Here is a 72,089-nt window from a genome sequence, read left to right on the forward strand (position 1 = left end):
ATCTGATGCTATACCCTATTCTTCCATTTACAATTTCACTTCCCTCCTCTCAAACATTTACTGTTGAATACAATATAACTTTCCCTTGGATATACCAGCTGACACCTAGAGACTGAGAGAAATCTATCAAAAGTAAAAGGTACAAATTTCTGAAATTATTAGAAGCAGGAATAACAAAGAAGCAATGTGCTCCCACAACACCACAATAACAGAACCTGACAACAGAGAATTGTAGATATCTCCAAAAGGTCAAATAAGAAATGTAACTGTAAAAATAATACAGGACCTCCAAAACAAATTTAGAGTCTGAAAGTAATAAAGGATCCTTGAAGTGAAGACATCAATTCAAACAATAAACAATTAGACCATATGGAGAATCTCACTCCTAGAAGATGATCATTCCAAAAGTTAATATATAATATATAACTTAGAAAAATCATTTTGAGAGCATGATTTGGACATTGGAGAAATATGCACCCATTTTAAAAGAGCTAACCTAACAATAATTGGCATAGAGGAGGGAAAAGAGGGTGAAACCAAAGAGATCAGCAATCTTTTCAAAGAAGTAATATCAGAAAATTTTCCAAACATATAGCAAGAGGTTGATACACAGGTACAGAAAACTTGTAGAACCTCCTTTAGACAAGATCAAAGAAAAGGTTTGACTACCAAATAAAATAGTAGTCATAATCACAAATGTAGAAGCCAAGGAGAGAATATTAAAGGAAACAAAAACAAAAGACAAAGAGACATTCAGAAGCACACCAATTAGAATCACTCCAGATTTCCCATAACAAGTCATGAAAGCCAGAAGCACCTGAAGTAGCATATTCCAAACCCTGAAAGAAAACAATGTTAAGACAAAAATTTTCTACCCAGCAAAACTATTACTCAAATTAAATGGGAAAATAAAAATCTTCCATGACAAACAGAAGCTGAAGGAATTTGTGTCTTCAAAACCAGCACTAGAGAAAAATACTCAAAGAGATTAACTGCAAATAATAAATAAGTAATACATGTGAGAACCAGAAAAACAAGAATTTCCATCCAGGAAACAACTAATCAAAGAATAACAAACACTATTTCAAACAGAAGTTAAATCTCAACATGTTAGGAATTAAAATAATCTCTCAATAATCACACTGAATGTAAATGGCCTCAACTACCCAGTAAAAAGACATTCATCTGCTGCCTTCAAGAAACATAACTTAAACCTTTATAGAAGAGCTAACCCCAATACTACTCAAATTATTTCAGGAAATAGAAAAAAAACGGGACTCTCCCAAATACATTCTATGAAGCCAACATCACACTAATACCCAAACCGAATAAAGACAGTTCAAGGAAGGAAAAGTACAGGCCTATATCTCTGATGAACTTGGATGCAAAACTATTAAACGAAATACTAGCAACACGCATTCAAAACCACATAAAGAAAATTATACACCACGACCAGGTAGGGTTCATCCCAGGGATGCAAGGCTGGTTCAATATATGAAAATCAATCCATGTAATTAATCATATAAGCAGAATCAAGGACAAAAAAATCACATGATCATCTCAATAGACACTGAAAAAGCATTTGATAAAATTTAACATCCATTTATGTTAAAAAATACTGCAGAGAATTGGAATAGAAGGAACATATCTCAACATTATTAAGGCAATCTAAAATAAGCCCACTGCCAACATCATATTAAATGGGGAAAAACTTCAAGAATTCCCCCTAAAACCTGGAACGAGACAAGGATGTCCATTATCACCACTTCTCTTCAATATAGTACTAGAGACTCTAGCCAGAGAAATAAGGCAAGAAAAGGAAATCAAAGGAGTAAAAATAGGAAAAGAAGAACTCAAGCTTTCACTATTTGCAGATGACATGATACTGTATTTAGAAAACCCAACCAAACAGCTTATAGAACTGATCAACAAATTCAGCAAAGTATCTGGATACAAAATCAATCTTAAAAAATCAGAAGCTTTCCTGTACACCAACCATAAATCCACTGAAAAAGAAATTCAAAAAACTTCCACTCAGGATCTCCCACAAAAAAATAAAATACCTAGGAATAAATTTGACCGAGGAGGTAAAAGATCTCTACAAAGAAAATTATAAAACACTGAAAAAAGAAATCGAAGAAGATCTTAGAAGATGGAAAGATCTTCCATGTTCATGGATTGGCAGAATAAATATCATTAAAATGGCCATCCTCCCAAAAGTGATCTACAGATTTAATGCAATGCCCATTAAACTACCAAGATCATTCCTCACAGACATAGAAAAATCAGTCCTTAAATTTATCTGGAATAACAAAAAGCCCAGAATAGCCAAGGTAGTTCTCAGTAACAAAAACTACGCAGGAGGAATCACAATACCTGACTTTAAACTATACTACAAAGCCATTGTAATAAAAACAGCATGGTACTGGCAAAAGAACAGATATATAGACCAATGGAGCAGAATAGAAGACCCAGAAACAAGCCCACACACTTTCAGCCAATTGATTTTTTACAAAGGGGCCAAAAACATACACTGGAAAAAAGATAGCCTCTTCAACAAATGGTGTTGGTAAAACTGGTTAACCATATGCAGAAAATTGGATGTTAATCCCACTTTTTCACCCTGTACAAAAGTCAACTCACGATGGATCAAAGACTTGGAAATTAAACCAGAGACTTTGAAGCTCCTTGAAGAGGGCATAGGTCCAACACTACAACACATAGGCACAGACAAACATTTCCTCAATAAGACCCCAAAGGCACAACAAATTAAAAGGAGAATCAATACATGGAATTGCATGAAACTGAAGAGCTTCTGTTCAGCAAAGGAAACTATCAAGAACCTCAATCGAGAGCCAACAGAATGGGAGAAGATTTTTGCCACCTACCCCTCCGATAGAGGACTAATATCTAGAATATACAGAGAACTCAAGAAACTCAACACTAAGAAAACAAAGCATCCAATAACAAAATGGGCAAATGAACTAAATAGACACTTCACCAAAGAAGAAATTCAAATGGCCAATAAATGCATGAAAAAATGCTCAGCATCACTGGCAATCAGAGAGATGCAAATCAAAACTACCCTGAGATTTCACCTAACTCCAACTAGAATGGCAATCATTCAAAACACAAACAACAACAGATGCTGGCGAGGATGTGGAGAAGTGGGAACTCTAAGGCATTGTTGGTGGGATTGCAAATTAGTGCAACCACTTTGGAAAACAGTATGGAGAATCCTCAGAAGAATGGGAACACACCTAACATTTGATCCAGCAATACCACTGTTGGGTATCTACCCAAAACAAAAGAAACCAAACTACCAAACTAATGCATGTGTATCTATGTTCATAGCTGCACAATTCACCATAGCCAAACTATGGAACCAGCCAAGAAGTCCATCAACAGATGAATGGATTACAAAACTGTGGGATATGTACACAATGGAATTTTACTCAGCCATCAAAAAAAACTCAATTACATCATTTTCAGGGAAATGGATGGAACTGGAGGACATTATGCTAAGTGAGATTAGTCAGTCACAAAAAATAAGAAATCAGATGCTTTCCCTAATATGTGAGAGTTAAGAAGAAAAGAGGAGCAAACAAGATAACCTAAAGGAAGAGAAAGGAGGGGGAAGAGAAAAATCTCTAAAGCACACAATGTACTTAAACATATCGAAGTCAATCACTAAGCCAAGCAAGGAAGGGAGGGACGGGGAGGGAATGGGGTGGTATTTGGGTAGGGGTTAAATCAGCGATGAGTACATGTTTATACACACAAGTTTTTTACCCCAATAAGTTGTATGAATATAATGCACCAATAAAAAAAAATTAAAAAAAAAGAGGTCAAATAACCTCAAATAACTGGTTCAATCTCCAGTACCGCACACACAAATAAATACTATATAAAGTTAAAATGGTACTAATGTTGATAAAACTTAAATGTCAAACAGAATTAGACAAAATAACCTCAGATAGATTTTTTTCTAGTTTCCTTATCAGCTTACTGCTTTCAAGCTTCTATGTTTTCATGCCTCAGAGAAAATCTCCCTAAAAGGATACTGAAGCAATTCTCACATAAGAAAGTAAATTAAGCAAAATATCAACTCTCCTATGAGCAATGAAGGGCATTTTGCTACAGAGGTGAAAAATGTCTTGAAAGAACAATTTATATGGTTACAATAAATTGCATAGAATATGTTAAAAATTAGAACAAAAGTTTGAGAAGGCAGGATCCATGTGCTATCCCCCACACCATAAATCACTGTCTATAGCATTAGACAAATGTATGCCCAGCATTTACTAAAAGCATGAATTTCCACTTGTTTTGATGGATCACTGATTCCAACTATCAGCCAATTCCTCCCACAAAACTCTACTTCTATTTTGCATTGCCCATCCACTCTGACAAGAAGCTGAGTCACACATATCATCTCTTGCTTCTATCTTCTCCCAAACTATAGAAAATTTTACTTTCTAAAAACTGTTTCCTTTTTTTGTGTTAGAGAGAGAGCTAGAGGGTCATATTCTATAGGAATCTTTAAAAATAAAAAATGTTTTTAACTTATCTTTTGATTTCCTATATGTTGTCTATTCATGTGGAATGTATCATATTTAAGTACAACTAGATCTTTGATATCATGGATCTCAAATCTACTGATTAAACCAGCCACAAATGGAAAATACACACAAAAAGATTCAATTCTTCGAATTGATTCTATATCCGTGAACCATGCTTGGGTATAGATGAAGAGGTCAGGGTTAATATCTCTACCAGACTCCAGGATAAAATTTTCTGCATTCAGATGAAGAAAATCTCCATCAGATTGGTAACAGTGTTTTTGGATAAAGATTCAAGGGTGGCTGTCAACAGTGCAAGCGTTATGTGCAATGGCATGGAGTTGACTGAGCCTCCAAATTCTGGGATAAAGCAGGAGAGACTGCTGAACCTCAGACACAGAATCTCAGGAACCTTCTCTCGTAGGATGTACTATCTCCAAGGCAGAGGAGCCCATGGACTCCTGTCACAAGATCAAATCCTAACATGACCTGATGCACATCTAAGAAGCACCATTAACTTAGCACTGGGGTAGAAAATGAAACAGAAATGTATAACAATGTCTTAACAGTGCATTGGCTTTCTCCACTGGATGAAAGTACCCAACTCCAGATTAACTAAACTAAAATAGCCATCCTCCCAAAAGTGATCTACAGATTTAATGCAATGCCCATTAAAGTACCAAGATCATTCCTCACAGACATAGAAAAATCAGTCCTTAAATTTATTTGGAATAACAAAAAGCCCAGAATAGCCATGGCAGTTCTCAGCAACAAAAACCACGCAGGAGGAATCACAATAGCTGACTTTAAACTATACTACAAAGCCATTGTAATAAAAACAGCATGGTACTGGCAAAAGAACAGATATATAGACCAATGAAGCAGAATAGAAGACCCAGAAACAAGTCCACACACTTTCAGCCAATTGATTTTTGACAAAGGGGCCAAAAACACATTGGAAAAAAGATAGCCTCTTTAACAAATGGTGTTGGCAAAACTGGTTAACCATATGCAGAAAAATGGAAATTAATCCCACTTTTTCACCCTGTACAAAAGTCAACTCACAATGGATCAAAGACTTGGAAATTAAACCAGAGACCTTGAAGCTCCTTGAAGAGGGCATTGGTCCAACACTGCAACACATAGGCACAGATAAACATTTCCTCAACAAGACCCCAAAGGCACAATAAATTAAAAGGAGAATCAATACGTGGGATTGCATGAAACTGAAGAGCTTCTGTTCAGCAAAGGAAACTATCAAGAACCTCAATCAAGAGACAACAGAATGGGAGAAAATTTTTGCCACCTACACCACCGATAGAGGACTAACATCTAGAATATACACAGAACTCAAGAAACTCAACACTAAGAAAACAAAGCATCCAATAACAAAATGGGCAAATGAACTAGACACTTCACAATAAAAGAAATTCAAATGGCCAATACATGAAAAAATGCTCAAAATCACTGGCAATCAGAGAGATGCAAATCAAAACTACCCTGAGTTTTCACCTAACTCCAACTAGACTGTCAATCATTCAAAACACAAACAACAACAGATGCTGGCGAGGATGTGGAGAAGTGGGAACTCTAAGACATTGTTGGTGGGAATTGCAAATTTGTGCAACCACTTTGCAAAACAGTATGGAGAATCCTCAGAAGAATGGGAACAGATCTACCATTTGATCCAGCAATACCACTTCAGGGTATCTACCCAAAAGATAGGAAGCCAAACTACCAAACTAATGCATGTGTATCTATGTTCATAGCTGCACAATTCACCATAGCCAAACTGTGGAACCAGCCAAGATGTCCATCAACAGATGAATGGATTACAAAACTGTGGGATATGTACACAATGGAATTTTACTCAGCCATAAAAAAAACTCAATTACATCATTTTCAGAGAAATGGATGGAACTGGAGGACATTATGCTAAGTGAGATTAGTCAGTCACAAAAAATAAGAAATCAGATGCTTTCCCTAATATGTGAGAGTTAGGGAGAAATGGGTCATAGGGGGAACTCTAGATGAAAAAGGAAATCCTATAGAGGAGCAAACAAGGCAACCTAAAGGAAGAGAAAGGAGGGGGGAGGAGGAAAATCTCTAAAACACACAAGGTACTTAAACATATCGAAGTCAATCACTAAGCCAAGCAAGGGAAGGAGAAATGGGGAGGGAATGGGGTGGGAATTGGGTAGAGGTTAAATCAGCGATGTGTACATGTTTGTACACACAAGTTTTTTACCCCAATATGATGTACGAATATAATGCACCAATAAAAATTTTAAAGGAAAAAAATAAATCATAATATAAAACTAAAAAAAAGTATATAAATAATTTAAGAATTGATATTGGACCAATGTGTTCTTCTGCTGTGAATTGATATTGGACCAATGTGTTCTTCTGCTGTCCTTCAGAAGAATCAAATAGAGGCATATTCTGATGGCAACTGTGACTCTTTACTGGGACTTTGCTACAGCAGAAAAGAGGCGCTGCACTAACTCCAAAGACTTATGCTAGCTCCCAGGACAAAAGAGGAATGGGTTTTCATTCACTTGGGCTGAGCTATTAGAAAGGGTGAAAAAGGATTTAGTAATGTTAATTGATTTTAAGTACTTTTCAAGAAGGTGGTATTTTTCTACTTTTCCTGTGAGGGCACTAAATTTTAAGGAAGGAAAGGCCAACCTGACAGATTGGTGCCAAATTTGTTTTTCATATCCATGCAATATCCTATATAAACATCTCCAATTTGAAACAAGGGTGAGCTCTGTAGCAATTAGAACACATCCTTGGAGAATAGAAGAAAGCAGAATTTGTAGAAATTTAGCAAGTCATGAGTTTTGGGGATTTGCTGTTTCTGGTGACTCTTCAACAATTTTAACTTTTATGTATGATATGCCTGATCATTGAAATTGATAAGAGCACACCAAGCTTTGAATAGCTAACCAGTTTGGAGCTAAGGGCCAGGAGTGCATTTGCCCTTTGTCCCTATGGTAGTCATTGTCTCAAAAAAATATGTGAGAGAATGAAAGAGATGTATTAAAATCAAGCATATTTAAAATGAGAACAAATTACCTAAAAACTATCTAAAATTGCTTACCATTCTAAAATTTGTAATCACTAATATATATTTAACATTATGCTAAGTGAGATTAATCAGTCACAAAAAGTAAAAAAATTGAATGTTCTCCCTAATATTTGGAAGCTACGGAGAAAGAGAGCCATAGCAGAAACTCTAGACAAAGAAGGAGAAACCATAGATGAACAAGTAAGGCACTCTAACAAGGTGACCTACCTGAGGGGTGTGGAAGGGAGGAAGAAATAAATTCCCTAATGTGCATGATGTAAATTCACAAACATATCAAAATCAATCACTAAGCCAAACATATACAGGAGGGAGGGGGGAAAAATGGAATGGGGATTGAGGAAGGGCTAAATGAGTGATGTATGTGCATGTTTGTCTCTACCATCTTGTACTTCATTATGATGAATGACTACAATGCACCAATAACAAATAAAATAAATAAAAATAAAATATTTACTCTAAAAAAAAGAAACATAACTTATAAGATAGTAACAAACTTAAGGTAAATAGCTGAGCAAGGCAATCTATGCCAAAGGGACTCAAAGACAAGCAAGTAGCAACTATGATATCTGAAAAATTAGACTTCAAGACAAAGCAGAAGCCAGGTATAGTGGTGCATGCTTGTAATACCAGCATTCAGGAGGCTGAGGCCAAAGGATCCTGGTTCACAGATAGCCTCAGCTACTTAGTGAGGCCCTCTTCAACTTAAACTCTGTTTCAAAAAAAGAATAAAAATAGAGCAAGGGTTATATCTTGGTTGAAAGCCCCTGGGTTCCATCCCCAGACCTGAAAAAAAAAGAGAGAGAGAAAAAGTACATCATTTTTTATTGGTAAAAGGAACAATCCAAAAAGATGAAATAGTAATAGTCAACATTTATGCTCCAAACGTAGGTGCACTGACTTTAATAAAACAAACTCCGTGACATTAAGTCACACATAAATCCCAATACAATAATACTGCAATACTTCAAAACCCCTCTCACACCATTAAATTGATCTTCTAGAGAAAAGGTCTGTAAGATGCCTCAGACTTAAAGAACACCATTAATCAATTTAACCTGTTAGATACATATAGAATATTTTGCCCAACTACAGCAGAGTGCACATTTTTCTCAGCTGCTCATGAAACCTCCAAAATATATCACATTCTGGGCCAGAAAGTGAGCACAAAAAAGTGACATTTTTCCAGTGTCATTTCAGACCATAGTGGATTAAAACTAGCAATCAACTATAAGAAGATCCAGAAAAACCGCATAAACATGTGGGGACTTAACACCATGGTGCTGAATGAAGAATGGGTCATAGAAGAAGTAAGGGGTGAAATCAAGAAAATTCTAGAAAGAAATTTAAATACAGACACAACGTACCAAAACCTCTGAGACACTTTGAAGGTATTATTAAGAGGAAAATTTGTAGCACTGAGTGCTCACATGAGAAAAACAGACAATCAAAAATAAATAACTTAATAACAAACCTCAAAGCCTTTTAAAAATAGGAACACTCTAACCCCCAAACCAGTAGAAGATAGAATATAGGAAATTATTAAAATCAGAGCAGAAATCAATGAAATAAGAATAAAATACAATACAGAAAATCAACAAAACCAAACGCTGAATTCTCAAAACAATTAATAGTATAGATAAACCACTAGCCTAACTAACCAAAAAAAAAATCAACCCAAATTATGAAGATAAGAGATAAAAAAGGAAGTATCACATACTGAAGGTTTAGAAATCAGAGGATTATCAGAAACTACTTTGAAAAGCTATACTCCAATGAAATGGAAAATCTAGAGCAATATGACAACTTTCTAGATAAATACAACCTGCCTAAACTGAATCAAGAAGATATAGAAAATTTAAACCAACCATTAGCAATTAAAGAGACTGAAGCAGCAATAAAGAGCTACCATCAAAGAAAAGCCCAGAACAAGAAGGTTTTCTAAGTAAATTTTATAAAACCTTTCTAGAAGAGCTAATCCCAATACTCCTCAATCTATTTAGTAAAATAGAAAAAGAAAAAAAAGCGGACTCTCACAAATATATTCTGCAAAGCCAAAATCACACTAATACCAAAACCAAAAAAAGAGAGCACAAGGAAGGAAAACTATAGCCCTATAACTTTGATGAACTTGGATGCAAAACCGCTAAACAAACTACTAGCAACATGCATTCAAAACTACATCAAGAAAACCATACACCATGACCAGATAGAGTTTATCCGAGGGACCCAAGGCTGGTTCAACATACACAAATCAATCCACATAATTTGTCATACAAATAGAAACAAAGAAAAAACCTACATGATCATTTCAATAGACACTGAAAAAGCATTTGATAAAATCCAACATCTGTTTATGCTAAAAGAATTGTAAAGAATCAGAATAGAAGGAACATACATCAACATCATAAAGGCAATCTACAGTACACCCGTACATAGCCAAAATCATATTAAATAGGAAAAAACTCCAAGAATTTCCCCTAAAGGCCGGGCATGGTGGTGCATGCTTCTAATCCCTGTGCTTGGGAGGCGGAGACAGGAGGATCATGCAGGTTCAAAACCAACCTCGCTGGCTTAAGAGACACTGTTTCCAAATAAAAAAATAGGTCTGGGAGTGTAGCACAGAGGTAGATAGGTTTCCAGGAACCCCAGTACCACCAGAAAAAAAAATTCCCTGAAAAATAGGGACAGTACAAAGATTTCCATTATCACCACTTCTCTTCAATATATGATTTGAGACTCTAGCCAGAGCAATAAGGTAAGAAAAGAAAATCAAAGGAGTACAAATAAAAAAGAACTCAAACTTTCACTATTTGCAGATGACATGATACTATACTTACAAGACCCAACAAATTCAACCAAAAGGCTTATAGAACTGATCAAAAAATTCAGCAACGTGTCTGGAAACAAAATCAATCATAAAAAATCAGAAGCTTTTCTGCTGAGTGTGGTGGTGCACACTTGTAATCCCAGCATTTGGGAGGTGGAGACCAGAGAAATGTAATTCACAAACAGCCTCAGCTACTTAGCGAGACTGATCACAATTCAGTGAGACCCTGTTTTAGAAAATAAAAAGAGACTAAGAAATAGTGCTGGGAGTATAGTTCAGAAGGAAAATGCCCCTGGGTTCCAGAAAGCACTTCCACTCAGAATTTTCCACAACAAAATAAAATACTTTGGAATAAACTTAACCAAGGAGGTAAAATACCTCTACAAAGAAAATTATAAAACATTGAAAACAGAAATCAAAGAATACCTTAGAAAAATCTTTCATGTTTATGAATTGGCAGAATAAATATTTACTTTGTGAGGCCCTTAGTAACCTAATGAGCCCAGGTTTCAAAATAAAGAATAAAAAATAGCGTTGGGAATGTACCTCAGAGGTAGAATGCCCCTGGATTCCATCTTCATAATAAATAAATAAATCCCACTTTCTCATCCTGCATAAGAGTTAATTCAAGATGGATCAAAGACTTGGAAATTAAATCAGAGAACTTGAAGTTCCTTGAAGAGGGTATCGGTCCAACACTGCAACACATTGGCACAGATACAAACTTTCTCAACAAGACTCCAAAGGCACAACAAACTAAAAGAAAAATCAATGTGTGGAATTGCATGAAACTGAAGAGCTTCTGGGGAATCTCAGCCAAAAGCCAAGAGAATGGGAGAAGATTTTTGCCACTACTACTCCAATAGAGGACTAATATCTAGTATATACAGAGAACTCAAGAAACTCAGCACTAAGAAAACAACCCAATCAAAAAATGGGCAAGTGAAATAAGTAGACACTTCATGAAAGAAGAAATTCAAATGGCCAATAAATGCATGAAAAATGTTCAACATCATTAACAATCAAAGAGAAGCAAATCAAAACTACCCTGAGATTTTACCTAACTCCAACTAGAATGGCAATCATTCAAAACACAAACAACAACAAATGCTTGAGAGGATGTGAAGTGGAAATTCTAATACATTTTTGGTGGGATTGCAAATTAGTGCAATCACTTTGAAAAACTGTATGAGGATCCTCAGAAGAATGGGAATGCACTTACCATATGATCCAGCAATACTACTTATTGGTACTACCCAAAGAAAGGAAACCAAACTACCAAACTAATGAATGTGTATCTATGTTCATAGCCACACAATTCACCATTGCCAAACAATGGAATCAGCCAAAATGTCCATCAACAGATGATTGGATTACAAAACTGTGGGATATGTACACAATGTAATCTTATGCAGCCATAAAAAATACATAATTACATCATGTACAGGAAAATGGACTGAACTAGAGGACATTATGCTAAGTGATATTAGTCAGTCGCAAAACATAATGCTCTCCCTAATATGTGAAAGCTAGGGAGAAATTGGGCATAGGAGGAACTCTAGATGAAGAAGGAGATTCTATAAGTGAGTAAATAAGGTGACTTGAGGGGATGGGAGGGGGGAAAGGGGAAATTATCTAATTCACATGATGTACTTTAACAAACATATCAAAGTCAATCACTAAGTCAAGCATGACTTAGGGTGAGGGAATGGAGTGGAAATTGGGTAAGGAGTAATTGGGTGTTGTGTGCATGTATGTGTTCACCATCTTGTATACCATTAAGATACATACAATGCACCAATTAAAAACTTTTAAAAAAGAAAAGAAAAACTGGCCTCAGTTATAGTATATGATAAAAACACTCAGGCTTATCAAAACAAAAAATGTTGCCTTATCTGTTCTGCTCACACATGATGAAAGAAATATGTGTGTATCTATATACTGGAAAGCCACATAATTTCTTCCTAAAAAAAATTAGCAGGGCATGGTGGTGCATGCCTCTACTTGGAAAACTGAGAGATGGATTGGAGGTTTAAAGACAGCCCCAGCAAATAGTGAGACTCTCATTAACCTAGCAAATCCTTCTTTCAAAACACAAATAAGATAGAGATGAGGGCATAGCTTTGAGGTAGATCACCACTGAATTTTATTGTAAACAAAGAAAAATTGATTACCAAATTAATAACTCTATAGAAATAAGTGTGAGCCTAACAGAAAATATATTGTTAAAAATAAATAAATGAATATAATATTTGAAGAAAACAACAAAAAAAAGATATAGGGTAATAGATAAAGAAGACAAGGGCTAACCAATATAAGAAAAATATTTGTTTACAACAAGAGAATGCAATAAACAGAAGAAATGTATTCAAAGATAAAATGCAGAAATTTTTCTAAAATAAAGGGTTTATTATAAAGATTCAAAAAGAGCAGATAAGAGAAAATTTTTATTGTAAAATGCCCAAGATTTAGACTTATTCTGATTGCATTAATAAACTTCAAAGACAAAAAAAATTCTTCAGATATACAAACAGTTAAAGCAAATTATCCCCCCCCCAAAATGACAAAGGTGCTGGGCATGGTGGTGCACACTTGTAATCTCAGCATTCAGGAGGCTGAGACTGGAGGATTGCAGTTCACAGAGTCTCAGCTACTTAGCGAGGCCCTTCACAACTCAGTGAGATCCTGTTTTAAAAATAAAAAGACTAAAAACTAGGGCTGAGGTTGTAGCTCAGATGTACAATGCCCCTGAGTTCCATGTCTCATACTGTAAAAAAAAAAAAAAAAGGCAAAGGTCACATCTTATTTCTACAAACCAACAACAAATCCTCTAAGGTGATTAACAACATTCATTAAAAAGTTCAAATGAGTCAAAGTGAAATCCAAAAATCAAAAATCAACTTGGATTCATCCAAGATGTTATTCAAATATAAAAGCAACCAAAATTAATTTTGGAGCATAATAACTAATTTAATATCTACCATGTGCCAAGAATGTTCTACTTTTCAGATGTTAATTTATTTTCACAACAAAGTGAAGATCATGCCAGTTTTTATTCAACTTTACCTATGAGTAAATTGGGGTATAACAAGATTATATTCTTTGCCCAAAGTCCTACATGAATCTAGGCTGTTTACCTTCATAGACTGTGTAGTAACCAAATATACTACCATTGTGAAAAATAAAAAATAAGAATTTAAAGAACAATTGATAAACACAGCACCTGTGAGCTTTATGTCTAGAAAACAAAATTAAATGGAAAATTGGTAAAATTTAGTCTAAGGTCAAGAAAATAATTAGGTACCACATTGCAAAACAAATATATAAATTAGGTAGGTATCATGTACCAAGGAAGTATGTTCCTGGTAATGCCCTGCAAGCAAAGGTCCGTATATACAAATAATGTTCTGATGAGCATCACTAAATGTCTTTAGCTTTCTTCCCACCACTGGAAAGAGAAGGGTCTATTTACTTGTATCTCAAGCCAAGAGAAAAAAAAATTGTAAAAGACCAACTGCAGAGTTTCATATGTATCCTAGGAAGTTTGAGGAAACAAGGGATTAGTTTCTGAAACATGCTTAAGAAATCTTAAGGCAAGAGACAGAGCTCCCAGCCTGGGGACAGGGAAAATAAAGAGCAGCTGCCTCAGAGTTAGCTGCCCTCTGCAATAAAAGACACCTGTTGTTTGTGTTTGTGTGTTTGTTTGAGTTTTTTTCATAGAGTAAATAAGCCCTAAAGAAGAAAATCTTCCAATAGTGAAGAAGTGGAATGGAGGGATAAGTAAGAAGTCAAACTGAAGTTTGGAAGCAATGACAGATAGCTAGCAGAAACACTGCTCACATCAGTATAACTACACTGTTTCGAAATAGCAAAAGTTCTGCCTTCTTTACAGTTCTCATGCCATAAATGTTCTTTTCACACTTTATTTAGTGCCATCTTTTCTACAAATTAGTGCTTTTTGTTGGTGATTTCACCATGTAAAATGCCTTCCAAGCAAAGTACTAAAGTGCTATCTGGTGTTCCTGAGCACAAGAAGCCTGTGATGTGCATAACAGAAAATATGTGTGTTATATAATGTACACTTCATTCCAGCATGAGTTGTATAGTGCTGCTGGCTGTGAGTTCAGTATTAATAAATCCAACAATACCTATTAACAAAGTTTTCTAAACAGAAACCTGCATAAAGTAAGCTTGTGTATTGATCGGGTGATAAAAATGCTGATGAGAGGCTCAAAAATAACCTATTCCTGTCTGTTTCCTAGAAGCAATGGTCAGTATTTGCAGTGACATCATAGCCCATAACACCCACTAATAATAAGAATTGACTGCATCTACTTGTTATGGTATTTTATAGATACTTTTGTATTTCTTTTGTAATGTGAGTGTGTAGAAAAGAAATCCTGAATACCCTCTGGACTCATCCTCAGCACTTGAAGAAAAGAGATGTGTTTATTAAAGAACATTAAATTATATTATTCCAGTTTGCTCCTGAACTAAATGCAGGAGTTGCCGGTCATTGGAAAGCCCTATTATAAAGAGAGTATAACCTTCCAAGTATGATGATGCAAACCTGTAATTCAAATACTTTGGAGCTATTCGACTTCTTTATGCTTGCCACTCTGATTGGGGTTAAATAGAATCTCAGCAGAGATTTGATTTGCATCTCTCTGAGGCTAATTATGTTGAACATCTTTTCATGTACCTACTGGCCAAGCAGAGTGACAAGCATAAAGAAGTCAAATAACAACAAATGCTGCCAAGGATATGGGAAAAGAGGAACTCTTTTACGCTGTTGGTGGGAGTGCAAATTAGTTCAGCCACTATTAAGATCAGTGGAAAGATTCCTTAGAAAACTGGGAATGGATCCACCATATGATACAGCTATACTCCTGGGTATCTTTTCAAAGGGGTTGAAATCAGAGAACCACAGTTAACATATGCATACCTATGTTCATAGCAGCAAAATTCCTAATAGCCAAAATATGGAACTAACCTAGGTCTCCATGAACAGATGAATGGATTGCAAAATTATGAGAAATACACATAATGGAATTCTACTCAGCTATAAAATGAAGAAAATCATGTCATTCACAAGAGGATGGAAAGACCTAGAGAACATTATATTAAGTGACATCAGCCAAGCACAGAAAGAGAAGGGACATATATTTTCTCTAATATGCCCAAACTAGAAAGCATTGGGAAATTATTAGAAACACCAGAGGGACTTCAGATAATGGAGGGGAAACCTCAGCATAGCTATAATGGAAGGGTTGGAGAGGAAAAAGGCTGAGGTTGATTAATGGAGGAGCTATAACTGAATATGTGTAAAAGTATGAATGTAGCATGGTCAACCTGGACACTCATTGTTGGGAGGGAGGGAAGGAGAAGTAGAGAGAGTGATAGGGTACCAAGCGCAGTCTAAATGTATGCCATTTTTAATATGATACACATATAAATAGAAAAATAAAAAATAAAAATTATACTTGGGAGCTGAGACTGAAGGATCTCAGGTTAGAGGCCAGTCTCAGAAACTTAAGAAGATTGTTTCAAAAAAATTTAAAATAAAAGTCATTGAGGGTGTAGCTCAGAGGTAGAATTGCCCTTAGTTCAACCTCCAATACCATGAAAATAAAACAAATATGACCTTACCACCAAAAAAGATGAGGACCCCTGCGTCTGAAGAGAAACTTACTCAAAAAGTCCAGTAAACCAGGCCAAAGCCATTAACCCTCCTAGTTGTGACTCTTTAGGGACCTAAAGGCTATGGCAATAAAGGCCATATTTGAAGACATCTTCTCTCTCCAATAATGTACACAAACTCCATCCACTGGGCCTAGGGAGCAGTACTAGAACTTGGTGACAATATCAGAGAGAAAAAATAGCCTCAGAAGTGACAGAGGTGACTAGTTTCTTTGATCCATTTCCCAGATAAGTGAGGCCTCATTGGTGACTAATGACCTAATCTTCTTAAAAAGAATAAAAAAAAAGTTTAAAGTAACTAATGAAAAAATTGTGTGCACTAAAAAATTGATCATGACGCACTCACATTTCTCAGGCAATGATAGAAGATAACATCTTCTCAGTCTATGGCCTGGAAGACTAAATAGAGAGATAAACTCAGCATCAACACCCAAGGTGTTTGGACTATTTCACTGGTATTATTTGAACTTTCTGTTTTCTGAAAAGAATTTTTATAATTTTCTGTTTAAAACAAGGAACTTTTTCTAAATATCATATTTTAACTCCTTAAAAGGAAAAAAATGGGCCTGGGTCTTAATATATATATATATATATATAATGTCAGCTCTAATTTTACAATGATTTGAATAACTGAATTCCCTCAAAATTCTTATATTGAAACCTAACTCTAAAGTGATAATATTAGAAATTTGAACCTTCAGAAGGTGTCGAGGTCCTTTTAAAAGAGGTCCCAGCAAGCTGCCCTGGCCTTGCAACATGTGAAACATAGAAAGAAGGTGCCCTTGGCCGGGCGTGGTGGCGCACGCTTGTAATCCCCGCGCTTGGGAGGCGGAGACAGGAGGATCGCGCAGGTTCAAAGCCAGCCACGCTGGTGTAAGAGACCCTGTTTCAAAAATATAAAATAGGTCTGGTAGTGTAGCCCGGAGGTAGAAGGGCTTCCAGGAACCCCAGTACCACAAAAAAAAAAAAAAAAAAGAAAGAAAGAAAGAAAAGAAAAAGAAAGAAGGTGCACTTTATGAACCAGAAATCAGGTGCTTATTAGAGTTGGATTTGTCAGTTCTTTGAACTTAGACTTTACAGCCTCCAGAACCATAAAAATAAATGTTATTTGTAAGCTACTCACTCTATGGCATTTTGTTATAGCAGCCCAAACAAAGAGAATATATAACTGTTCAAGCTGTAAACTCATTGCTCTTTCATTGCATAATTTTATGACACTCACTATTCTGCTTAATATACTTTCCAGTAGTTTCACAACTCATTACTTAAGACAGAACACTTCTTTCTAGCCAAAAGGTAGAAAATATGTTCATTTTAAAAACTGAAAACAAAAACTATAAAACTTTACATTCAGTTGACTATTATAATGTTTTAAGGCACAAATAATTCACATATAAATATTAAACAACAACGTGAAGAATGTGTTAGAAATCCTAACAAAAACATTCATCAGTTTTATAAACTAGTTTTTGCATTAGCTTGTGCTCAGGTAGAATTTTCAATGATATTGATATTCATATCAATTAATCAATGTCTTTATTGTGCTTTAGAGCATTCTCAGCATTAAGTCAAGTGCTCAGTAGGAAGTCATGACTTCTCCACTCAAAAAGTTTATAATCCTGGTGAGATAAAAGAAAAAAAAAACACAAATAAGACCTTGTGTTAACTAGTTGCCCAAAATATGAGTTACAGTCAATTTAAAAAAAGATGGAATGGGAGAAAGTAGCCTTAGGAAACACCTAGAAATTTTTTTTTAAATAAATAAAAGCAGGAACAGTTAATCCTTTAGATAACAGAAGCCAAATTACCAGATGGAAATCAGTCTCCAGAAATGAGTTTCCTCCTAGGAGAAATAAGGTTAAACAAAATTATACTGGGATTATAGGTAGAGATTATGAAGGACCTTAGTAGAAGTGGACGTTTAGACTTTCTTGGCAACAAATCGGAACTCACTGAGTGTTCTTAACAACAAAAATCTACTTTTGTTTACTTCTAATTTGTCTTTCACACAAATGCCATTTAACATCAAAACACAGCATGGACGCGGGGCATGGCGCACGCTTTTAATCCCGGTGCTTGGGAGGCGGAGACAGGAGGATCGCGCAGGTTCCAAGCCAACCACACTGGCTTAAGAGACCCTGTTTCCAAATAAAAATATATTAAAATATAGGTCTGGGAGTGTAGCCCGGAGGTAGAAGGGCTTCCAGGAACTCCAGTACCACCAAAGAGAGAGAGAGAGAGAGAGAGAGAGAGAGAGAGAGAGAGAGAGAGAGAGAGAGAGAGAGAGAGAGAACGGTAGTGAAACAATTTAAGAACCTGTTTTCAATTAATCCAAACATTTCAGAACATATTTCCCAGGTCCTACCTCACCTGTCTATTTTTGGACTTTCCACTGAATTTCTTCATTACACACACACACATCTCACACCATACACACACTACAGTCCAGTATCCCCCACTTTGAGCTGTTCTAACAATAGCATATCCCCATATACCTCCTTGTGATTTTTTTATACCTGGTATTGTAATTCCCTTCATTTTTTTTAAGCTAATTAGTTATACTTTAAAACTGCATCTAAGCTTTCAACTCTGAATTTTTTTTACTCCTGAGTCAGAATTAGAGGTAAAACCTCTTGCCTTATGTCAGAGATCAGAAAACTAAAGCTTGAGTCAAATCCAGCCCCATTGCCCACATTTGCAGCTGGTTTTAGTGGAACCCAGCTTCATTCATTTGTTTTTTTTTTTACTATGGCTGTCTTCACAGTGTAATTCAGAGTTGGGAAACTTCAACAAACATATTTAATATCTTAATGTGTAAAGTAAAAGCATGCTGACCCCTGATTTATGATGTAAACCTCTATCAAGAACTTACCATGTGCTTTTATAAATATTTATGTTTGCTTATCTCTGCAACCATTAATTTAGGAACTGTTTCTTACCATGGCTCACAAATAACCATTAGAACTGAACTCTGCCTAGTTCTTCAATTTGTTTTGTTTTACCTGTATCCCAGTTGTGCTCTACCAGCCTCCTCTCTGTTTCTTGAACCCTCTAAACACATTTTCATCTAAAGATGTTATACAAGGAGTCCTTCTGTTCAGACAACCTTTGTTTTACTGTTTTCAAGGACAATTCTTTGTTACCCTTCAAATTTCAACTTATTACAATCTCTAAAATGCCTTTCATCTGACTTCCATATCTAATCTATAATACTTACCCCTCCACTACTATTATTCTTCTCTATCAAACCATCTTGCTTATTTCATGCATAGCCTTTTTTAAAAAGTGTCACTCATATATTGAAGTTTTATTTGCTTTTTGACTACTTCATTCATGACATTGTGATTTTGTTGAAATTGACAATACAACTCCTCTTTTCACCACTAGAGCTTCAAATTGCCTAATAATTACATCTCAAATACTATAAGCTTCTGTTTCTAAAACTGATAACTCCAGCTAGACTCAAGAAAAAAGAACATACAAATTATCAATTCAGAAATGAGAGAATATCACTTCAGATTTCTTGAACAAAGAAGTGACTATATTAATATTATCCCTATAAATTTTACAACTTGTATTTCAAAGACAAACCTTGTAAATCACAAATTTATAAACCTAATAAAAATAAAAATTTTGAATTACTCTTATCAATAAAAAATTGTATCTAAAGATAACCATATTCATAAGTCTTCATCAATTACATCAATTTTTAACAAATAACATCAATACGTTATTATTTTCAGAAAACAGTGCTATTTTTCTATTTTTGTAGAAGTTTTAGAGTTTTAGCTCTTCCTATAAATCTGTGACCACAAATGATGAAAATTTTATGAACTCTTAACATTAGTTAGAATTAATACCAAATTAAATTTATAATGTGTAAAAAATGTATTTTAACTTTCTGGGGCTTACCTGAATTTCAGGATGTGTTTAATAGCCAAATATCAGTTACTATCTTAATAGGATACAAATCACAGACATAAGATGATTTCAATAGATGCATAAAAGCTTCTGGTGAACCTCAATATCCATTTGTGATTTTTAAAAATTTTCAGTAAAGTAGCTATACAAAAAAGCTTTCTCAATTAAGAATGCACAGAAAATTTTCTGAAGCTTAGGTATTCAGTGGTAAATGATTCATTGTTTTCTGAGAACAAGAAAAAATTAAGAATTTTCTATTTCTCCACTTTTATTGAAAATTGTATCAGAGAGAATCTAGATTGAAAAGTAATAAGTAAAACCACTTCATATCATGTGAATATATATATATATATATATATATATATATATATATATATATATACATTCCAAAGAAATCTCTAAGATAGTAAATACAACTGAAAAGTAAGGATATCACAAATATCACAATCATAGTATGGGAAGTCAATTAAAAGAAGACAAAAATCACTATTTTAATAATGTAATGCTAAGAAAATTAACAAAATCAAATTTTAAACTTTAATATTTATTTATAAGAACATTAAGATAGAATTCTCCAAAATAACTTTAATATTCACAAAACTTATACAATGAAAACCATGAAATATTGCAAAAGATAATTAAATAAAATAAATGGAGGAAGATAAAAGGTTAATAGATTAGAACGGTCAACTTTGTTAAAAAGGCAATTCTACACAAATTGATTTACCAGTTCTACATAAGCTGAGTCAAAACTTCATCAGGCTTTATGTGTACTAATCATAAAGCTGATCTAAAACAAATATGAAAAGCAAAAACCTAGGAAAGCCAAATCAATTTTTGGAAGAATAAAGAATACAAAGTAGGAAAATTCCCAGTCCCTAATTTCAAAATCTAATAAAATCTACTGTAATTTTAAAAATATTATATTGGCATAGGAACCAATGTGTAGACCAATACAACATAAAAGAGAATTTAGAAAGAGACTTAGTGCTTTTATGATTTACTACAAGCTTACAAAAATAATTCAGTGGGGAAAAATAGTCTTAGCAACAAATGGTACTGTTCATTCATATGGAAATAAAAGAATCTCAGCTCTTTCTTCATATCATACATAACAATTAAGCAGTGAATTAAAATGGATTACAGTCTTACAGAAAAAGCTAAAACTCTAAAATTTCTATAAAAATTTAGGAAAAAATTGTTTGACACATTCATAAGCTTGGCTCCTTGAAAGATACAATTAAGAAAATAAAAAGGCAAGGTGTAAACTGACAAAAATATCTTCAGGAAATACATCTGTACAACTGCTTGTTTCCAAATATATAAAGAACTCACAGAGTAAATAATAAGACACTCCCAAATTTTTAAAGCAGTACATATAAGTGGCAAAAAAGACCATGAAAGTATATTCAACATTAATAATTTTTAAAATTTCAAATGTTTTTAAAATATATTTTTATTGGTGCATTGTAGTCAAACATCTAAATGGAATACAAAACTTGTGAGGATTTACAAGCATACATCACCCAATTAGCCTTTATCCAATCTCCATCCCACTCCCTCCCTCTCCCTCAATTCCATGCTTGATTTAGTGATTGACTTTGATATATTTAAGTACCTCATGTGCATTAAAGAGATTCCATCTTCCCCTTCCCATCCCCTCAGATAGGTCACTTTAATTGCTCCTCTATAGGGCCCTTTTTCCAACTAGTTTCTCCTATTACCCATTTCTTCCTAGTTTTTGCATATTAGGCAAAGCATCTGATTTTTTATTTTTTGTGATATTTTCCTGTGGATGCCGCATTGCAGGCTACAATCCCACTCTCAAAGGCCCCAGCACTGGCCTCACTACAGGGCAGGCTCCAATCCCGGCCTCAAAGGCCCCAGCACTGTCCTCGCCACATAGCAAGCTTTGATCACGGCCTTGCTAGTCCCGGTTCAGGCCTCGCCAGATGGCAGGCTGCAATCCTGATCCTCAGAGGCTCCGGCACCAGACTCAACTCATCACGGCAGGCTCCGATCCTGGTCTCACAGACCCAGGCACCGGCCTCACCTCATGGCAGGCTCTGATCCTGGCCTCTAAGGTTCCAGCACTGGCCACCCCGCACAGCAAGCTCTGATCCCAACCTCGTTAGCCCTGGCACCAGCCTCGCTGCTCAGCAGGCTCCTATCCTGGCCTCAGAGGCCCGGGCACCAGCCTCACTGTGCAACGGGCTCTGGTCTCTGTCACTGTGATCAGGTTGTCTACAGATGTTCCCTTTTTCCTTCCATTTTTTTTTAATATGAGAAAGCAGTACATGTCTCTTGCTAAAGCTAGGAGCCTGAATACCTAGTGGCAATGAATTTTGTCTCCCCTCCAAAGGCAGAGGTCCACAGTTTCACTACAGAGAGTAGGTTCTGCTGCTCTAAGTGCACCCTGGCCTCCAGCGCTGTGCAGTGGAACATGGTGGCCATGAGGGCCGATGTCTCCCAGAACACACAGCATGGTGGCCTAACCCAGCTATGCGGGGCTCCCTTTGATATGACCCAAACACTTTTATCACTCAGCATGTTGTCCAGAATTCTGAAGCATGTGGGGCAGGAACAGTCTAATTTGGGGAAGATTTCCTCAAAAGTTGAAGGTTTATTGGACTGGATATGTCTGCCCCTCCAAACACTGGTCACCACCACTGCCATCTTGGTTATCTCCTGAAGACCTTTTCCCACACAGCATGTTTTCCAGAATTCCCAAGCATGTGCAGCAGTAGCAGTCTACCTTTGGGGAGATTTCTTCAAAAGTTCAAGGTGGATTGGATTGGATCTCTGCCTCTCCCAAATACGGACTGCCGCTGCCGCTGCCATGGCCATCTCAGTTCTCTTCCAAGTGCCTTTCCCACATAGCATGTTGTCCCAAATTCCCAAGCTTGTGCGGCAGTAGCATTCTACCTTTGGGGAGATTACTTCAAAAGATCAAGGTGGATTGGATCAGATCCCTATTCCCCCCCCCCAAATACTGGCCACCACCAAAGCTGCTGCTGCCATCACCATCTAAGTTCTCTCCCAAACACTTTTCCCACAAAGCACATTGTCCAGAATTTCTGAGCATGCATGGTGGTAGCAGTCTACATTTGGGGAGATTTCTATAAAAGTTCAAGGTGGATTGGACCAGATCTCTGCCTTTCCCAACTACTGGCCACTGCCACTGTCTTGGTTCTCTCCCAAACAACTTTCCCACACAGCATATTGTCCAGAATTCCCAAGCATGTATGGTGGTAGCAGTTTACCTTTTGGGTGATTTCTTCAAAAGTTCAAGGCAGATTGGATTGGCTCTGTGCCTCTCCCAGATACTGGCTTCCACTGCCCCTGCTGCCACTGCCATCCTCCTGGTTCTCCCCTGAGCACCTTTTTTACATGGTATGTTGTCCAGAATTCCTAGGCATGTGTGGTAGGAGCAGTCCCCCTTTGTATAGATTTCTTCAAAAGTTCAAGGTGGATTGGATAGGATTTGTCTGCATCTCCTGAATACTGTCTGCTGCTGCTGCCATCTTGGCCCTTCTGCAATATTTTTTTAATAAAAGAAGACAGTACATGTCTTTTGCGGAGGTTGAGAGATCAAGCACTCAGCATCAGTGAATTTTATCTCCTTTCCAAGAGTGGAGGCCCACAGCCTCACCGCATAGAGCAGAATCTGATGTTCCAAGCACACCATGGACCCCAGTGCAGCATAGAGGATCACGACAGCCAGGCACACTGGTACCCTGTTATGCGGCTGGGCTTCCCATGCAGCACTGTTGGGCTCCCTCTGACACGCCCGGATAATTTTTCTTACAGAGTATGTTGTTAAGAGTTCCCCAGCATGCACGGCTGAAGCAGTCATTTCTCTAATCTGTTCTGGGATGTTCTTCCAAAAGTCACTTTTCTTGTGTGGTGGGTGTCTCCCTGTCATCTTGCTTATAATTCCACCATTATTCACTCTCTCTCCTATATTCTAGATAAGAAGTCATGGCTGGAAATGTCTCCTTAAGTTGTCCCAATCAGATATTAAACCAAAATCTGGTGCTCAGGGCTTCTCAGAGAAATGCATGTCCTACTCAGTGGCCACAGTCGCAGTGGCCATCTTCCAATTCCCAACAACATTAATAATTACTAAACACAGAAAAATTAAATCAGCTACTCATTACTCAGCTACTATAATGACTAAAATTAAAAAGCTGTTAGTGAGGCTGTGAAACAACTGAAACTCTCATATATTGCTAAAAATGATGGAATTGAGTACAACTTCTTTTGAAAACAATATATTAGTTGTTATAAAGTCAGATATAACACAGTATTATTCAGAGATCCCATTTCCTATTCTAACTAAATATATTTATTTACTTATTTGTATTATTACAATTTTTATACTTTTATATTTGCATTTTAGTTTCACATCACAAGTATATAGTGATGGTGATGACAAGCATGCAGCACTTGGGTTTTCCCCCAGCTTCCTTCCAACTTTCTCCTTTCCTATACAAGATACTGAGAGTGGTACTACTATTCTTAACTATGTACATAATGTCAAAGGAAGTGTTTACTTCATTAAGGCTCCCTCTCCTCCCCTACTTTCCCCAAAACAATAGTTCTCGCTCCACTAGTGTATATCTCATATGTTGTAATCCATCTGTTGATGGATATCTGGTTTGATTTCATAATTTGACTATTATGAATTTTGCTGTTATAAACATAAAAATACACGTATGTGTTTCTATAATATTCTGATTTTAGCCCTTTGGAAAGATACCCAGGAGTGGTATAGATGGATTATATGGTGAATCCACTACCATTTTTCTGAAAAATCTCCACACTGATCTCCATCACAGCTGCAATAATTTGCAGTTTCACAAATAATATAGCAAAGCTCCTACTTTCCCACAGCCTCACCAGCATTTATTGTTGTTTTACTTCTTAATCATTACCATTCTAACTAGGATTAGATAGAATCTCAATGTTGTTTTAATTTGCAGCTCCTTGATTAATAATGATGTTGAACATTTTTTAACATATGTACTGGCCATTTGTATTTCTTCTTTTGTAAAGTGTCTGTTTAATTCAGTTGCCTATTTCTTGATTAGGTTAATTTTTTTAGGGTTAAGTCTTTTATGTGCTTTGTATATTCTTGATATTAGTCCTCTACCAGGAGAATAGTTGGCAAAGATATTCTCTCATTTTATAGGCTCACTCTTTAGACTCTCAGTGGTTTCCTTTGATGAATAGAAACTTTTTTGTTTAATTTTATTTCATTATTGATTCTTGTTTGAATTTACTGGGCTTTAGGGGTCTTATTGAGGAAGTTTCTAACTATGTTTCTATGTAGAAGTGTTGGACCTATACCCTCCTCTCATAATTTCAAAGTTTCTGGTCTTATTTTCAAGTTTTTAATTCATCTTAAATTGACTTTTGTGCAGGGTCAGAGGCATGGACTTAAATCCACTTTTCTAGAAATATATAACAAGTTTTCCCAATACCATTTGTTGAAAAGGCTACCTTTTTTCTTTTTAAAATTTTATTGGTGTATTGTATTCATACATCTTAATTGAGTACAAGATAGTAGAGGTATATATACACACATCACTCAATTAGCCCTTACCCAATTCCAACCCCATTCCCTACCCCCTCTTTCCTTCTCATATTTGCCTTAATGATTGGCTTACTCTTTTTCAACATATGTTTTTGGCAACTTTGTTGAAAATAAATTAGCTATAAGTGTATGGATTTGTTTCTGTATCTTCTATTCTGTTCCAGTTGTCTATATGTCTGTTGTTGTGCCAATACCACCCTGTTCTTATTACTTTAGCACTGTAAAATAATTTGAAGTCAGAAATTTTCATTCCTACTGCATGGTTCTTATTGCTGAGAATTGCTTTTACTATTCTAGTTCTTTTGCTTTTCCTATAAATTTTAGGGCTGATTATTTCTAAGTCTTAGAAGAATGACATTGGTATTTTGATAGGGATTGCATTGAATCTGCATAGCACTCTTGGTAGGATGGCCATTAATACCAAAACTAAACAAAAATCCCCCCAAATGAAATTGCAGAACAATAAACTTAATGCAAAAATTCTAAGCAAAATATTAGTGATATGTACTTAAAACCATATCTGTAAAATTGTACATCATGACCAATTTAATTTCATTACAGGGATGTAAGGCTGGTCAACATTTGCATACACATCATTCACTACATAAATAGAACTAAGAACAAAAATCATGTGACCATTTCAATAGATGCTGAAAAAGTAACAAAATTCCAACACTCATTCAGGTTAAAAATACTGCATAAAATCAGAATCAAAGGAAGTTATCTCATATCATAAAGACTGTATACAATAAACCCATGAATGGGGAAAAACTATAAAACTTCTTTACAAAGTAAGTAGCAAGACAAGGCTACCCACCCACAAGGCTCCAATAAATTTACTATAATTCTCAAGACTCTATTGAAAGCAATAAAGTAAATATAAATAAAAAATTACAAATAGGAAATGAAGAACTGAAACTATATTTGCAGATGAGATGATCCTACAAGAAGATACCCCCATTTAAAAAAAAAAAAACAGAGAAACTACCTCTATTTACAATGGCTTTGATTCTATATTTAGAAGGTCCTTTCCACCTGCCAATAAATCTCAACCAAAAAATTTCTAGAGCTGTTTAACACATTTATCTAAATAGTGAATTAAAATTAATCTAAAAAATAGTAACCAATAATCCACTGGAAAAAAGACAGAAAAGAATTCCATTTATAATACCCTCAAAATCAATAAAATATCTAGGAATAAATCTAACCAAAGAGGTCAAAGTCCTCTTCAATGAAAATTATAGAACACAAAAAAGGATATGAAAAAAAGCCTAGGAGACAGGAAGATCTTCCATGCTCTTGGATAGGCAGAATAAATACTATCAAAGTGATCATTTTATCAGAAGTGATCTACAGCAATTCCATTTTATGTGTTCACCCAACAGACATGTAAATAGATGCCAACATAAAAAATAAATCAAGCATAAAATACTTTACACTGTATGATTCTATTTGCATAAAATTCTAGGCAAAAGTCTAATAATAGATCAGTGGCTGCTTATGGCCAAGGGTTAAGGAATATTGACCAGAAAGAGGCAGAAAAGTCCTGTTCAGAGCAATAAAAATCATTTTATCTTTTGATTTTAGTAACTATTAAGCAATTCTATATAAAATTGCTCAAATTGTACCACACTGGAAATGTTAAAGAAAATTTTTATTTTATATAAATTATAGCTAAATAAAACTATAGATTAAAAAAAAGCCCAGGTAAAATAAAAACTGTGATGCCACCTAGAGAACCTGCTAGGAAAAAGGCCTAAATCAGAGAGAGCAGGGACATCTGGGGAAAATATAGCAAATGAAGGCCTAAGAGTATATCATAAGAAAAATACAGTTGTGTTATAGAAAGTTCAGTGCAATTGAATATCTATTTCTGAACAGAGATCCAAAAATACCTGTCACATTCTTTGAAAGTCTAAAATATGAGTGCATAAGATAGACAAATAGAAAATACATACAAATACAGTAACTTCTTTCCACAGTGTACATTATATTTTATACTTATTCTATTCTTACATATAAAATTTTAATGTTTCTTATTTGTATTTAAATCTTCAACAGTTTTCTTCATATTATAGGCAGTTGCTAAAACCAAGCTTCTTCTCTTCTTTTTTTAATACACTGAAATTTATCTTGTGTGTGGGAAGGTGTGGGTGTAAAATATTCTATAGGTAACTAATATTTAAAAAGCACATACATGAAGGTGGTAAAAAGCAGAGAATTTGAGTGTAGGTAAGTCCTAGATCTAAGTCTCAGTAAATACTATCAAATCTAAGCTTCCTCATCTATTACAATAGGATAAATAACCCCTACCAAGTTAAAGTAGCGTAAGTATTAAAAGCAATAAATGTAAGGCTCAATAAATGTCCATTTTTATCACTATTCTACATTCTGAGATCTTTACAAATTTCTAAATACTACTGCAATAAATAATTCATAACATAACACCAATTAACTGTAATAAAAAATACAATCAGTCCCTTTAGATTCTTAACAAATTCTTTAGATTTTTTTAAGATGTGGTTGAAGTCATTTACAAAGCTATTAAAATGAATTTTAGCCCAGCATAAAATGGTAACTGTATGATGCACCACATCTCCGTAGTTATAACAAATGAAAATCAATTACCAGGAAGGCAGCTCCTTGAAAAGAAAAACAAAGCAGCAAAGATACATATGAACAAAAACACACAAAAAGATAAGTGTGGCAAAATAATATGCAATAGTCAGAACAGGAGATAGCCAAGAGCCCCAACTGTGAATTGACCTGGTGAATATCACTGCTGCTGAGGCCCATTCCATCTTGAGCTGCTCACCTGAGCCAGGTCTGCCAGCTCTTAAACCTTCTTGCCATAAGAAATTCTGGACAAGGAACCCAAGGACTTGAAGTAAAGCAAGCGTCAACAGAATTCCAAAATCTTCTAATAGTCTGTGCACTCATCAAAATCCTGTACCTGCAGCAGCACATTATGCTTTCCAGATACCCAGGCCTGCAGGACAGTAAGATAACTTTACTTTTTAGTGGATGACTGCCCAGAGCACCTGCAGGAACCGTGGTGATCTGAGATTTGGCAATCCAACCCTAAGAAGGGTGGTTATAACCTACAGAAACATAGGGGAGGCTCACAGAGCTCATGGTGCAGCATGGTTACAAGGGTTTGCTTTGAGATTACACTGGACACCATCCATGAGTGCAGTAGGGAGGAGCAGGCCCTAAGCCAGAAAGTGTACATCCTCCACACTTACAGAGAACCCATTTACAGTGACACCCACCACCCTGAGACCCAAGTCCAGAGCAGTGAGAGGCACAAAAGGGATGGCAGCACCTCTGTACTGGCTCTGATGGAGAAACACAAGCACAGAATTCCAAACATTGTAAGAGATCCAAAGGTGGGGCCACAAATTGACGCTATTTCTATAAGTTACTGATCAAATGAGAGATCTTGGAACATGCTAAAGAACCTACTATAGTGAGTAGACATTAAATGGCTGGAAGTATCCAGAGACCAAAGAAAACCACAGAGGTCAAGTTGGGCCTGTATGTATATATTTGCAGCATTGTTGCTTTTGTTGTTGTTGTTCTTATTTTTTGTTTTGTTATGTTTTTGAATTGCTGTTTTTCTTGTTTATTTGGTTGGTTGTTTTGTTAATCACTGCATGTTTGTTTTCTCCCTTTTTCATTCCTTTTACAAGCTTCCTCCCTCTCTTCTTTCTACTCTCGTCCCTCAAATTTTTTTCTTTTTATATTTTCTTGTTTTATATTAAATCCATTTTATATCACTATACCTAAATATTCTACACTAAGTACAAGAATCCTACTATATATTCACTCTTTCATCACAGCCAGATACTACCTTAATATACTTAAATTCTTATTCAACTTGGTCATATACTCTACCCTATTTCTGTACCGATGACTCCTTCTTTCCCCTCACCTAACCCTTGCCATTGAAAACAAAAATACTTCCCCTTGCATAAACCTGTTAACACCTCTAAGTCCTTATGACTAAGATTGGATCAGAGAGTTGATTCATAGGAAAGGACTACCAGACACTAAAGATAAATGAACCATAGCCAATAGAAGGAAACATTCCATAGGTTTTAAAAATGCATAGGTCACAAACTATTTTGCTCACACCTCTGAGCTGACTTACTACAAAGCTAGTGACAGGCAGAATACCTGACCATAACACTTTAAAACCATCAACACCAAAATAGCAGTGAGCAGAAAGAACACCAGATCAACTAGGTTTTCATGATCTACAGGTAAAACAACAGTGGGGTGATAGTAAACATGTATTTAGGTTTAATATCAAAGTGTGAGTGGAAGCTGGAACATCTCTTCCAGCAGCAATCTGGAATAGCGCCTATCAACAACAACTCAAAAACAAAAAGAAAGAAGATGTCAAGACAAAAGAAACACAAACCCAAGAACTCTAAAAATATGAGAACAAGAAGCAGTAAAAAGAAAATAAATTCCCACAAGTCAAGAACAAGGAAGATCACCAATTCCTATCTACAAGCAATGCATGGAGAATTCCAAATCCTGATCTTTAATATGATGAAAGGCCTCATAATAACGATACAAGAAATGAAACAGGAAATTGAAACTTTAAGAGAGAGTCAGAAAGAAGCCCAATGTGTGCATGTATGCCTCTATCATCTTGTACTCCAATAAGATGTATGACTACAATGCAAAAATAAAAGTTTAAAAAAAGAACTGAAGAAATCAATAAATAAAATAAAGGCAGTAATAGAAAGAAATGCTAGAAAATAAAATGAAAAATAATATCACTATTAGAAAACAGTTCATTCAAAACCAAAACCACAGTTAACAGAATACAAAAGACATTACAACAACAGAACCTAAAATTCAGCAATTATGGGACAATATGAAAGATTATAATTTACAGATAAAAGGCACAGAAGAAGGAATAGAGGCACAGATCAAGAGTATCTGTAACCTCTTCAGAGAAATAAATTCAGAGATTTTCCAAACATAAAAAAAGACTTGGACATCTACATACAAGAGACATACAGAACACCATTAAGATAATATTAATTAAGGACCTTCCCATACAACATAATTATTAAAATGACTAACATAGAGGCTAAGAAAAAAATTATAAAATAATCAGAACAAAAGAACAACTGATATTCAGAGGCAAAACAATAAAAATAACTCTAGACTTCACAAACCAAATCATGAATACCAGTAGAGACTGGTATAATTTAATCTAGACCCAGGAAGAAAACAACTTTTAACCAATACTGCTATATCCAGCAAAAATATTATTTAAAATTGACAGAAATAAAAAGATTTGTGATAATCAGAATCTTAAAAGTTTATAAATATTAAGCCAGCACAAAAGAAAATACTTAAAGAAATAAATCATAAAGAAGAAAAAAACAGCAAATTTCAGAATAAGAGAAGAGATTAATCAGGGGACAACTAAGCAAAGAAGAAATAGCACTGTATCAAACAGAATGTAGAACATAAAATTATAGGAAATAAATATCACATCACAATAATAACACTGAATGTCAACAGACTTAACTCACCAATTAAAAGACATAGACTAGCAATGTGGATTAAAAACTATAATCTAAATATATGCTGCTTGCAAGAAACTCACCTTATGGGCAAAGAGTTTCCCAGACTAAAGGTGAAAGGATGGGAAAAGACCATGCCAATGGAGACTAAAAACAAGCAGGGGTAGCAAATCTGCATCTAATAAATCAGACTTTAAGCTAAAACATTTCAGAAGAGACAAAGAAGGGCACTTCTTATTAATAAAAGGAACAATATAGTAAGAATATATAATGATAGTAAGAATTCATGTCCCAAATGTTGGTGAACCCACATTTGTAAAACAAGCACTTCAGGACACCAGGTCTCAAATAAACCCAAATACAATAATATTGGGAGATTTAAACACACCACTAATAAATAGATTTATCTTCAAGACAAAAGATGAGCAAAGATGCTTCAGAAAAAAAGAACACTATAAAACAAGTGGACCTAATAGACATATAAAGAATATATATAATATATTATATATAACATATAAAATATAAGTATATATTTTCATGAAACCTATTTTTTAGCCTTTTTATTTTTTATTTTTTTTTTACATTTTTTTTAATTTTATTTTATTGGTGCACTGTATTCATACATCATAGTGGGATACAAACTTTTGTAGACATACATGCACACATCGCCCAGTCAGCCCCCACCCGATCCCCACCCCATTCTCTCCCCATCCCTCCCTCCCATGCTTGGCTTAGTGGTTGACATCTAGTATTATAGCAATTTATCCAAAATTAAAAATGATAATCTCACATAACAGTTTCATTTGTCTGATACCAAGCTTTTGATGACTTAAAGATAACATTTCAATATTTCTTTTTGCTTTCTTTCTTACCAGAGAATATTTTTTTCTTTTTTTTAGGTGAAACTATCATATATTTATTTTTCAGAAAAAAATCTATCCTGATATGGAATATGGACTCTAGATACCCAAAACAATCTCGAAGCAAAAACAAAGCTAGAAGATGTATATTTTCTGATTTCAAACCATATAAAGCTACAATAATTGAAACAGTGTAGTACTGTTCTAAAGGCAGATATATAGACCATTGGAGTTAAATACAAGCCTAGACCTAAATTCTTCCCTATATTGTCAAGTTATTTTTGACAAGGTTTCCACGAAGATTTGGTGGTGGAAATAATAATCTTTTAACTAAATATTGTTGAAAAATAATAATTACATGGAAAAGAATAAAATTGGACCTTACCTAATCCCACATACAAGTATTAACTCAAACTAGATAAAAGACCTAAATATAAAACTTAAGACTATAAACTTTTAGGAGAAAATCTGGGTCATAAAACCTCACAACATTGAAATTGGCAGTGATTTCTTGGATATGATTTCAATGGCACAGGCAACAGAAGAATATACAAACTCCCTAAAAAATAAAAGAAAATATTGTATATCCAAAGACAATGTAAACAGAGTTAAAAGTTACTAATAGAATTGGATAAAATATTTCCAAATGCTATATCTGAAGGTATATTAATATTCCAACTAGAAATCCTAAAAATTAACAACAATAAAGGCAAACAATACAACTTAGAGATAGGTAAAAGACTAACATAAATAATGAATCTCCACAGATAACCAATCTTAGTTGTCTGTTGGATGGAAACTCTTGTTTCTCTGGTTCTGGTGAGTGTTACCTATTTCTTCTTTGTAGTTAATCTCTTTGAGTATTTTCTTTAGCGCTGGTTTTGAAGACATAAATTCCTTCAGTTTCTGTTTGTCATGGAAGCTTCTTATTTCTCCATCTAATTTGATAGAAAGTTTTGCTGGATAGGAAATTTTTGGCTGGAAGTTGTTTTCTTTCAGAGTTTGGAATATGTTACTCCAAGCCCTTCTGGCTCTCATGACTTGGTTTGGGAAGTCTGGAGTGATTCTAATTGGTTTGCCTCTGAATGTCACTTGGCCCTTTGTTTTTGTTGCCTTTAAGATTCTCTGCTTGGCTTCCACATTGGTCATTTTGACAATTATATGGCGTGGGGATCCTCTTCTCGGATCCTGTCTAAAGGGAGTTCTATAAGTTTCCTGGATCTGTGTATCAACCTCTTGCTCTATATTTGGAAAATTTTCTGCTATTACTTCCTTGAAGAGATTGTTGATCCCTTTGGTATCACTTTCTTTTCCCTCCTCTATTCCAATTATTCTTAGGTTAGCTCTCTTAAAATGGGCCCATATTTCTTCAATATCAGATTCCTGCTGTCGGATATCTTTTTCTAGATTAGAAACTATGCATTCATTTTTGGATTGCTCATCTTCTAAGAGCGAGATTCTGTTCTCCATGTGGTCTAATCGGTTGTTTGTGCTTTGAATTGAGGCCTTTACTTCATTAATTGCATCCTTTATCTCTTTTTGGCTCTCTCTGAGTTCTTTTCGAAGCACCTCTATTATTTCTACAGTTATTTTCCTGATTTGATCTTCTAGAAATCTCTGATTTTCTGTTTTATCAGGTTCTGATGTTGTGGGGTTTTGCACATTCATTACTCCAGTGTTATTCCTCTTTCCCATGATTTCGGAGGTTTGTGCCTTCTCTGGGTTCTTCCCTTGGGTCACTATGGCTTCACTTAAGGTGCTCTGGATCTCGAGTCTGTATTATCTCAGACCCTACTACTCCTTTACTGGGTTGTATCACAGAGTCTCCGACCCAGGGAGTCGATAGAGGCTGCTTTAAACTATGGGGGGTGCCAGGTTGCACGCTCTCCTATGGTGTGATATCTCTGCCACCACCACTCCCTCACTGGGTCAAGTCCCAGAAGGCACAATACTGGGATTTCTCCTCTGTGGCCCGCAATTTGACTCACTGTTCTTGAGTACGTAGATGTAGCTGTACTGGACTCGGTGAATTCACTGCTGCTGCCGCCGCCAGTGGCAATATGGCGCCTCTGCCACGCCCTCAGCCATGAGGCTGGCGTATTTTTTCTTCTCTGGTTTTGATTTCCACTCTGAATCCCTGCAGCATGTGCTGAGCTCAGCCACTGGGAGCTTTAAATGCTGTCTGCGCCGAAAGATCCCGCCTGGCTGTTCCGCATCGGCTCACCTCGGCTTGCTGTAGCCGTCCGCTGAGTTCGCCGCTGCCGCCGGCAGTATGGCGCTGCTGCCGCGTCCTCGGGCGCGTGTGTCTCCTCTGTGGCCCTGAGCTCTGTTCTCAGTCCGCTTTCTCTCTGGAGCCTGGTGGTTTTTTTGTTTTTCTGGTGATGGTGTTTTCTGGCTATGAAAGGCGCTCTTTTTGTGGTAATGGAGATTGGTTGTTAGCGGGATTCTTAAGCCCCGCTTTTCTCGGTCGCCATCTTCCCGGAAGTCGCCTTTTTATTTTTGAAACAGGGTCTTACTGAGTTACAAACAGCCTCCTTAAGTAGCTGAGGCTGTCTGCAAACCACAATGCTCCAGTCTCTGCCTCCCAAATGCTGGCATTAGAAGCGTGCACCACCACACCTGGCTATATAAAGAATATTTTAACCAGCAACAGCTGAGTATACATTCTTCTCAGCTGCCCATGGAACATTCTTCAAAATAGACCATATCCTGGCCACAAAGCACACACCAACAAATTCAAAAGTTGTAATATAATTCCCTGAATCTTTACATCACAATGAAATGAAAGTAGAAATTAATAACAGGAAGACAAAAAATATGTAAATAAATGGAGATTAAAAAAAATCTCTTGAATTAGGAGTAAATCAGATCAAAAATAAGAGGAGAAATTTTAAAAAGTTCCTGGAATTAAACAAAATAGAGACACAAATACCAAAATCAAATGGAAACTTTGAATATGGTGTTAAGAGGAAAATGTATTACATTGAGTGCCCACACAAGAACAGAAAGTTGCCTAATAAACAACCTAATGACAAATCTCAAGGATCTAGAAAAATGGAACAGCATAATCCCAAAGGCAGCAGAAGGTAGGAAATAATTAGAGAATAACAAAACATTACAAAGGATCAACAAGTCAAAGAGCTGGTTCTTTGAAAAGATTAATAATTTTCACAAAGCCCTAGCCAACTTAGCCAAAAGAAAGAGATAATCAACTAAAATATTAAAATCAGAAATAAAAAAGAAGACATCACCAAGGACAATGGAGAAATTTAAGGGATTATCAGAAACTATTTTGAAAGTTTTTAGTTTTTACTCCAATAAACTGGAAAACAGAATAATTAACAGATTTATTTCTTCTTTCTTTCTTTCTTTCTTTCTTTCTTTCTTTCATTCTTTCTTTCTTTCTTTCTTTTTGGTGGTACTGGGGTTCCTAGAAGCCCTTCTACCTCCAGGCTACACTCCCAGACCTATTTTATATTTTTATTTGGAAACAGGGTCTCTTAAGCCAGTGCAGTTGGCTTTGCACCTGCACGATCCTCCTGTCTCTGCCTCCCAAGCACGGGGATTACAAGCGTGTGCCACCATGCCTGGCTAATTTGACAGGTTTCTAAACATGTATAACTTACCTCAAAGCAAGAGGAAATATCAAGCCTAAACCATCTAATAACAAGCAATGAAATAGAATGAAACAGAAATTATAATTCTGCCATTAAAAAAAAAGCCTAGGCCCAGATGGGCTTCCAGTTAAATTCTATAAATTTTTTAAAGAACTAAACCCAGTACTCTACAATTTATTCCATGAAATTGAAAGAGGTGAAATATTTCTAAGCTTTTTATGAAAGCAATATTACATTAATACTAAAACCTAATAAAGATGTCTCATTAAAAGGAAATTATAGACAAATATCTTTGATGAACATACATGCAAAAATTCTAAACAAAATACTTGCTATGTGCATTCACAACCATATCAAGAAAATTCTACATCATGATCAAGTTGGTTTCATCTCAGAAAAGCAAGGTGGTTCAACATATGCAAATCAATACACATTATTCACCACATAAATAGAACTGAGAACAAAAGCCACATGATCATATCAATTAATGCTGAAAAAGCATTTGACAAGATCCAACAACCATTCATGTTAAAACACTGCATTAAATTGGAATAGAAGGGACATATCTCAACATCATTAAGGCAATATACAATAAGACCACAAATAACATCATATTGGATGGAAAAAAATTTCAAGAATTCCCTCTAAAATCAGGAACAAAAGAAGGATGACCACTTTTACCACTCCTTCTTGATATAGTCCTCAATACTCTTACCACAGCAATAAGACAAGAGAAGAATATCAAAAAAATTCAAATAGAAAAGGAAAAATGAAGCCGGGCATGGTGGCACACGCTTGTAATCCCAGCATTTGAGAGGCTGAGACCAGAGGATTGCGGTTTGCGGACAGCCTCAGCTACTAAGTGAGACCCTCTGCAACTCAGTGAGACCCAGTTTAAAAAAAAAAATAGGGCAGGGGGTGTACCTTGGAGGTCGAATGCCCCTGGGTTCCATCCCCAGACCCACAAAAAAAATAAAAGAAAAGTAAAAATGAAAGTTATCTTTGTTTGCAGATGACATGATCCGATGTCTAGAAGACCCAAAAAACATAATCAAAAGATTACTTGAGCTAATTAACCAATTCAGCAAACTAGTAGGATACAAAATCAATCTAAAGAAGTCGATAGCTTTTCTATATGCCAACCATGAACCCACAAATAATAAAGAAAACAATTCCACTTATAATAACTTCAAAAACAATAAAATACCTAGGAATAAACCTAACCAAAGATGTAAATGGCCTCTACAATGAAAATTATAAAACACTCAAGAAAGAAATTGAAGACGATCTTAGAAGATGAAAAGATCTCCCTTGCTTTGGATGGGCAAAATAAATATCATCAAAATGGCCATGCTGCCCAAAGTAATCTATATAATAATGCAATCCCTATCAAAATGCCAATTACATTCTTCATAAACCTAGAAAAATCAGTCATGAACTTCATATAGAGGAACAAATGACTCAGAGTAGCCAAACCAATTCTCAACAATAAAAACCATGTAGGAAATATTACAATTCATAACTTTAAATTATTCTACAGAGCTATAGTAATTAAAGCAGTATGGTATTGGCATAACAACAAGCACACAGACCACTGGAGCAGCATAAAAGACACAGAAACAAACCCACACATCGCATTTATAGTCAATTGATCTTTGACATAGGGACCAAATTCATACTCTGGAGAAAAGACAGCCTTTTTTTTTTTTTTTTTTTTTTGGTGGTACTGGGGATCCTGGAAGCCCTATCTACCTCCAGGCTACACTCCCAGACCTATTTCATATTTTTATTTGGAAAAAGGGTCTCTTAAGCCACCATGGTTGGCTTCGAACCAATGTGATCCTCCTGTCTCCACCTCCCAAACACGGGGATTACAAGCGTGCACTGCCATACCTGGCAAAGACAGCCTTTTCAATAAATGGTGCTGGGAGAATTGGCTATCCATTTATAGAAAAATGGAACTAAAACCTTACCTCTCACCCTGCACAGGAATCAACTTGACATGGATCAAAGACTTGTAAGTCAGACCAGAGATTGTGAAGCTATTAAAAGAGGGCATAGTTTCAACACTCTAACATGTAGGCACATATAGTAACTTCCTCGACAAGACCTCCAAAGCACAAAAAATTAAAACAAGAATTAAGAAGTGGGATGACATCAAGCTAAACAGTTTCTGCTCATCAAAGTAAATCTTCAAGAATCTAAAGAGAAAGTCTACAGAATGGGAGAAGATCTTTACCAGCTACCCCTCTGATAGAGGGCTAATATCCAGAATATACAAAAGGCTCAAAAGACTCTACACTAGGAAAACAAATAACCCAATTAAGAAATGAGCAACTGAATTGAATAGACACTTCACAAAAGAAGAGAAACAAATGGCCAATAGATACATGAAAAAATGTTTAACATCATTAGCCATCAGGGAAATGCAAATTAAAACTACACTGAGATTTCATCTAACTCCAATCAGAGTGGCAAGCAAAAAGAAATCAAATAACAACAAATGCTGGTGAGAATGTGAGGAAAAATGAACTCTTCCACATTGTTGGTGGGAGTACAAACTAGTTCAGCTGCTATGAAGATCAGTGTGGAGATTTCTTTAAAAATTGGGAATGGATCCGCCATAAGATCTGGCTATGCCACTCCTGGGTATCTTCCCAAAGGGGTTGAAATCAAAGAACTAGAGGAACATAATGCATACCCATGTACATAGCATCACAATTCTCAATAGTCAAACTGTGAAACCAACCTAAGTTTCCATCAACAGATGGATGGATTACAAATTATGGAAAATATACACAATAGAATTCTACTCATAAAGAAGAACAAAATTATATCATTCATAATAAGATGGAAAGACCTGGAAAATATTATGTTAAGTGAGATTAGCAAAATACAGAAAGAGAAGGGAAATATGTTGCCTCTAATATGCTCAAGCAAGGTAGTATTAGGGATACCAGAGAGACTTCAAATGGACGAGATCCTCAGTGAAGCCAGGGAGAAAGGGTAGGGGAGGAGGAAGACTAAAGTTCATTGATGGAAATACTACCTTTGAATATATATGTGTGTGTGTGTGTGTGTGTGTGTGTGTATTCATATATATGAATGTATATATATACATATATATAACATATAATATATAATCTAACATATATTATATATAATGTATATTATATATTACAAAAAACATTATATATAATATTAACATATATATGCTATATGTGAATATAACATCATCAGTCTGGACACTTGGTATTGAGAGGAAAGGAAATGGGAAGTGAGGGAAACACCAAGTACTGTGTGAATGTGTGCCACTGTCAACATGCTCTACGTTATGATGTGAGACTATAATTCAACAATAAAAAATTTAAAATAAATAAATTTTACCTTTAAAACAAACACTACCAAATATTAATTTAATTTACTGAGCACATTAACTGTGTATTCACACATATTTTTTATACTTTATTAAAAAGATTGAGTAGAAATGTGAAAATAAAACCACATTGAAATAAAAGAAAATGTGCAAATGTTGGGCAGTGAGTCATTCACTGAGAAAGTAGGGAAATTTGTAAAGTGACTTGCAAAATGTTCCCTGGGCCTGTGTTACAGTCACCAGCTTGCAGAGATATCATGAACTTGAGATGGCTCTAGAGGGTAGATGAAAGTCCGCAGTACACAACAAGACTCTCATCAGGGAAATAAACATTCAGAGACAAGAAAATGACTCATTGCATTGTCCAGAAAACAAAAAAATCATTTTTTGGTATATCGTGCAACAACCTTTTGTGTGTGTGAGTGGTACTGGTAATTGAATGAAGAGACATTCTCCTCTGTGCTACATCCCTAGCATTATTTTATTTTGCTTAAAAAATTTTTTTTTGAAACAGGGTCTTGCTAAGTTGCTGAGGACATGAGTTAATGGGGCTAGACTTGCACCTGCAATTCTCCTGTCTCCGCCTCTCAAGTACTAGGATTTACAGAAGTGTGCCACCATGCACAGCTCCATCATTCTTTATGTTAAACTTCCAAATGTTATAAATTCTAATATCTCAAGCATAAGAATGACCAAAAGAGGTAGTCAAAAGAGAAAATAAAAAGATGTATTTGAGAATTGTTGATAAATCTCGCTTTTCAAGCTTAAAAGTGACAGAATCAATTATATTACTAAAATGATTGATATATGTTTGTGGTAGCATATTTGTTTTATTATATATGAATTAATTCAATCAAAATAGTTTTATATAAAGCACCATAAATTGTTACATATTTCCAATAGTAGAAGAATCTAGCATGTCAATATATTGGTATTGTACTTATTGGTGCCTCAGAAAACTAAAACCAAAATCAAACAAAAAACCAGCATAATTTAACTTAAAAATATATGGTAAGTGGTCCATCCTGAGGCTGTAATATGACAAGATCTCATAGAAGCACACACCTTACAGAACCTTCTATATGCAAGCAGGTTAGCTCTGAATAAAATTTATTTTCTATACTGAAAAGGTAATTTGTCTGAAATATCAATTAAAATATTTCTGGTTGGGTAATTATTTGGAAATATATACACAGAGTAATATATATTTCAGTTTTCTTCTGACATTTTCTTATTTACACTAAGAAAAAAATACACTGACCATATTTTTTAAAAATACAGAAAAACAAATACTCCTTTTCTTCAGTGATTAATAAGAAAAATAAAGAGTATGATGGAAAAACATGACCTGACATTTAATCTGATTTTGTGAATTGATAACTCACATAATGCTTCAAAACTTGAATTAATTTGAAGATGTAATATTAGCATTAAAAAATGAAAAAAGAAAAGTTGCATTACACAATTCATTACTTAGATTGTTCACTGTATATACTCAACTTCAAAATATGCCTAGATTGTAGTATAGATTATACTTATTTTAAGAAAAAATGCTCATTTTATTTTGAGGGCTATAATCAAAATAAATATTATTAAAAACACTGATGGCCTTTATTAAAATATGATTATTATTAATATGAAATTGATTTCATAAATTAAATTTAAAATAAAAATCCTCGGTTATATTTAAGTTGAAGGTGACTTTTTTTTTTAGGTACTGGAGATTGAACCCAGGGGCAATCTACTTCTGAGCAATACCCTCAGCCTTATTTTTTATTCTTTATTTTGAAATGGTTCCATAAAGTTACAGAGGGCCTCACTAAGTAGCTGAGACTGGCTGTGAACCTGCAATCCTCTTGTTTCAGTCTCCCAAGTACTGGGATTACAAGTGTGCACCACCATGCCTGATTTAAGACTTTGTTTGTTTGTTTGTTTGTTTGTTTGTTTGCAGTACTTGGGTTTGAACCCAGGGGTATTCTACCTCCAAGCTATACCCCAGCCCTGTTTTTTATTCTTTATTTTGAAACGGTCTCACTGAGTCACAAAGGGCCTTACTAAATAAGTAGCTGAGGCTTTCTGCAAACACATATCCTCCTGCCTCCGACTCCCAAATACTGAGATTACAAGCATGTGGCACTATGCCTGGCAAGACAATATTTTTTCTTATCTATGCTTTTAGAAGATAAGATCAGGGTCTGGCACCTCTAGTAGGTAGGGGCAACTAGTAGGTAATTAGGATATGAGGCTCTCTATTCTAAGAAGAAATCAATGGCTGTCTCAAGGTAGTGAATTAGATTTCATGGCACTGGATTAGTTAACACAACAGCAGAGTTGCTGTGAAACAAGACCAACAAGGCCCCCTCATGTGTTTGTTCCCTTTGCAAGTGTGGGTACATATAAGTAGTAGAGTGCCCCTGGGTTCAATACTCAGTACCACCAAAAAAGAAGAAAGACAGGAGGAGGAGAAGTAGGGGGAGCTTAAGAGGAGGAAATTGTCATTTGTGACAACACGATTGACTCTAGAGAACATTGTGATAGAAGCCAGGCACCAAAAGACAAACACTGCATGATCTCTCTCATAGGTGAAATCTATAAAATTTGAACTAAAAAAAGTGGAGAGTAGAATGATAATTATCAAAAGCTGAAGAGGGGAGAGATGACCATAGATGGGAAAGAAGAAATACTCGTCAAAATATACAAAACATCAGATTGACATAAATTAGTTCTGATGCTCTATTGCACAGAATCATGATTATACTCAATAATGTATTACATATTTCAAAATTCTTAAAAGAATATATTTTAAATGTTAATGGCACATAGAAATGATAGTTATGTGAGTTATGATCATTTTTCAATATCTACATGCATCAAACAAAATATCACTTTGTATCCCACTATACTTATTGTCATAAAAATAAAATTTTAAAATAATAAAAATGAGGCTATATTCAACTATTTTAAATATTGCTAGAATATGTTTGTATTGATTTTTATTGCCAAAAGTGGTGTGTAAGAACTTCCACAGTATCATATTCTTGCCAAAATTTTGTGCTTTCTCACTTTTTAATTTTTTTCAATTTGATGGGTATGTATTGATATTTCATTACAGTTTTAACTTGTCTTTCTTTTACTGTTGAGGTTGATAATGTTCATATGTGAAAATTTTATTACTATTTCTTCTATAAAATAAAGCATTCTAATAATTTTAAACTCTATCACCATAGCTATAGAATAAAATATTTCTTATTCTTTTCACAATTGTTCATAGTATATTTTCCACTGTAGAAAATACATTTAAAAGGTTGAATCCTCATTTGTATAACAGTAAAATTATTTATTAATAATCTATTCTCGCCGGGCGTGGTGGCGCACGCTTGTAATCCCCGCGCTTGGGAGGCAGAGACAGGAGGATCATGCAGGTTCGAAGCCAGCCATGTGTGCTGGCTTAGGAGACCCTGTTTCCAAATAAAAATGTAAAAATAGGTCTGGGAGTGTAGCCCAGAGGTAGAAGGGCTTCCAGGAACCCCAGTACCACAAAAAATAATAATAATCTATTCTCTTATGTAATATACAAAAATTAAATTTCATTGTATTAATTATTAGAAATTAGCTTATTATTGCTTATAAAATTAGTACAATAATTCAAGTTTTCTCAATCCTCTTACCTCAGCTGTTTCAGTTCTTCTGGGAGAAATCAATTGCTCTTTCAGACTGCTCAGAAAATATTGTTAATCCCTGTCTGGTTTAAGCTCAATAGAATTCTGTCTTGTATTACAAAAACGAAGTGTCAACTTGTTTTAAAACATGTCAGAGCACTGAAAACACTCAAGACCTATTTTCACCCTAAACATTACTTCTGAATCCCTATAGCTTTTTTACAACCTTATCTTTGAACTGTAATGAAATCCAACACAGATTGTATGATATAACTACTAAGAACAAAAGCTGGATTCAATTATTAAATATTTTAGTTACTATTGTATACCAGAAATTCTATGCAACCCATAAACTTAGGGTAAGGAGACAAGACCGACCTTTTAGGGAGGTTCCAGTTTAATAACAGAAGTCTAACATTTGGCATTGCAAACAAAATTAACTATTTTTATACTACTCAAAGTCTAAGTAAAAGTCTGTACTCAAAGGCACAAAAGGATAACTTAGGTTTTTATCTGGTGTATGAGAAAAGGCTTGGTAGAGGAAAATAAAATGTGGCTAGGAACAAACATGTTCAAAGCAAAGGGAGAAACATTGGCAAAGGCACAGAAAGCAGCATTCTAGCCAGAGTACCACAAAAAAGATGCCATGGCTGTGGGTCAGGATGCAATACAGTCATAGAGACCAAATAATAGGAATCTGGTATAGCACTCCAGGATGTTTGCAAATGTTCTTTATACTCACATACAATCACATATGTATATTTAATCAATCAGAAATAAAATTGCACTCTTAGAAGGAATAATTTCCAGAATAATTTAGTAAAGTAAATAGGGTTGAGGGAAGATAACAAGGAGATGAAGAACCAGTAACTAGGACAAGAGTCGAGAAACCACAGGGAGCTACTACTACCCTTGGGCCTATAGGTACAAGGGAAAAATGAGGTCATGATATTCTAAAAGAGATAGAGTTAAATAAGGACAGGTTTTTATGGGAATTTGTACAAAAGATGTAGACAATGTTTTCTAACTGGCAAGAAAAGAGCCAGGGTAATGTTAACTCAGATTTCATTCTCCTCATTCTACCCATTGTTACATTCTAGTGTTCCCTGACCTAATTGGAAGCAAGATGACAAGGAAGTATAGGTGATTCAGCTTTTGAAAGTCATTTTCCAGGGTAGAAAGCCAGGTGGAAAAAGGTAAAAATGTGTGTGTGTGTGTGTGTGTGTGTGTGTGTGTGTGTGTGTGTGTGTATGAGTGAGTGTGTGTATAAGTGTGTGTGTGTATCTCACCTACTAGGTGCTAACCTCTTCACATTTACGTATTTCCTATTTACTATCTCTTTAAGTTTTATAAAAATATATCCTGGGAACTAGATATTTTTATTATAATTAAATAAAATATAATCCGTGATCTCACATCTATAAAGTTGCAAGCTGTTTTTTCAACTCAAGACTTTTTGGCAAGAATGTTTCTACTTCATAATATTTCTACTTCAAAATATTTCTACTCCTTTGCCGGGCGTGGTGGCGCAAGCTTGTAATCCCCGCGATTGGGAGGTGGAGACAGGAGGATCGCGCAGGTTCGAAGCCAGCCGCGCTGGCGTAAGAGACCCTGTTTCAAAAATATAAAATAGGTCTGGGAGTGTAGCCCGGAAGAAGAAGGGCTTCCAGGAACCCCAGTACCACCAAAAAAAAAAAAAAAAATCTACTCCTTTAAACCAAAAGTCGACATAACACAACTATGATAAGTGACTAGAAGTATAATATACAGCAAAAATACATGAAAAAATTGCTCATGATTACCATGATTATTTAATATAATTTTCCATGTTCTATTTAATGTTAAAATGACAAATTAAAATATATCTATTTGAAAGGAGATAAAAATTATTTTTATTCCCTGATTGCACTACAATTTCTTAAAATTAAAGAAAAGCTGGGTGTGATGGTGCACACTTGTAATCCCAGCATTCCGGAAGCTGAGATGAGAGGATCGCAGTTTGTGGACAGCCTCAGCTACTTAGTGGAGCCCTCCGCAACTTAGTGAGAAACTTTAAATAATAATGTTCTGAGTGAAAGAGGCCAATCCAAAAACTAAAGAAAAAAATTGCATGATTCTATTTATATAAAATTTCAAAACCTATAAGCCACACTGTACTGGCAAAAATCTGCCGAGGGGTTAGGCCAGTGCCAGGGTCAGCAAGGTTGGGATTGGAGCCTGCCTTGAGGCAAGGCCGGTGCTGGGGCCTCTAAGGTCGGGATCGGAGCCAGCGAGGCGTTAGGCCATTGTGGGGATCAGCGAGGACAGAATCGGGGCCTCCCATGAGGCAATGCCAGTGTTGGAGCCAGCGAGGTCGGGATCAGAGTCCTCCATGTGGCCAGGCCACTACTGGGGCTGTCAAGAGTGGTATCGGAACTTGCAATGTGGTATGCACAGAGAAATATCACAGAAAATAAAAAACAGATTCTTCCCCTAATCAGCAATAACTAGGAGGAAAGGGGTAAAAGGAAGAGGTCGAGTTATAGAAAGTGCCCTATAGCGAAACAATTAAGGTGACCAATCAGAGGGGATGGGATGGGGGAGGATGGAAGCTCTTTAAAACGCATGATGTACATAAACAAATATATCAAAGATAATTAATCAAGCATGGAATCAAGGGAGGGGGAGGGAATGGGATGGGCATTGGATGAGGGCTAATTGGATGATGTGTGCTTGTATATCCTCTCAAGTCTTGTATTCCAATGTGATGTATGATTACAGTGCACCAATAAAAATATATAAATAAATAAATAAAATATACATTATATCCTATTCCCTCCCTCTTCCCATCGTTCCATGCTCAGCACAATGATTAAGTTTGATAAGTAATAAGCAGAAATTTAATAATTTTTCTTGTAGTTTAAATGTCATCCTCCGTTGCTTGCAATCAAGAATCCTAAACACCAAAAACTTAAAATTAAGCATGAATTAACTTTAAACGTATTAAATACATAATATCCAAAAGCAAAGAGTGAAGAAGTAATACTTAGAAAATTTTAGCTGGGATCTAGAAATAACTATTAATTTCCAAAAAAGGATTGTGAATGCTCCAAAATGAATTTTTTTCAAATAGTTTTCTAGCCAAGCTCATTGACAAATTCTAATGAAAAAGAAAGGCCACTAATTTGGCTGATGCACTAACTTGCTGCCCAACATACCCAGAAGAGCAGCTCATTTTGAAACTAAATTTCAGGCAGGTTATGAGATAGGAAGTGGATCCACAAATCTACTGAAAACCATAAATATATATGGCAAACAAATTATGGTCCACTGATCATAATCTTATCTGTTTAACCAAACTGAGGCTTGCAGAGCAGGCTTACCATAATGTCACCCTTGAATATTTAAGCACTTAGCCAGGCCACCATTTTGTAAGACTACACTGTTCAGTGGATAAAGGAGAGTCAAATAAGGAAGTATATTCCAGGTATTTAAAAATACCATATTTTTTTATTACCTTTCTCAGATAGACCTTGGTTATAGCAGACAGCAGTGGCCATGCAGACCTATATGTTAGTAAAAATAGACAAATCCTTTGCTAAAGTTTTCTAGATAAGATGCAACTCTTAAGACTTTTTTAAGTCTTTCCAAAATGTTTTTTGTACTAGGTGATATCACCTATAGTATAAAAGCATTCTGCATATATATATATATGAAGCTCAATTGCATATACGGCAAACTATGACATCTTGAGAAAGTTAGGACTAACAAGATGACTTTCAATTATCTGTAAGAAAAAATGATTGCATTAGGAAGGCAATTAAAATTTTTTATAGTCAGACATGAAATGTTAATAAAATTATGCATGTTTGTCATAATTTAACAGATATTTGTAACAAGAAATATTTTGAAAGACTTCATGTTTCACCGTGTGATTAAATATAAAATATATCACAAAATAAAAACTTCACTTAGCTGGGCATGGTGGCATATGCTTGTAAACCCAGAATTTGGGAGGCTAAGATAGGAGAATGATGGTTCTCAGTTCACAAACAGCCTCAGCTATTTAGTGAGAACTTGGTTCAAAATAAAGAATAAAAGTAGGGCTGGAGGTGTAGCTCAGAGGTAGAATTCCCCTGGGTTCCATCCCCAGTACTGAAATAAATAAATAAATAAATAAATAAATAAATAAATAAATAAACAAACAAATAAATACTCCCCTTAGAGCCATAATATTCATATGTCTCACTGGATGGTATGTTCTTTCTATTACATTACAAATCTAACAAGAAAAAACTTATACCAGATACTTAGTAAAATGTTTTTATGAAAAAAGAGAACTTGGAACACAAAAATGGAAGTGATCCAAAACAAAAGAGCTCAACTTTTACATATGCATCTATTTTGAAATAGCATATTAATACAGTAAAAATAATTTTTATAAATAAATATTATAATGGTATAAAGATACTAGTTTATTTGTGACCAAATCATGGTTTCTTAAACTCTAGGATGAAGTTATCATAGGAAACTTTGTAAAGGAATTCAAATACATGGTAAATAAATAATATGTTATTTATTCATAAGTTATAATAGTTTCCTTTCACCCATTATAATTCAAGTATGGAAAGTAAATGTCAAAGTCTTTTGTAAGAAACCAGTCCAGATATGTAGGGTTCTGTGGTAAAGAGGTGACTGACATTCACACAGAGTGTAAGCTGGACCAGGTGATATATATTGGGATTTACATTTCTAATTTCACTCAGGCTTAACAAAATTAATACTATAATGTTAATAATTAAACCAATTTTATACATTATTCATTAAAAAGTTAAAGCTTAAGAAGTAGCGATTTGCCCCAAATCATAAAACCAGCAATTGGAGGATTCCAGTTAATAATCCAATCCTTTTTTATCACAGGCCAAGCATTTCACAGTATGTATGTTCCAATTGTAACTTTGACTCTTGCTGCCATGAACAGGTCAAGAGTCGGTTCTATCTTCTTTTAAAACATCAACTACTGTAAAGGAATTTTTAACTTTGAGATCTCTTCAAAACAAATAGTTCTCTTTCTTTAGTTCTCCATCCTTAGGTCATAAATGATCACTGTTTCTACCAGAAATATAAGTTCAGTATTTGTAACATTCTTTATAAACTGGCATTTCTTTTTAGCTCCAAATAAAGGTATTCTTTTCTAGGGGAGAGCCTCCCCACTCCCATTTCAGTGCATTTTTCCTTCAAACACTATATTTTTAGCAAAATTAATAGCTCCATGAAGTGTTTTTCTCAATCAGCAGAACATTCTTAAATATAGTCTGAGACTGTAATTCCTCGTCATATATGCCATTTTACCAAAGGATAACAGTGTAGGAACCATATTGCATTTGGAATTTAAACAGCCTGAATCTAAAAGGCAAAAATCCTGATGTTCTTCCAGGGAGCAATTCCCTCTGACTCATGCCTGAGAAGTGGCTTTGCATCATCGCTCTGCTGAAACATAATGATCTTCAGATACCTCATTCCCTCAAAGGGAACATCTTTAATTAGAGAAAGTAGAAGAAAAAACAATTGGGCCATGTTTCCTCAGAGGATTTTAAACTGCTTTTCACAGCTCATTTTATAAGTTCCTCACTTCTCCTACTCTTCCCACAACCCCCACAAAACACACATACATCACTTAATTTTTTTTCAGAAATTAGTCATTTATAAGGAAACTAATTATTTATACCAGTGTTTCATAACTGATTTTTTAAACCTATAATTGTTATAAATGATACATATAAACAGGTGAGGCTGTTCAATGATTTGCCCATGTTTTCTTTCATCCTACTGGTCAATTCAACAGAGTTATATCCAAGACTATAAATTCAACCACACTTATATTGTGAAAAGAAAAGGAAAAAAAAAATTATGAATGTTGAAACAACAAAAAAAGGAGTGTCACAGTATTTTCTCACGTGGACAAATCCCCAAACTCCTCACAGTTCATTCTGAATCCCTCCATGGCACCCAAGTTGACCAGGCACACATGACCTTTTGTCATGTAAATAAAAACATGCCAATCATACTAACATTAAAATCCTACCACACCTATGGGATCCTGAGTGATAACCTGGCTACCTCAGAAGCTCTTTCTCCATGCACTTTCACAACAATTACCTCAAATGCCCTTATTACCAGTTGTAGGCTTTTTTATTCCCAAACTATATTGCCACTCCCAGAGTCTTATACTGTATTTTCTCTACATTGAATGCACTTCTCCAAAATATTTTATTGAATAGCTCTTTCATTTCATAAATTATCTGATTGAGAACTTTTCTCATCATTTCCATCTTGTTTATCACTTTGTTCTATGTTAGCTTTTCTTCCTAGCACTTATCAGTAACTGGCATAATACATGTGTTTATTATCTCTCTCTGCCAGGCATGGTGGCGCACACTTGTAATCCCCATGCTTGGGAGGCAGAGACAAGAGGATTGCGCAGGTTCAAAGCCAGCCACACTGGCTTAAGAGACCCTGTTTCCAAAAGTAAAATAGGTCTGAGAGTGTATACCGGACATAGAAGGGCTTCCAGGAACCCCAGTACCACCAAAAAAATAATAATAAAAAAATTATCTCTCTCTTACAGTAGACTGTAAGCTTCATGACAGCAAAGATATTATGTGTGTTTCTACAGTCTAATACTGGAAGCAGTTCCAGAAACACAGAGTATTTCAATATTATCTATGGCATTCATTAATTAAGAAGTGAAAAGTAAAATCAGTTGCTTAAAAATTAAAATCCCAAGTCACATTTTAGCTTAGTTTTTAGTACTGTTTTTGTTCCCCTCTTCCTCTCTCCCTCTCTCTCTCTCCCTCCCTCCCCCCCCTCTCTCTTTGCTTCCGCTTTGCCAATTGCATATAAACTCAGTAAAACAGTCCATAAAAGTAGACTGCCTCCTGAACATTTATCCAAGTAATGGGTAAGGTACACAAGCAAACTACAACAGTCTGACTCCCTACCCCTGAAACTAAAGTGTGAACCTACTAACTCCAAGGTGGTGATACCTAGGCTAGGTGTGGTGATGTACACTTGTAATCCCAATAGTTGGGAAGCTGAGACAAGAGGATTGCAGATTTTCTCATTAAAGACCCTGTTTCCAAATAAAAAATAAAATTGGGCCGGGAGTATAGCTCAGAGTTAGAATACCCCTGGGCTCATTCCCCAGTGCCATAATAAAAACAGTAATATCTGCTTGATTCCAGTGTTGTACCTTAGAGAGACTTTCAGATTTCCTTAGAGTTCCCAACATCATCAACATATCCTTACTATTCTTCCATCTTGAAGGTACCTAATATTCTTCTGTGGATTCCCCACTTCTTTTTGTTGTTGCTGCTGTTAAGTAGCCAAGGTCCATTTCTGTTCATTATAACCCCAAATCCTAACTAATGCATATAACAAGTTTATGCTCAATCTAATATGCCTAATAAATGTACCTAATGTGAATTTTAAGTAAAGTTGACTACTTTGTGCTTCTATAGAAAAGACACCTCACAAGTTAAATTGCACCCTTTGAAGAATACGCCGTACTTCCTTGTGTTCCACTCAGCAAGTTATCTTCCTGATGACAAAGGAGTTGACTTTGTCTCAGTTTTAGTTTTATTACACATTTATGTCCCCTTATTACAGAAGGAGTTGCACATCTGTGCCTTTTATACTACTTGTGTGCTATGTGTATATCTATTTAAGATATGCATTTAGTAACAGTGAAGAGAAGATGCCTGTTAATTTATAATGTGTTTAAAAACTTAAATGTTGCCGGGCGTGGTGTCACACGCTTGTAATCCCCGCTCTTGGGAGGCGGAGACAGGAGGATTGTGCTGGTTCGAAGCCAGCCTCACTGGCTTAAGAGACCCTGTTTCCAAATTTAAAAAAATATATATAATAGGTCTGGGAGTGTAACCCAGAGAAGGGTTTCCAGGAACCCCAATACCACAAAAAAAATTAAAAATAAAAAATAAATAAAAACTTAAATGTTTTTATTTGTATAAATGAGTTCTTTTGTTTAAACATCATATATTATCATATAAATTTTAAAGGTCTACAGTCTCTCATCTGTAATTTTAATTTTGAAATCCAAGATCTGAGAACAAGGTTTTATAAAAGCTTGGTGACAAAATCCATTTGCTTACAAATCTAATCTGAACTGACAGTGAATCTACTTATCCCATTTAGTGTGAATATCCATGTGTTTTGCTGTAAAATTATTAACATATTTGATTATGGGAGGGTTGCTGCTAATAGTTCTAAGGATTAATGTAGTATAGTATATTTTTTCTAAAATCTGAAAATTTCATAATTCTGTAAGATCTGTCCCCAAGGGTTTCAGACAAAGTGTTGTGATTCTCTATCTTCTTTAAATAATTTAGATGGCATTATTTGTTTTTTAAAAATGTGAAATGTTTTATATTCTAGTTTTTTACTTTGTGTATTAAACAATTTTTAAAGAAAAGATGCGAGATTTAATGAGGAGGCTCCCAACTCTCTTTTTCTCCTCTTTTTTACCCAATTTCTATTCTGTAACTCACTTCACAATGACACTCTGTGCTCTAATTGCTCAAATCTCTTTTCTTTAGTGGCACCATCACAATGATTTTAATTCTTCAAAACTATTTATTCTTCTTCCCATTCAGCACTAAACACTAAGCTGCTGACTTGAAGTAGAAGTGTAGTCAGTATGAATAAGTTATAGCACACCAAGTTATCAATATTTAATATTTTATTAATCCTTTCAGGAATTTTTGAATTTATTAAAAAAAGAAGCTAGTGTTACTAAAAATTAATTTTTAGTCATTAAAAATTTAAGCAGGATGCCAAAGTAAAGAATATTAGACAGTGTAAGTTAGCTACTTTTAGAATGTTTTTCAGTCACTTCACTGAAATACCATATCAATCTGATTATGGTTCAGTTAGAGATAAAGAACTACAAACCTAACAAGTTATCCATCAATAAAAGGTAGTTCGAGATTGCTTTTGTCTTGTGCACATAAGGGATTCATTCCCATTGCAAATGTGATCAACACAGAGAGATTAATAATGTCACTTAATGTGGCTAATGCACCTAAGGGAATCTCCCTCTATCATCTCTTCTTGAATGTTGAACACAGCTGTCAAGTCAGAGATTTGTGGATAACCAACACAAATGATTATAAGATAGATGGGCCTCTTATTAGGTTATATAATAAATACTTGATAATAGCAGAATGTGAAAAACAGATATTCTACTTGGTGACTTTAAAAAATTAAGCTTCCATGTTATTAGAGAGAGACATTATCTGTGAAGTCTCTAGGACAGATGTCCCAACTGAGAGCCAGCAAAAAAAATGGGAACTTCAGTCCTATAACCACAATTCTGACAAAAATCACATGACCCTGGAAGAGAACTTTTTGCTTCAGAAATGAATAGAGTGTGGTGAACACCTTGATTGAATACCTGAGGCACTGAAGAGTAAACCAGATAAAACTTGATCAGAGATAAGAAATATATATTGTTGTAAGATACTATATTTATAATAACTTGTTACATTTCAATAAAAACTAACATGCTACTGTTCCATGCAAGAAGAGGAGAAAAAAAGTCCTGTACAAGAACAAATGTAGACTATGGATTTAGCACAAACATTGCTCAACTTATTTATTATCATAACTACCTTAAAGTACTAATGTAAGAATTAAATCATAAATTTTATGTACAGGATCAAAAACTTTGTGTGAATATTAAACATCACATGAAAATGAGTTTCCTTCTCATGTACTCAGCTTTTGTAATGCAGAAGTTCCCATAACCCCACCATGGGCACTAGTGAGATCTACCAAGTGGAAGGTCCCACCTGACCAGCCAGTGATGGTGAGAAATTTGAGTACTGTGCACTGCCATCTCCTCACTCACTCATTCTCTCACAGAAAAGTGAGGAAGTGGATATTGGAAGTAGACACTGACCCAACATCTGTTGTTGAATATTTGGAGATTGGCCATTGAAAGGAATTCATGGAGGTCCACATAAGGACAAAGCAAAGCAACTTCTTTGTCTAACTTCACATTAGTCCCTTGCTAAGATGGCACTGGCCATCTCATTCACTTGTGGTTCCCATTCCAAGCTCAACTTAGATTTAGTTCCCAGCATTTTGATACCTTGCTAGAGAACCATAGATGCTTGAGAGTCCCTATTGCTGAGTTCCTCCTGCATCTCAGATAAGAACTTATATGATCTATATACTGTTTGTTCATTATAGTCAGAAAGAGACAGTTACTACCACCACTAAAAACTCTGAAGCCCAGCATGATCTAAAATCAGTAGTGAATGCTTCAAGAATTACTGGTTAATAACTTTTAATACAATATCAATAAACATTATAGTTAAAAACATAGCTATGACATCTTACATTTCTGACAACTTTTAGTGCTGCAGTGATTTTTTTACCAGATAAAGCATATTTTAATGAATTCACTTGGCACATTATGATTGTTTCACAACTTATCAACATAATTGTACCCTGAGGTGGCTAGTGGCCATAATTTCCTTCTCTGTAAACTCCCCACACCTGCTTCCCTAAAAAAGTGACTAACATTCGCTAAATTTGTTTTTGTTATTATAAGTTGAAAACATCAGAAATCTGACCATTTTCAAATTTCCTGGAAGCTCTGATCAGATGCAGTTACAATTTAGAAGAAAAGTGTCCATGACAAAATGCATAGTGCATTCCTCTGGGAGTGTAACCCGGAGGTAGAAGGGTTTCCAGGAACCCCAGTACCACAAAAAAAATCAGAAATAAAAAAGGGAGACATCACCACAGACAGTGGGGAAATTCAAATAATTATCAGAAACTATTTTGAAAATTTATACTCTAATAGACTGGAAAACATTGAAGAAATCGATATATTTCTAAGCACATATAACCAATCTAAACTGAACCAAGAAAACATAGCAAGCCTACACCAACCAATAGCAAGCAAAGAAATAGAAACTGCAACAAAAAGTTTGCCATTAAATTAAAGCCCAGGTCCTTATGAGTTTGTAGCTGATTCTACGAAACCTTCAGTGAAGAACTAATACCAATATTTCACAACTTGTTCCGGAAAATTGAAAGAGATGCAATTCTCCCAGATTTCTTCTAGGAGACCAGTATCACATTAATCCCCAAACCAAATAAAGATACCTTAAGAAAGGAAAATTACAGATCAGTATCGTTAATGAACATAGATGTAAAAATTCTAACCAAAATACCAGCTATTTGCATTCAAAACCATATTAAGAGAATGTACACCACGACCAAGTCAGTTTCATCCCAGAAAAGCAAGGCTAATTCAACATAAATAGAACTGAGAACAAAAACTACATGATCATATCAATAGATGCTGAAAAAGCATTTAACAAAAATCAAACACCCATTTATGTTAAAAACAATGCATAAAATTGAAATAGAAGGAATATATTTCAGCATCATTAAGGCAATATACAATAAAGCCAAAGCCAACATCATATTGAATGGTGAAAAACTGCACAAATTTTCTCTAAAATCAGGAACAAGACAAAGATGCCCACTATCATCACTCCTTTTCAGTATACTCCTTGAGACTCTTGCCATAGCAATAAGACAAGAGAGGAAAATCAAAGAAATTCAAATAAGAAGAGAGGAATTAAAAACTATCCTTATTTGTACATGACATGATCCTTTATCTAAAAGAGCCAACAAACTCAAGCAAAAGACTTTTGGAGCTGATTAACCAATTCATCAAAGTTGCAGGATACAAAATTAACCTAAAGAAATCAGTTGCTTTTCTTTATGCCAACAATTAATTCACAATGAAAAAAAATGAAAAATAATTCCATTCACTATAACCTTAGAACCAATAAAATACCTAGGAATAAACCTAAACAAAGATGTAAAAGACCTCTACAAAGAAAACTATATATAAAACATTAAAGAAAGAAATTGAAGAAGACCTTGGAAGATGGATTGATCTCCCATGCTCATGGATAGACAGAATAAATATCATCAAAATGGCCATTCTGCAAAAAGTGAGCTACAGATTCAATGTAATTCCCATTAAAATATCAACAATATTCTTCATAGACCTAGAAAAATCAGTCATAAATTTTATATAGAAAAGAAAAGACCTAGAATAACCAAAGAAAATCTCAGCAATAAGAACCATGCAGGAATCATCACAACCCCAGACTTCAAATTGTATTATAGGTCAATAGTAGTAAAAACAGCATGGTATTGGCACAAAAACAGGCAGACTGACCAGTGGAACAGAACAGAAGATACAGAAACAAACCCACACTCCTATAGTCAATTAATTTTTAACAAAGGGGCCAAACTCATACACTGGAGAAAAGACAGCCTTTTCAACAAATGGTGCTAGGAGAAATGGCTATTCATTTGTAAAAAGATGGAACTAAATCCTTACCTCTCACCACGCACAGAAATCAAGTTGAGATGGATCAAAGACTTAGAAATTAGACCAGAGACTATGAAGTTATTTGAGAAAGGCATAGGCTCAACACTTCAACATATAGGAACAGGCAGTAACTTTCTCAACAAGACCTCCAAAGCACAGGAAATTGAAGCAAGAATTAACAAGTGGGATGGCATCAAACTAAAAAGTTTCCTCTCGTCAAAGGAAACCATCAAGAACCTAAAGAGAAAGCCTACAGAGTGGAAGACCTTTACCAGCCACCACTTTGATAGGGGGCTAGTATCCAGAATATACAAAGAGATCACAAGACTCTACACTAGCAAAATAACCTAATCAAGAAATAGGCAACTGAACTGAGTAGATACTTCACAAAAGAAGAGAAACAAATGGCTAAAAGATACATGAAAAGATGTTCTACATCATTAGCTATCAGGGAGATGCCAATCAAAACTGCTGAGATTCCATCTAACCCCAGTAAGAGTGGCAAGCATAAAGAATATCAATAACAACAAACGCTGGCAAAGATGTGGGGAAAGAGGAACTTCTACAGTGTTGGTGGGAGTGCAAACTAGTTCAGCCACTATAGAGATCAGTGTGAAGATTCCTTAGAAAACTGGAAATAGATCCACCATACAATCCAGCTTTACCACCCCTGGATATTTTTCCAAAGAGTTTTAAATAAGAGAACTACAGTAACATATGCATACCTATGTTCATAGCAGCACAATTCGTAATAGCCATAATATGGAACCAATCTAGGTCTTCATCAACAGATAAATGGATTACTAAATTATGGGGAATAGACACAGTGGAATTCTATTCAGCTATAAAGAACAAAATCATGCCATTTGCAAGAAGATAGAAAGATCTGGAGAACGTTATATTAAATGAGATCAGCTAAGCACAAAAAGAGAAGGGACATATGTTTTCTCTAATATGCCCAATCTAAGGAGCACTGGAGATACCAAAGGTACTCAAGATAATGGGGTAATCTTAGCAAAGGTAGAATGGAAGGATAGGAGAGAAAAAAGGCTGAGGTTCATTAATGCAGGAACTACATCTGAATATGTGTGAAAGTATGAAAATAGCATGGTTAACCTGAACATTCATTGTTTGGATAGGGGAAGGGCAATGGGGGGGAGGAGGGCATCAAGCACAGTCTAAGTATATCCCATTTTCAATATGTTCCACATATAAATAAAATTTTAAAAAAGAAATAATAAAAATATATAAAATAATATTGAAAAAATTTTAAATCCAATAAGTAAAATAAAGTGGATAAACAAGTCTTAAAATATATCCATAATGTGCTGTGATATGTTCATGAAAATTGTATTCATCTTGAAACAAAGTCTCCAGCATTTCCAGCTTTCCTGAATCAACAAGTAGTGTTATATCAAATTAAAGCATTTATCTGAAAACAACTCACATTTTATAAAACTTTTCAAAATAATTTTTCAACTACAGAAGGTAATATATTACAAATACTTACAATTTTTTTAAGATGTCTAGAAATTTTATCCACTTAGCCATGAATTCTTTTTGTCCAAATAAAGGATGGCCACCACGTACTCTTTTAACATGGAAAGCTATATTATGAGAGTCATCAAGTTGGTTTTGGCTTTCACTTTTATCATCACTAAGTTTTCTGAATGAGAAAATATAATATTTTATGATATTGAATACTGCAGAAAATTACCTAAAAGGATTTTTACTTTATTTCCAATAGTAAAAATGTATTATTCTGAGATAATCTAGTATTTAAATAATATATTCCTTTTCAATGCCTTGGAGTTTTTTCAATCACCATAGAATACAGTTATACTTGTCATTCTAAGTCAAAGCTACAAATTAGCATATATAAGATAGTTTCAGTGTATAAACTCTGACAATATGTATTATAACTGTCATAAGGAATTAAAATAACTCATATTATATTAAGATTATGTAATTTAGGGAAATATTTTATGTCAATGTTTTATGCCCTTCTCTTTATACTCAAGAAAACTTGGTTTTTTTTCAGTGTGTTTACCACTGATATTTTTTTTTAACTTTAGTTTTCTATTAGCAAATTATGAGCATCTTGAAGGTAGCCACCATACCTTTTTTTGCATGCCATGTTATACACTAAGTCCCCAATAAAGGCATAAGTAAATAATCATTTCTTATTTTTTTTTCAATACCAATAATTCCTACTGAAAAGTCACTAAAAACCTAAGGAAAAGATATTCAACAAGTGTTCATTTTTTAAGAAGAAAACAAAGCATAGAGATAAAAAATTAAATGATCATAGATTATACTTAGGTCATAGATTAAGTAAATAAAATTTATGGGAAGATTTTTAAAAGTTAAATATAAAATATTATATGGAATAACATTTGGAAAATTTTAGTTAACTTCTAATATTTATTGTCTTTAAATGTGCTAGCTACTCTGCTAAACATTATTATACACATTATATCATTAAAAGTTAATAATGGGGAAAAGAAAATATGATTTCTCGTTCATAAGGTAATTGAAGGAAAAGATAAGTTTTTCTGAGAGGGGGGATTATGCAGAGGGAGAATAAATATGTGTGATTTAAGGTTGCTGCACATCTGGTAACCTCAGCTATTTATGAGGCTGAGGCAAGAGGATTGATAGATTGGGACCACTGTGGGTAACTTAGGAAGACTCTGTCTTAAAACATAAAAGATTTTTTAAAGGATTAGGAATATAGCTTGTGGTAAAGCACTTGCCTAGCATGCCCAAGACCTTGAGTTTAATCTTTAGAGGGACTCCAGATAATGGAGGGGAAGCCTCACCAAAGCTGAAATGGAAGGATTGGAGAGGAAGAAGGCTGAGTTTCATTAATGGAGGAGCTACATCTGAATATGTGTAAAAGTATGAATATAGTATGGTTAACTCATTGTTGGGAGGGGGAAGGGAAAGCATGGGGAGGGGGAGATGGCACAAGTACAGTCTCAATGTATGCCACTTTCAATATGTTTCACATAAAAATTAAAAAATAATTTTTAAAGAGACAGAGATATTTAAGTCATATATAAGACATTTAATCTTTAGTATCCAAGAAAGAGAAATTTAAGCTGAGACATATAACACATAAAAGAATTACACAAAAATATTCCAAAAAGATGTTTCTAGGAATATAATTATAGAAGAACTCTTTAGTCTCCTCTAAAGATAAAATTTTATTCAAAAATATTTTTACCCTGTCAAATAGCTTCTGTACAAAAACTAAACAGTCTCAATTATTCTTTTTATGTTTTCTTGCCATCACCGAATCCAATTATTTGTGGACTAAAATGTACTCAAGGTAAATAGTCAAGATACATTAAATTATTTATGGAATTGATTTTTACATATAGAGTTAGTAATTGGAAAAGTAATTCTATTATTTCCTCTAATGTTGATATTTTAATGTTTTGGCATTTCTATTGATTATGGAATAAAAAGAATATTCATAATATATTGAAAGTTTGAACAGTATAACAAAAAACAAAAAGTAACATCCCTCATCTCATTTTCTTATTTTTAGAAACAGAACCTGATCATCATGGTGCAAATTATTCATATCTGCCCTAAATTCAGAGAACCACTAGTCTATAATTTGTTTCTATTATTGCCTTGTTTTTAGTATAGATTTATAAACTATATATGTATTCCTTTGAAAAGATAGTTTTAGTTGTACATAATTATGGTTTTTGAAATGAAGTTATTCTTATGGATTATGTAACTTTCTTTTTTGTTTTTATTTTTCAACATTGTGTCTTTATTTAATGACTGCAGTTTACTGATTTTATTGTTGTGTAAGATTTCATTATGAACAGGAATTTATATATAGGATAGGATTTTGTTATATATAGGAGAGGGTTTTTTAATTATGTTTTTTATCCTGTTAGTCTTTTTAAAAGTGAATTTTGGGATTTTTTTTTAGTTTTTTTAAGTTTTTATTGGTGCATTGGAGTCATACATCTTAATGGGGTATAAGATGATAGAGGCATACATGCACACATCATTATTTAGCCTTTCCTCAAATCCCAACCCATTTCCTCCCCCTCCCTCCTCATGTTTGGCTTACTGATTGAATTTGATATGTTTATGATTGTACTTCATGTACATTAAGGAATTTCCCTCTTTCCCCCTGCCAACCCTCTCAGGTCACTTTATCTGCTCATCTATAGTTTCTCTTCCTTTGTCTGGAGTTCCTCCTGTAACCCTTTCTCTCCCTAGTTTTTGCGTATTAGGAAGACAATCTAATTTCTTACTTTTTGTGACTGACTAATCTTACTTAGCCTAATGTTCTCCAGTTCCATTCATTTCTCTGTAAATGACACAATTTTGTTCTTCTTTATAGCTGAGTAAAATTACATTATGTATGTATTTCATATTTTGAATCCATTCATCTGTTGGTGGGCACCTTGGCTGATTCCATAATTTGGCAATTGTGAATTGTGTGGCTGTGAACATAGATACACTGCATTAGTTTAGTAAATTGGTTTCCATATTTTGGGGTAGATATCCAGAAGTGGTATTGCTGAGTCATATGGTAGGTTCCCATTCTTCTGAGGAGCCTCATATTCTTTTCCAAAGTTATTGCACTAATTTGCAATCCCACCAACAGTGTATTAGAGTTCCAACTTCTCCACATTATTGCCAGCAACTGTTGTTTTTTTTTTTTTTTTTTTTTTTTTTTTTTGGTGGTACTGGGGTTCCTGGAAGCCCTTCTTCCTCCGGGCTACACTCCCAGACCTATTTTATATTTTTGAAACAGGGTCTCTTACGCCAGCGCGGCTGGCTTCGAACCTGCGCGATCCTCCTGTCTCCAAGCGTGGGGATTACAAGCGTGCACCACCACGCCCGGCGGCTGTTGTGTTTTTAATGATTGCCATTCTAGTTGGAATTAGGTGAAATTTGTGGATAGTTTTCATCTGCATCTCTCTGATTGCTAATGATGTTGAACATTTTTTCATACATTTATTGGCCACTTAAATTTCTTCCTTTGTGAAATGTCTAGTTCACTTGCCCATTTTTTTAAATTGGGTTATTTTTTTTCTTAGTGGTGAGTTTGAGTTCTCTGTATATTCTAGATACTTGTCCTCTATCAGAGGAATAGTTGGCAAAAAAAGTTTCTCCCATTCCATCAGCTCTCTGTTGAGGCTTTTAATAGTTTCCTTTGCTTTATAGAAGCTCTTCAGTTTCATGCAATCCCACATATTCTCTCCTTTTAATTTCTTGTGCCTCTGAGGTCTTGTTGAGAAAGTTTTTACCTGTTCCTATGTGTTAAAGTGTTAGACCTATGCCCTCTTCAAGTAGCTCCAAGATCTTTGGTCTGATTTCCAAGTCTTTGACCCATTTTGAATTGGTTCATGTGAAGGGTGAGAAAATGGGGTTTGCTTCCATTTTTCTGCATATGGTTAACCAGTTTGGCCAACATCATTTGTTGACAAGGGCATCTTTTTTTCCCAGAATATGTTTTTGGTCCCATTGTCAAAAATCAATTGGCTGTGTTTGGATTTGTTTCTGAGTCTTCTATTCTGCTCCACTGGTCTATATTTCTGGGGGGTTTTGGCCTATACCATGATGTTTTTATTACAATGGCTTTGTAGTATAGCTCAAAATCAGGTATTGTGATGCCTCCTGCATGGTTCTTGTTGCTGAGAACTAGCTTGGATATTCTGTTTTGTTGTTGTTGTTGTTGATGTTATTGTTGTTGTTGTTCCAAATGAATTTAAAGACAATTTTTCTATGTCTATGAGGAATGGCCTTGATAATTTAATTGGTACTGTGTTGACTCTATAGATCACTTTTGGAAGAATGGCCATTTTGATAATATTTATTCTATCTATCCAAGAACATAGAAGATCTTTTATATTATCTAACATCTTTTATTTCTTTTTCCAATGTTTAATAATTTTCTTTGTAGAGGTATTTTAATCCTTGGTTAGGTGTGTGTATAGGATATCCTGAATAAAAGTGTTTTCTGGATTTCTTTTTCAGTGGATATTTTTTGGGGGCATACAAGAAAGCTTCTGATTTTTTTAAATTGATTTTTTAATCCAGACACTGTTGAATTTATTGATCAGTTCTATAAGCCTTTGTTTCAATTTGTTGGATCTTCTTAATATAGTATCATGTCGTCTGCAAAGAGGGACAGTTTTGGTTCATGTTTATACTTTTTGGTGGTACTGGGGTTCCTGGAAACCTTCTACCTCCAGGCTACACTCCCAGACCTATTTTTATAGTATTTTATTTGAAAACAGGGTCTCTTAAGCCAGCCTGGCTGGCTTCAAACCTGTGTGATCCTCCTGTCTCTGCCTCCCAAGTGTGTGAATTACAAGCATGCGCCACCATGCCTGGCCACATTGACATTTGAGAATATCTCTTTGTGATGTCTTATGTGAAAAATTGGAAAACTATAATGCTTTATTGAAGCATTCTGAATAAATTACTTTTTACCTTAAGTGAAAGTGGTTCTGTTTCTGAGTTACCATTTTATTTGTAAATTGGTAAACTGCAGGCTTTGTTTTATACTAAAAACCTAACTTTTTCACACATATTAGGAAACATATGTAAAGTAAAAATTGAGGACTTGAAGGCAAGTTCCATTATAAACTCTTAACAGTCAATTAGAATCCTGTCATTTCTTAATAAAAAAAAAGTTAGAAGTAAGCAATAATTCCCTGACTTTTACTAAATTAATATTGATACCAAACTCAGTCTTTTCATTTTCAGAAAATTAGTAGAATTTATGAACTTAAAAATAAAGTTTTCCAGGCATAGTGGTACATGCTTGTAATACCAGCATTCGGGAGGCTGATACAGGAGGATTTGGGTTCTGGATAGCCTCTTACACACTCACGTCAATGGCTTTCATCCAGCTCCTTTTCCAACCCCACTTCCACATCTTTGGATAATTTACCTGGGTACTAATATTCCCTATTTATGATATTAGTAACTCCTGAGAAAAAAATGAGAAAATATCACTCTATTCACTCTGATATACTGTTACTCAATAGTAATTTACTTCTATTTTATTGAGAAGAATTAAATGCAGAGAAAATATGACATGGACATTTTCAGAATTTCTCCTCAATTGGATCTGAGTTCCATGAGGATAACCTAAGTATTAGATGGGACAGGTACTTAGTTTGGGAAAATGGAAGGAAGACAAATCTCCTGCAACTAATAAGCGATTTTCTATAAGAAACTCCAAACATTCAACATTATCCTTTGGAACCATAAAGATGACTCACTTTGAATCAAAATGGGCTTTTTGTCCTTAATTGTATAAGGTTATTTTATGACTAGTTATAATTTGTGAAACAATACAGAAGCATTAACATATGTCTTTAGCTGATACTATAATTTCACCAGGTCCACTACCTGTATCTTAACTGATAGGGTCACATTTCATTTCTCTATTTTGGGGATATTGGCCAAGAATGCCATGCATTAAGAAATAATGGTAAACTGGGCATGGTGGTGTGCGCTTGTAATCCCAGAATTTGGGAGGCTGAGACTTGAGGATCGCAGTTCGCGGATAGCCTCACTTACTTTGTGAGGCCCTCCACAACTTAGTGGGACCCTGTTTCAAAATAAAGAATAAAAAATAGGGCAGGGAGTGTAGTTTAGAGGTTGAAGACCCATGAGTTCCAACTCTAGACTTGCAAAAAAAAAAAAGAAGAAATAAATAATGCCAGCTAATCAAGTAGCTCCTTAAAACCCCATAAAAATAGAAAATTATATTTTGCTATTATTACTACTGCTGTGCTTCTTCCTTAAATGTGCTCATTTTTTCATGGTTTATTTATTTAAAAGCAAACCCAACTTTTAAAAAATATTTCCCCACCCAAAAACTAAACTACAGCAACAATCTAGAACATTCACAATTGTAACAGAGTTAATAGGACCAGAGATATCCTAAAGTTCAAATATGATGTAGCATACTTGAAATTCACTAATAGACTTCTCTTTTCATAAATCTCCATGCACACTTTCAATTATGCCCTGGCTCCTCTTGCTTCTTTCCTGTCTCTTCTTCCTCAGAATTGCTTCACTCATAAATTTCACCACATTCCAAATTAGAATGCCTCTACCAGGCAGAGGATTTCGACCCTTGCCAGCACCTACACCCAGATGCTTATAGCCAAAACCATTAGACAGGAAGCATAATAGAAGGTCCTTTCTCCTAGCATAATCTACTGTCCCTAGGTTGCAGTTGTCATTAGTATGGCAATTTTTTAGACTCAGACTTGAAATGTTTTTGTAAGAATCCACTTTAATGCACAGAAATCTTTCAGTGCAAAGAAATCCTATGTATGTAGGCAATTTTGCAAATTGCCATCTCATTCCTGCAATCAGGTCCCATGCCAACCAGGATGTCATTTGGTTTAATTTTGGACATGATAGGCAAGACCAGAGCATGGCTGAGGCAATTAGATTTCTACCAACATCCCTCTTCTTCCCTTCATAAAATGTTCCAAAAATTTAAATGTTGGTCTTATGAGGTAGTATGACAGTTTTTCATGCCTGGCTTGTCTTTGCTTTATTTCCCTCTCTTCCTCTTTCTCTCCCTCTATTTTCCTGCCTCCCTTCCTTCTTCTTTTCTTTTCTTTCTTTCAGGATCTCCCTACTCCCATCTTAAAACATAAGGGAGATATTGTCGACAGGTTTCTGGTATAGTTTTCTTCAACAATTTCTGGTAACTAACACCAAATGGGGCAGAGCATCAGCTAAGATTCCTCTGCCAACATTTGGATAATTGACAATGTGAAGAATATATGTGGTTCTCTTGTCTTCCGATACTCTTGCCTTTCTAAACAACCTTTTTTATTTCCTGAAACTTTGCCATTCCTTTCTCTGAAAAGCCTTCCCTGACTTTCTTAGTACACGATCTGCCTTAATGCTTCATCTCAGCGTAGAGTCCGCCCATCCCACAGTCACCTCTGAAATAACTACACGGCCCACATCACCTCTTAACTCAGAGCCTATCAAAACTAGTATACCCTGAGCATAGGACCTGTCTGAGTTGCATTTAGCAAATAGGTGCTACTCAGTAGTTAATGCTTAAGTGAGTAAATAAATGATAACATGAGTTTTATTTTCAGGAAGTATAATTTTTCTTATTCTTTTAAGAATGATTAGGGGAACAGGATTACTATAGTTTTGAATTGTTAAATTAAAAAAAACACAAGGAGCATCATATTCAATATATCTCAGAACTTTAAAGTATGGATTTTATCATTATAACAGGATACATTTATTCTAAAGTTTAAATATGTTTTTCAAATAGCCTGTCATTTAAACATTTATTAATTTCCTTGAGATCAGATATAAGGTAGCATGAAGTAAGCACTCCTTATCTATAGCTGTATCATGTATTTCCCATACTGCTAGAGAAAGAAATTAAGTACAAGAAGACAAACTAGCAAAGTAATTTTACAAAAATTTCCTTTCTTAAACATCAGTCTATCTGAAGCTATTTGTCCTAGATTTGTGTTGCTTTATCTGCAAAAATATTAATCTTTATTTTCAAACATTGGGTGCTTTTAGCAATAATTTACAATCTATCTAGGTTGCATATATGCCGTTCCAAATGATTATCTTAAAATGTTTTGGAAAATATATATTTATAGCCAGTAGTATCTCGCCATTTAAAATCAGATTTAAAAAAAAACATGTTTAAAGCTTTTAGAAGTAAAATTTTGAGATTCAGTTCATGCAAACTGGTATATCTAGCCTCTTTACTATCTAAAGTCCAAGCATAAGCATCAATTCAATGTACAAAACATACTTTGACAGCTTTTGGACTGATATTTTGGCTGACTGAACATTCAGACTCCTGGGCCCATGAAAAACATTCTCAATAGACTTCTAATCAGGCTTCCTTTGGCATTAGAGAATACTTCTTGAAGAGTGCTGGGCTGGTAGAAGGAGATACAGCCAAAATCCTTGCTCTTTCTGAGTGAAATTACACAGTTGAAAATTACACAATGAAGTAAAAGAAAATAATTTTCAAACAATTACCCTTACCTGGATAAGTAATAAAAACTTGAAATAACTTCTACATCTAGAAAGCTACTTCTGCCTATAATTTTCTTATCTGATACTGTGCTTAATTAAAATGTACCTTTTAAAGATAATAGATACTGGCTGGACTTCATTAAACTATCCTAAGTATAGAAAAAATAAAAAAAAACAAAGTAATTCCAAACTTCCATGCAGTGCCTATTAAGTGGAATATGTGTTATGCTGTTAATTTCATAAAATGGATGCATTAGCCCATCAGTATCCAGAAAGAAGTATTTCCAAGACTCCTTGAAAATACCAAAATCTGTGAACACTCCAGCTCCTTACATAAAATCATATGAACATAACCTACACACATCCTTTCATACACTTTAACTCAACACTAGATGACTTATAATACCTAAAAATATAAATGCTAAGTAATTTGTTGTTATACTGCATTATTTACAAAATAATAATAATAATAATAATAATAATAATAATAATAATAATAATTTTTTTTTGGTGGTACTGGGGGTGGAACCCAGAGGCTTTCTACCTCTGGGCTATACTCCCAGACCTTTTTTATATTTTATTTGGAAACAGGGTCTCACTAAGTTGCTGAAAGCCTCACTAAGTAGCTGAGGCTGGCTTCGAACCTGTGTGATCCTCCTGTCTCAGCCTCCCAAGTGCAGGGATTACAAGCATACACCACCACGCCTGGCATAATAATAATAATAATAATAATAATAATAATAATAATAATAATAGCCTACACACACACACACACACACACACACACACACACACCACAAAAATTCCTAGATAATCCTTGGGAATTACAGATTTAGCATAATACCTTAATTGAATTCAACATGAACTTCATTATGAAGGGAGATTTGCAGCACAGAATTGATGAAACTAGTGTCTCTGGCCTTGATTTTCTGGTGTCTAACATGAAAGAGGTCCAGAATTTATCATGAACACTGGTGTGAAAACAATGAGATGCCAATAGGAATGATAAGCTCTAGGCCCCCAGAAAGTGGAAGAGAGGTTGGTTGAGGCAGAAATCTGATGATTCAAGGGAGAGATAGGGAGGATAGATGCAGTTCCAGAAAATTGCAGTCATTGGCCAGTGAACCTCAATCTAGGGACAAAAGCAAACCTCCCAGCCAGTCTGCAATAGGAATATGATAAGCTGACAGCTCACTAGTGAGAGGAGTTCCTTCTTCCAACCTCTAACAAATGTCATTGCAAATGTTAAGCTCTCAGAATAGTTCATTCTGATGGAACAGCTAGCATGGGATTGGTCATAGATCAATGGAATAAAAAGTAAAACTTTTCAGGCCATAAGCAAAGTTAATCCTAACTACAGAGAAAAGGACAATATAAACAACTACATAATAGTACTTCCTGGTAACCATCAGTAGTTACCAAGATACTTAGAAGTATCCACACCCAAAAGTATCCACTGCTACTTTTTATATTTATTTATTTATTTATTTATTTTGTGGGTCTGAGATAGAACCCAGGGGCATTCAACTTCCAAGCTATACCTCCTGACCTATTTTTTATTCTTTATTTTAAACAGGGTCTCACTAAGTTGCGGAGGGTCTCACTAAGTAGCTGAGGCTGTCCAAGAACCTTGATCCTCGATCTCAGCCTCCAAAATGCTGGGATTACAAACATGTACCACCATGGTGGGTTTACTCATTATTTTTAAGCAGGGTCTTATTAAGTTGCAGAGTGCCTCACTAAGTAGTTCAGTCTGGCCACAAACTTGAATCCTAATGTCTCAGACTCTGAAGTACTAGGATTACAAACATGTTCCACAATGAGTACTCCAAAAAGGAGTATTTTTTTTAAAGTACTGCCTGGCTTCAAACTAGACACACAGATGTATACATAATGGAAGGAGAGGAGAGGAAGAAGGCTGAGGTTGATTAATGAAGGAGCTACATCCGAATGTGTGTGTGTGTGTGTGTGTGTGTGTGTGTGTGTGTGTGTGTATAATGGTTAACCTGCACACTCATTGTTAGGAGGGGGAAAGGGAAGTGGGAGGAGTTAGGGTACCAAGCATAGTCTAAATGTATGCCATTTTCAAAATGTTCCACATAAAATTAAAAAATATAAATTAAAAAAAGAGTTCTTTACATCTTGTCTGTAAGCTAATGGAATTATCTAGAGTTATGTCATTATAATTTTTCCTAGATATTTACCATTATTATTATTATTTTTTGATGAAAATATTTTTCTTTATTGTAGCATTGTTACAAATAATGGGTTAAAGGTGAAAACACGCATTTAGACATATGTGGCAGCTCTTAATATCAAATTTTTTGTCCTTTTTTAATTTTATTTTTTTAATTGATGCACTGTATTCATACATCATAATGGTATAAAGAAAATACTTTTGTAGCCATACATGCACACATTGCCCAGTTAGCCCCTACCTAATCCCCACCCGGTTCCCTCCACATCCCTCCTTCCCATGCTTGGCTTAGTGGTTGACATCTAGTTTTATATCAATTTATCCAATATTAACGATGATAATCTCACATAACAGTTTCATTTGTCTAATACCAAACTTTTGATGACTTAAAGATAACATTTCAATATTTCTTTTTGCTTTCTTTCTTACCAGAGAATATTTTTTCTTTTTTTTTAGGTGAAACTATCATACATTTATTTATTAATTTTTCAGAAAAAATCTATCCTGATATGGAATATGGACTCTAGATACCCAAAACAATCTCGAAGAAGAACAAAGTGAGAAGATATATATTTTCTGATTTCAAACCATATAAAGCTACAATAATTGAAAGTGTAGTACTGTTCTAAAGGCAGATATATAAATCATCGGAGTTAAATAAAAGCCTAGAGCTAAATTCTTCCCTATATTGTCAAGTTATTTTTGACAAGGTTTCCATGAACATTTGGTGGAGGAAATAATTATCTTTTAACTAAATATTGTTGAAAAATAATAATTACATGAAAAAAATAAAATTGGACCCTTACCTAACACCATATACAAATATTAACTCAAAATAGATAAAAATCCTAAATATAAATCTTAATACTATAAACTTTTAGAAGAAAATCTGGGTCATAAAACCTCACAACATTGAAATTGGCAGTGATTTCTTGGATATGATTTCAATGGCACAGGCAACAAAAGGGTAAACAAACTCCCTAAAAAATAAAAAAAAAATATTGTATATCCAAAGACAATGTAAACAGAGTTAAAAGTTATTAATAGAATGGGATAAAATATTTCCAAATGCTATATCTAAAAGTATATTAATATTCCAACTAGAAATCCTAAAAATTAGCAACAATAAAAGCAAACAATACAATTTAGAGATAGGTAAAAGACTAACATAAATAATGAATCTCCACAGATAACCAATCTTAGTTGTCTGTTGGATGGAAAATCTTGTTTCTCTGGTTCTGGTGTGTGTTACCTATTTCTTCTTTGTAGTTAATCTCTTTGAGTATTTTCTATAGTGCTGGTTTTGAAGACATAAATTCCTTCAGGTTCTGTTTGTCATGGAAGCTTCTAATTTCCCCATCTAATTTGACTGAAAGTTTTGCTGGGTAGGAAATTTTTGGCTGGAAGTTGTTTTCTTTCAGAGTTTGGAATATGTTACTCCAAGACCTTCTGGCTCTCGTGACTTGGTATGGGAAGTCTGAAGTGTTTCTAATTGGTTTGCCTCTGAATGTCACTTGGCCCTTTGTTTTTGTTGCCTTTAAGATTCTCTGCTTGGCTTCCACATTGGTCATTTTGACAATTATGTGGCGTGGGGATCCTCTTCTCCGATCCTGTCTAAAGGGAGTTCTATAAGTTTCCTGGACCTGTATATCAACCTCTTGCTCTATGTTTGGAAAATTTTCTGCTATTACTTCCTTGAAAAGATTGTTGATCCTTTTGGTTTCACCTTCTTTTCCCTCCTCTATTCCAATTATTCTTAGGTTAGCTCTCTTAAAATGGGCCCATATTTCTTCAATGTCAGATTCCTGCTGTCGGATTTTTCTTTTTCTAAATTAGAAACTATGCGTTCATTTTTTGAATGATCACCTTCTAAGAGCGAGATTCTATTCTCCATGTGGTCTAGTTGGTTGTTTGTACTTTGAATTGAGGCCTTACTTCATTAATTACATCCTTTATATCTTTTTGGCTCTCTCTGAATTCTTTTTGAAACAGCTCTATTATTTCTACAGCTATTTTCCTGATTTGATCTTCTAGAAATCTCTGAATTTCTGTTTTATTGGGTTCTGATGTTGTGGGGTTGTGGGCATTCATTGCTCCATTGTTATTCCTCTTTCTTATGGTTTAGGAAGTTTGTGCCTTCTCTGGGTTCTTCCCTTGGGTCACTATGACTTCACTTAAGGTTCTCTGGATCTTGAGTCTGTGGTATCTCAGTCACCACTACTCCTTTACTGGGATGTATCACAGAGTCTCAGACCCTGGGAGTCAATCGAGGCTGCTTTAGACCATGGGGGGTGCCAGGTTGGGCATTCTCCTATGGTGTGATATCTCTGCCACCACCACTCCTCCACTGGGTCAAGTCCCTGGGAGTACAGTACTGAGATTTCTCTAGGGGCCACAATTTGACTCACTGTTGTTGAGTACGCAGATGGAGCTGTAGTTGACTTGGTGAATTCGCTGCTGCTGCCGCCAGTGGCAATATGGCGCTGCTGCCACACCCTCGGTTGTGAGGCTGGCGTATATCTTTTCTGTTTTTGAGCTTCGCTCTGAGTCCCTTCAGGGTGTGCTGAGCCCAGCCTCCGGGAGCTTTAGATGCTCCCTGCACAGAGAAATCTGCCGAATTCCTCCCGGCTGATCTGCAGCGGCTCACCTCAGCTCGCTGTGTGCCACTTCTCTCTGGAGCCTGGTGGGCTATTGAGTGCATTGGTCTGGTGCTGTCTGGTGAATTCGCCACTGCCACCGGCAGTAAGGTGCTGCAGCCGCATCCTCGGGCGTGAGGCCGGCGTATCTCCTCTCTGGTTCTGAGCTCCGTTATGAGTTCTCCTCCTCTCTGGAGCCTAGTGCTGCAAGGGAAAATGGCGCCCAACACTTTGCGCCACAGCTCCGGCAGCAGCACTGCAGTCTGGTTTCTTTCTGGTGTCTCGTTTTTCCAGCCATCTTTTTCTCTGTCCCTTGTAATTACATTTTTTGTTTCTCTGCTGATGGTGTTTTCTGGCTATGAAAGGCACTGATTTTGTGGTAATAGAGATTGGTTGTTAGCGGGGCTCATAAGCCCCACTTTTCTCAATCACCATCTTCCCGGAAGACTCGCCACCTCACCATTATTATTATCTTTCTTTTATACTACTACCTTTAATGCTACCTGAAGCATTCCTCTTTTCTATTTCTGTACATGTATGCCTTAGGGAAAATATCGACTCCATGAAGTGTACATTTTAAGGAATGTGAGCCGGATGTGGTGGCACATGCTTGTAATCCCTGCACTTGGGAGGCTGAGACAGGAGGATTGCACAGGTTTGAAGCTAGCCTCAGCTACTTAGTGAGGCTTTCAGCAACTTATTGAGACTCTGTTTCCAAATAAAATATAAAAATAGGTCTGGAAGTATAGCCTGGAGGTAGAAAGCCCCTGGGTTTCTCCCCCAGTGCTACAAAAAAAGAAAGAAGGAAAGAAGGAAAGAAAGAAAGAAAGAAAGAAAGAAAGAAAGAAAGAAAGAAAGAAAGAGGTGTAGGTTAATTAAAAATTGAATTTTTTTCACTTTTGCTTATTTCAACTCTATAAAATTATTTAACAAAATATATCATATTTTAGTTCAATTTTTTTTTTTTGCAGTATTGGGGATGGAACTCAGGGCATTCTACCTCTGAGCTACACCCCCCAGCCCTAGTTTTAATTATTTATTTTGAAACTGGGTCTTACTGAGTTGCAAAGGGCCTCACTAAGTAACTGATGCTATCCTTGAACCAAAATTTTTCAGTCTCAGCCTCCCAAATGCTGTGATTACAAGTGTGCACCACCATGTCTGGCTCTCAAATTTTTTTTAATATTAACCAACTCTCATATATTAAAAGAAATTTCACAGATAATCATTCACCTATACTAATGGTTCTCCATTAAATTCTGCCACATTATTTCTGGTCTACACCTTTCTTAGGAAAAGTTCCCCCCACTGACAAGAATCTTATTTAATGTCTTCCACCTAAAGAAAGATATTTGTTTCCTGGCATGCTGGTTCACACATGAAATTCCAATACTTGGAAGGTTGAAACAGGAAGATCAGAGATTCAAGATCAGCCTTGGCAACTTAGTGAGAATCTCAGCGACTTGGGCTCTGTTTCAAAAATAATATAGAGCTGGGGTGTAACTCAGAGGTAAGATTGAATCCCTGGGGTCAACTTCAGTAACACACACACACTTGATTAGAATCTAGCTTTTTTTGTTTTTGCAGTACTGACTGAACATCAAGCCTTACATATGTTACACAAGTGTTTTACCACTGAGCTATACCCCAGTCCTTAATGTAGTACATATGTTCCTGAAATTAATCTAAATTTTTAAAAGTCATTTGAATTTTTCAAGCTAAGTAATATTTTCTGGAACTAAACTTGTCAAATCTAGTCATATTTTTAAACTCACAATATAACAAATATGTAGCTTTATTGCAAATACCTTAAAACTATCATATTTTGAATGAATGTATCTTTAACATAAGTTTTCACCATTCTGCTTATGCTTATCATTTGTTTACATACTAGAATTTCCTTAAACTTTTTTCATTCCTGAAACTGATTTAAACAAATATACATTTAAAAAACTATGATTTTTCCTTATTGCTTAAAAACTATGGATATTAATTTGTTGAAGAAAAATGTGTTCAAATTTTTA

This window comes from Muscardinus avellanarius (genome assembly GCF_963383645.1).
Source record: "Muscardinus avellanarius genome assembly, chromosome: 4".
NCBI classification, from domain to species: Eukaryota; Metazoa; Chordata; class Mammalia; order Rodentia; family Gliridae; genus Muscardinus; species Muscardinus avellanarius.